This window comes from Lactuca serriola, chromosome 1, assembly GCF_051521515.1.
Source record: "Lactuca serriola cultivar US96UC23 chromosome 1, Lser_US96UC23_V15, whole genome shotgun sequence".
Taxonomy (NCBI): domain Eukaryota; kingdom Viridiplantae; phylum Streptophyta; class Magnoliopsida; order Asterales; family Asteraceae; genus Lactuca; species Lactuca serriola.
This window is the reverse complement of record NC_136408.1, coordinates 36953414-37025502: the sequence shown is the minus strand read 5'-3', so window position 1 is coordinate 37025502 and position 72089 is coordinate 36953414. Positions and strand designations below refer to the sequence as shown.

The 72089-nt window shown below is 35.2% G+C and overlaps 3 protein-coding genes and 2 non-coding genes across 6 annotated transcripts; 3 read left to right on the top strand and 2 right to left on the bottom strand.

Annotated features, from left to right (window-relative positions):
• The first annotated feature begins 33965 nt into the window (after positions 1-33965).
• TRNAD-GUC (transfer RNA aspartic acid (anticodon GUC)) lies at positions 33966-34037 on the top strand. The gene has a single exon. It is a non-coding gene; the product is annotated as a tRNA-Asp (tRNA).
• Positions 34038-34484: 447 nt separating this feature from the next.
• LOC145083468 (coiled-coil protein) lies at positions 34485-38254 on the bottom strand. Of its 2 annotated transcripts, none has more exons than XM_079023381.1 (17): positions 37697-38254; positions 37184-37359; positions 37030-37102; positions 36906-36947; positions 36749-36811; positions 36617-36666; positions 36512-36539; positions 36331-36405; positions 36132-36242; positions 35992-36052; positions 35787-35903; positions 35569-35687; positions 35418-35487; positions 35278-35319; positions 35151-35191; positions 34917-35043; positions 34485-34830 (listed from the first exon to the last, which is right to left on the bottom strand). In XM_079023381.1, exons 1-17 carry the CDS (start codon positions 38054-38056, stop codon positions 34697-34699), a joined length of 1689 nt encoding a protein of 562 aa, XP_078879507.1. In that variant the 5' UTR covers positions 38057-38254; the 3' UTR covers positions 34485-34696. The 2 variants fall into 2 exon arrangements, with proteins under 2 accessions (XP_078879507.1, XP_078879508.1); XM_079023382.1 differs by having other exon boundaries at positions 37184-37355; positions 37697-37829.
• A 437-nt stretch (positions 38255-38691) lies between these two features.
• Positions 38692-38763, top strand: TRNAD-GUC (transfer RNA aspartic acid (anticodon GUC)). The gene has a single exon. It is a non-coding gene; the product is annotated as a tRNA-Asp (tRNA).
• Positions 38764-43807: 5044 nt separating this feature from the next.
• On the top strand, positions 43808-46270 carry LOC145068064 (mitochondrial phosphate carrier protein 3, mitochondrial-like). Its single transcript, XM_079015055.1, has 6 exons — positions 43808-44245; positions 44855-45216; positions 45329-45372; positions 45446-45660; positions 45774-45898; positions 45987-46270. The coding sequence occupies exons 1-6, from the start codon at positions 43925-43927 to the stop codon at positions 46021-46023; spliced, it is 1104 nt and encodes a 367-aa protein (XP_078871181.1). The 5' UTR covers positions 43808-43924; the 3' UTR covers positions 46024-46270.
• A 4524-nt stretch (positions 46271-50794) lies between these two features.
• On the bottom strand, positions 50795-52061 carry LOC145083452 (uncharacterized). The gene has a single exon (XM_079023380.1). The coding sequence runs from the start codon at positions 51932-51934 to the stop codon at positions 51029-51031; it is 906 nt and encodes a 301-aa protein (XP_078879506.1). The 5' UTR covers positions 51935-52061; the 3' UTR covers positions 50795-51028.
• Between the last annotated feature and the right edge of the window lie 20028 nt (positions 52062-72089).

Below are 72089 nucleotides of genomic sequence, written 5' to 3'. Positions count from 1 at the left end.
ACCACATCGGGTGCGGCGCGTGCCTCCTCGGTAGTCAGCTGAAATGCTCGGCTCCTCACCACCGGAGCCTCGGCCTTGCCCTGCCGGCCATCCTTGATCCGCAGGGTCGCTGGAGCTGGCGCCTTCACCGGCGCTGAAACTGTCAACTGGGGGCAATTGGCCTTCTTGTAGCCCCTCTGGATGCAGTGGAAACACAGCAACTCTGATGTCTGAATAACTGCTACCGGAGCAGTGCAATCCCTGCTGATGTGCCCAGACTTGCCGCACTTGTAGCAGCCTGATGATCCCATCCTGCACGCCCCCTCGTGCGGCCTGCCGCATTTCCTGCAGCGGCTCGGTCCGGACTGGCCTTTCGGCCTACCATCTGATCCCTTGGGTTTCTTCCCCGAAGCCCCTCCTGTCTGACCCTCCTCTGATTTTCGTTTCCGGATGTGCTCCAAATCTATCTCCCTCTCCCTCGCCCTGGCAATCATAGAGTCCAAGGTAGGGCAAGCCGAAAAGCTAACATGCTCCCGGATGTCAGCTCGTAGCATATCATGATAACGGGTCCTCCTCATATCCTCGTCACCAGCATACTGGGGCATCAACAAAGCCCTCTCTTGGAACTTGGCGGTGATCTCCGCCACAGTCTCCGTTGTCTGTCTCATGTCTAGAAACTCCCTGGCCAGCTGCTGAAGCTCGACAACCGGCGCAAACTCTGCCCTGAACCTGGTCACAAAGTCCGACCAGGTTATAGCCTCGATAGCTGCAGCTCCCAACGAGTCACCCACTGACTCCCACTAATCCCGGGCTCGGTCCCATAAACACCCTGCTGCATACCTCACCTTCGACCCCTCGGGGCAGAAGCTAGTCAACTGTGCAGACTCGATGTCTGCAATCCATCGCCTAGCAGCAATGGGGTCTTTCACCCCATGGAAATCCGGCGCACCACTGCCCCTGAAGTCCTTGAAGGACAGTGTGCGAGATCCCGACTGGCTAGATGCCATATCACTCCGGAATGCCCGAAGGCGATCCTCCATCAACTCCACGATCCCTTCCTTGATCGAACCAAAGAGGATGGGGGTCGAATCAAGGATGCCTCTGGTGATCTCTGACGCGATGAACTCGCGTAGGCCCCCATCTACCGGCTCGGAACCTGATCCCGAACCTGACCCCTCTCCTGAACCACCATCTACCGGCCTCGATCGAAGTACCACCATTCTACAATACATCACAACAAACATTAGAGATACTGATACTTTCTGAGGGATCACTGCTACCTACAAGTTCCCTGGTCTTATCTCCGCCTTCCTTGGTTCGGGTACGGATCCTCTGCTTTCAGTAGTACGGGCCCATACTACCTTCCACATCTATCCGTACCTTCTTCAAGGAATGCCTCGAATCCACCAGATCCCTTTCACTACTGCTGATCACTGCTATACTCATTCTAGGCTTGCCCTAGGGAAATCTCTGATTCTACTCTATCCAATCCTCAGCTGCTGCAGGCCTCCTTGTAATGCCAATTAGCCATTACCCGAATACCATCACATGTGACGAGGCTCAGATAATCCTTCGAGTACCCGACTCGTCCCTACAACGGTTGGACTCAAACAAGAGCTGCGCAGTAGGATCAAATCCGGCACTCTAAGATTATTCAACCCTGAACACATGTGACGTGACGCATTCGCCTAATGGCTAACTCCCATTATTCAGAGTTCCACATAGCACGAAGCAAGCAGCATTCAGACAAGGGTAGCAATCTCAATCAACTCTATCTGCTTACAAGAACTGAGCTAGCATAAAGTGCTAAACTCATACTATCAGGCATAACCTAATCAGGCTATCCTACTTACTGTCTACTCAATATCTAGCATGCAATTCTCATACAACTGAAACACATAAAGCAGGCACATAAGGCATCACTCCTAGATCCTTAGTCCTATTCTAGCATGCTGTTCTACAAAAGCTGATAAACATAACATAAACTTGTATGGGTACTTTGGGGAATACTTACTTGAGCTCGGCCGGTCGCGCACATCACACACTTCGTTCTTTCTCGTAACTCTTTTCTCAATTTTTGAAAACATTTTTTTAGAAAATCTTTTAATCCCTCGATTTGAGTTCAGACACCCCCGAAGGTGTGTCCGAATCCCTCAAACCAGGGCTCTGATACCAACTTGTAACGACCCAATTTTCACGTCCAAAAATTTCGTTTTAAAACATTACTTTAGAAAACATTAATAATTAAAAACATTGTTTGATCAAACCATGACACAATGTAAACCATGTCTAAAAGTCAAATCATACAATCAATCAAAATATCAGAGTATAAATCCTAGAGAATCTCGTAAATGCGGAAACCAGAGAGTGTATGTGTGACATGCTGCTACCGCGCCGGCTCCTTTCCCCTGGCTGAGGAGGTACCTGAAACCAAAACTGAAAACCGTAAGCACAAAGCTTAGAGAGTTCCCCCATCGTACCACATACCATACAAACACATAACATACATACTGACAGGCCATTCTAGGGTGCCTGACTACCCGGTACGGCCATTCTGGGGTGCCGTCCTACCCGTGTCAAGCCATTCTGGGGTGCTGACTACCCGTGTCAAACCATTCTGGGGTGCTGACTACTCGTGTCAAGCCATTCTAGGGTGCTGACTACCCGTTGGTCCTAACAATCGATCCTCGGGGACTAGTCCCCTCTTAATACCTTTATCGCATATAACATAACAAGCCAGCATGCAACCATATCATCACGTATTGTCAGACATTTCTGGGGTGTCTGACTACCCTTCGGTCCTATCAACCGATCTCTACTTCTATCTCATATAACATATCATGCTAGCATATAACATATCAGGTAGTAGCAAACCTAGATGACATCACAAAGACAATCATCTAACATACGACTCCTACTGGTGGGCCGGCATTGTGGCCGTAGACCCACCGCTACTGGAAGGTAACTCACCTCGAAGTAGCTGCTGATCTGATCGGGAACTGACTGTCTACTGTTGTTGCTGCTGCTCCGGAAATCCTCCGGCTGCAATTCCCACAACATACTCAATCAAACACTGCTAACTGTCCTTTGGGTAAAATGACCATTTTACCCCTGATCATGCCCTAAGTCAAAGTCAGAGTCAACTTTCAGTTGACCCGACTCGCCGAGTTGGCTTTCCAACTCACCGAGTCCCTACCCAAACGATTGTCCTGAATCCGGTTTCTACTCGTCGAGTTGGGCGAGGACTCGACGAGTTCTCCTTCTAAACTGATATTCAAGCCCTTCATCCTACTCGCCGAGTTGTATGAACAAATCGTCGAGTTCGTCTTCATCCGAAGAACACTTGATGCTTCGACTCGCCGAGTTGTATGAACAACTCGCCGAGTCTGTTCTTGATCTAAGGAGATTGCCTTGAACTCGCTGAGTCAGGGCATTGACTCGCCGAGTTCCTCCATAGATGAGTTCAGCTTCCGACTCACTGAGTCACACCCCGTGACTCACTGTTCACTCGACACAACGAAAAGGGGACAAACTCGGAGACTCGCGAACCGACTCGCCGAGTCAGATGAACGACTCGCCAAGTCGTTACCATGCAATTACTATATGGTCGATTATGCTTGAATCCAGTCCATGCCATTTATAGATCTGGGTTCCTAGAGCATGAATGACACGTAAAGTTTCCAACTTTACGTGTAGATACTCACCAATGAGGGATTTAGGGCTCAAAATGCCTCAAAAGGGTAGATCTAGGGTGAACAAGCAACATGGGTCCATAAAGGTAACAGATCTGAGCTCCTGGAGCTCAATCTTGCCTAGATCTAGAGGCCAATCAACTTATTACGACTTATATTGCACATACAAGCTTGGGGATTGGCTCAAGAATGACTTAAATGAAGTAATAAGCATAGAAACATGGGGAAAACGGGTTATACCTCAAAGGAACTGCTGAGAGAGCACAAAGATGCTTGGATTCCTTCCCTTCCTCTTGATCTACTTCCCTTTTGCCTCAAAACCTTCAAGATCACACAACAATTGCTTCAAACTCTAAATGAACAACTTAGAACGAGGGTTGGAAGCTCTGGGGGGTGAATGGGGGCTGGCTTGGGGCGGATATGTTGTTTAAATAGGGTGCAAACCCCTGAAACTTAGGGTTTCATCCAACAGCTGTGACTCGCCGAGTCGACAACTTAAACGTGTCCCGGGTCCCGTATCTACTCGGCGAGTCGGACCTATGACTCGCCGAGTTCAAGGCTAAAAGAAGAGAAATACTCAAATAAGATTTACGTACCAGGAACCAGGTGCTACAGTCTATACCATCTTTCATCTCTCACCTTTTACATGATCTTTCATCTACCGATCTTTACCTAATATATTTATAGGTATAAAAATACATATACAGTTTAAATCAAGTAAAACATTTAAAAATCGCTCATCCAACATAGATATCAAGAACACAGATAATATGCACACATAACATGTAATTTATATTAAATACTTCATATCTATGTGTAAGATGAAAGTAACTATGCACTCACTTGTTAAAGTGATTACTCGAAATTCGGACAGTGCTTCGCTTCTAACAATCGTCTTATCCTTTGACGGAACCTAGCATTATTATTGCTAAGTTTTAGTCTAATATTTGTTACGACAAATTAACTTAAGGTCTACGAGCGTTATTGTTTTATAAGTGTTAAACAATATTTTTCAACCATTTGTACAGATAGGGGCCAAATATGAAACACCGAAAGACAGGACCATTTTGGCATTATAGCACTTCTGAAATCCAACAACCCTATGCGGCCCTTCAAACCAGATTCCCCGTACCGTGATTACTTAAAAGATATTATAATAACACTTTATATATTATATTTAATATATATATATATATATATATATATATATATATATATATATATATATATATATATTGGTTATAAGTTCATAATAACGACAATAAACTTAAACATAAGCTATACTTAAAGTAGGGTAAACATAACTCACTTACTGGGAGGTTTAGCTAGGAACCAGACTCTGCGGGGGCATAACTTCCGAGCCGAAAGTTCTTCTTCTCAGATCCTTCTGGCGCACCGGGGTTTTCCTCTAGAAATTAGAAGTTACTAGGGATTTGGTAGAGGTTTAGAGAGAAGTTAGAGAGAGATAGAAGGGTTAAGGTGTGAGGACAATGAGTGAGCCTAGCATGGTATTTATAGGCTAAAAAATGACCCAACTCGTCGAGTTGGTGTGCCACATGTCACCATCTAGTGGCAAGGCGTGGGGAGAAAGCAAGGGTTCAGATCGTGCCACGTCACCCCCTTCGCAGCAACACCCTTCCGACTTCTAAATTCCATAACTTTCGCATACAAACTCCGTTTTCGACGTTATTTATATACATGAGTAGGTATTGAAAAGATTACACTGTTTAATGACCGTGTAAAATTCATAACTTCTACATATGGACTCCGTTTTCGGCTGTCTTTTTATCGTTGAGCTCCTAATAAAGAGATCTTAAAATTTGAATTTTGAATTGTGCGTTGTTATGCTAAATCTTAGAAAAATCATAACTTCCTCATACAAAGTCAAATTTGGACGTTCTTTTTATGAACGTTCTCGGTTGAACATATACTACGACTTTCATTTAGATCGGTAAGACTAAAAAGTAATTTATCAAAAATTCACTTTTTACGTTACGCGGTGTTGTGCCGGTTTAGCCATAAAACTTCGACGGATCATAACTTCTTCGTTATAACTCGGATTTCAGCGTTCTTTATATGTATAAAACCCTTGTGACATATACTATAACTTGGTTAAGATAAAAAGTCATTTTTGACGCTCATTGTCTCTAAATTTACTAGCCCGAATCTACGGGCGTTACATGGCGATGTGTTGCACTGTTGATGTGACGAACCCCGGTAGGAACCACACCCACACTCTCAAGTCTAAGCCTCAACTATAAGGTTTTCTGGAGTGGTCACCACTAACCACAAATATAATGGGTGTCATGCTACTGCCACCTCACCACCAAACACAGCTACATTAGGTTGGTATACCCATCATTACACATCATTTTTTAATTAAAATTAAATCAAAAATATAATGAAAAATGCTACATTATTTAAGAAAAATTATAAATATTACTTGTTTTTCATTCATTAAAATTGAAAATTACATTTATTAAAATTAAAGAAGAAAAACAATATCGAAAAAAAAAGACGAAAAAAAACCTAACATAAAAAACTCAAACATTGAAAAATCAAAACTAATCAATATTCATATATCTCGCTCGGACGGATAATTTCATCGCAAGAAATATCTTCAAATGTTTGTCCTCGTAGTTGTCGGGTTTCATTTTGAAAACCTCTGAATCAACATTCATTTGTAGTGACATTTGTATGTCTACGATTTTTTGATCCACCCAAGTCATTATCGCAATCTTGTCCTCTTGTAGTTGAACATATCGATCATTTTTTTCTCCAAAATGATCAAAGGTTGTTGTGGTGAAGGTTGTGGCTATGTTTGGAAAGATTGTTGTTATACGAAAATGGATTGGAAGTGTTGTGGATAGAGTTGTTGATAGGTTGAGAAAGCTTGATATGATTGTTGAAAAAGTTGTGTTTGCGGGATAAGGAAAATGATGCGACATCGGCTCCGACCACCAGCTCTGAGGATGTGCTTCTGCACCGGAGACGGATCTGCTAGGTCACAACAGACAAGACCGTTAGAGCCGCCCCAGGGACTGTGCCCCGGGAGCGGACTCCTACGATCAAGTTAGATCTGCTGGTAGATCTAAGATAGTCCTCCATAGCTAGAGAGAGCCATCTTGGTGCTGGTGGTGGTGTATGGTGGTTGACGGCAGCGGGTGGCGGCTGAGCCACCCGGCCGGAGTATAGTGTGGTGGCCGAGCCATGGGGAGAGGTTTAGTGGCGGCTGAACCACTTGGGGAAGAGTCCTCGGGAAAGGTCCTCCTTCATAGAGGATGCACTATTCTATTTATAGTGGACAATTAGATCAAGGGGAATTAGGTCAGGCCTTGGGCCAACTCAATTCAGGCCCAACTAGCAAGGAGTTGGGCAAGGCCGCCCGGAGGCGCCGGGCCGGGCTAGCGGGCGCACCCCAGGCAAGGTTGGCGGGGGAACGTCAAGTGGGGGAGCGTCAGACCGGGCCGGCAAGAGAGTCCCCAGCACGGCTGACAAGGGAGCGCCAGACAAGGCTGACAAGGAAACACCATGCCGGGCTGGCAGGAGCGTGTCGGGTCAGGTTGGCCTCTAGAGCAGTCTAGGTCATGCTAATGGACCATATATCATCATAAACTATTTTGGAGCAAGTTCATAAAACCACCTTGAGGTGATTCCATATTCGGGTATTGGCGTGAAGTTGTATCCAATCCAAAAGGATTTTCGGGATGGCGGTTTCGATTAGTTGGTGAGGTATTTGAATTTTGACAAGATAAATGTGTATATGTAAATAAAATGGAGTGAAAAAAATAAGATTGTATAATGTTATATTTATAGTTGAAAATATATTAGAAATAAAAAAAAAATCGTTTAACGGCTTGTCAAACAGTCAAATGCATCAAACACTCGCCATTAACTATTGTCTTTTGTGGTAGAGACCACATCCCACCATGACCACGGCAGACGACAACCCGCCGAGTTGGTGTGCATGATCACGATCGTTGCCACCTCAACCACAAATTCGTTTCATGACACTATGGTGTTGTTTTTTTGTTTGTTTTTTTTTAACTTTTCAGACCATTTTTTGTTGCGCGGCGCAACACACACGTAACATTTTTTGCTGCGCAGTGCAACACTTTTAGTTACCTCTTCAACTTTCATTTTTTTAAGTGATTTTTTTTAGAAATTTGGTATAACTTATTTTTTTTAAACTTTGATTTTTTGAAACTTTGATTTACGGATTTGATACAAATTTTTTTATAGTTTCCATAATTTTTTATAACTTTATTTAAAAAAAAGTGATTTTTTTAAAAAAAAAATTATCATTTCTGTTAATAATATTTCAGTTTCGGTTGTATTTTTTTTTTGACATGTGTAATTCTTTTACGAACTTTGTAGCCATTGCTTGCAATATTTTCTTAATTTTTTAATTTTTATGTTTTTTAAAATTAGTTTTTTTCTATAATAAAATTGATAGGTTGTTTTATATTTTTTAAGATTTTTTTTTAGAAATTATATATATTTTTTTACATGTTATTTTTAATATTTTTTTAATGTTCTAAGACTAGAATTATTAAAATTTCGATGTTGAGAACTATTTTCAGTTTATACAATTAGTTTATTTAAATTTCAATTTACTTCAGATGTTAAAAAACGAACATGATTCTTATTACAGATTGCAACCGTTTGATCCATTTTTTCTACTGCAGAGGGTTGCAAAAATAATCTACAAACGCCATGAATTTTCATTTCGAAAAAAGAAACAACACTTAACTCCAAAAAGACTATGTATGACCGTTGTTAGTCTAAACATATATTAGTTGCTTTGTACTCATCGATAATAATTACTTAAATTAGTTAATCAAATCATAACCAACCCCAAGGTCTCTTTTATTTTCTATTCACATATTCTGTTAATATTCAGAATCTTTTACTAGATTATTATAAAATTATTTGTTTCTGGATTTTACAAAGTCCCCAGAATCGGCCTTTTTAAGTGCTTTTTTCTGATTATAGGCTGAAAGAATTGGTGGTCTAGTAACGATGTAAAAAAGTTTGGTTGCTTTTTGTGGGGGTTGTTGGATGGCAAATCCATCATTAGTCTAACAACCATTTTTGAGTTATCAGTTTCCCATTTTACCCCTAAAAACCATTTTTGAACTTATCTACGATATCTCGCACATGACATGTGATGCAATTTGTTTTTACGTAAACCCAGTATAGTATATAGTATAATTTTATATTTTATGTTAATAATCATGACAAGAAATGATAAACATGGGAACATATTCTTTTTCAACATTTTGATGACTTCAAATACTTTTTCTTAAAATAGTTTTTGAGTTTTATGTGTTTAGGATGTGATTTTATGTATATGGTTGATATTATTCAAAAAAACTTATACTTTTGTATTTTTTTTCTTTTAAACATAATTCTTTTTCTTATCAAACAAACTCTCATATTTTGTTTTTTCAAAATTTTCGTTTTGGCCATTTAAACAACATTACCGGTAATTGACATATTTAAAAAAAAAATTACAAACGTTTTTTTGTTGTACCGAACTTCTTTGTTTTTCTCATAATTCTTAAGTACTTGTTATTGTTTTTGTTCGGTGTTATTATTATTATTATTATTGTTATTATTATTATTTTGTTTTCAAACATTAAAATTTAAAGAAAACATTAGATACCTAACTGTACAGTTTTTTTTTTTGAATGATCATTCGGATTGGTTTCTTTGATTTAGTTTTTTTTTTTTTTTTTTTTTTTTTTTTTTTTTTTTTTTTGAAAAACCATTTGATTTTGATTTCTATTATTTAATATCAGTAAAAAAAATATTATTTTTAGAGCATATTATAGAATTTGTCCGTGTGTTTTTTTTAAAAGTTGAACTTTCCGACAAGATTATTGAAACCAAATTTTGCAGTTTGGTTTTTCAACAAAAAAAAAATGAAATTGTATGATTTTTAACAAAAATATAAAACTAAATCATATAAACTAAAACCAAAAGATTTTTCAACTAAAAAAATAATTCAAACTAAAACAAAGAATTCGAAATCGAATGATTTTCAACAACAAAAATAAACTTTACGGTTTCAAATCGTCATATATCGATATAAATGTCTATTTCTAGATAATAAAATATTAGAAGTTTTGATATATTAATTTTTTCTTTAAAAATAAGTCCTAATTTAAAAAAAACAAAAAACAAAAAGCGGCCGTTATTGAGTTTTTTGAAATTTTTGTATGAAAAAACATATTTAAAAAAATGATTATAAAAAATCGTATAAATACGCGTTTGGTAAAATTAGTTGGTAGATGTTGACTAGAACTTGTTATTTTTTAAAAATGTAAAATTGAATAAAAATAAAAAACTAAAAGCTCTAAAAATCTAAAAACATTATAAATTACTTAAAAGCAGCTTTTATATTATGAATTTTTTATTTAAAATAAAAATAATTTTTTTATTATGTCAAACTTTTTTTTTTTGAGTTTTTTTAAATGCTCAAAGTCAAAAGCTTACTAAAATTTCTTACCAAACATGTCCATCGTATAATATCATAAGCAAACAAATGACACGTTTACGAAATATGCAATTAGTTATCTATAATTTTAGTATTTAGTTAAAAGAACTAGTTTTTCATTGATTATAGTTTATATTATAAGCTTTTAAATATTGTTATTAAACATTATGCTAAAGCAAAAGATTGATTGAAATTACCTTTTGTAATTTATATTTTACCTTAAGCAATATTGTCAATGAAGTTTTTCTTTTGTTATCAAACACAAATCATAGTTTTTTTGTTTATATTACAAAAAAATAATATTAAAATACGCATATATATAATTAAAGATGACCTTGGTACTTTTCAAGATTAAGCAAAAGTCAAAGTGGTAGTCAAAGTATGTATCAAAATCAAATTGTGTATACGGTATTACGGTGTAGCAGGGGGCATCAAGGATCCCGTGATGGAAGGCCGGGTGGGGGTTAGTTGTCGGGTCACCACCGCAACCCGGAACAAATTATAACTCCCAATTTAATCATCACTTCTAACTCATTGGAAAGGGGTATGAAAACAATGTATTTACATATTGTCGACTTGTTATTTATATAAATATAAAAATAAAAATATATTGTTATTATAGGTAACAAATAAATGATATTGTTTGTAATGAAAAATGACATGTAGCTCTATGATATTTCGTATATTTGCTCATTCAGTCACTTAATTTATTTATGTGTCTTTTAAAGGAACAAAGTTGATTTTGTCGAGTTGAATATGTCATTTTTGTCAAAGCAAAGGGATAACCCGATTATCCTTTATGTCAGTTCACTTAATTGGTCTAATAATTTATGTGTTTATTATAAAAGAAATGACATGTTTCTTTCCATCATACTCTCTCTCTCTCTCTCTCTCACACACACACAAAGAGTTCTTTTTGTTCATCATATTCTTCAGGCTACATACCCTTTTTTATGACCCATATCCCAACCCGCATCCACGAGGCCCCATTTACATAGTCTCCATCTCCACCACCACCCTGAAAAAAAAAATCCACTTTACATGGAAGATTATCGGGTCGGGTGTATTATACTCGTATTCAATTTCGGCATTTTCCTAAAGCATCCTAAACAACGGATGATTCGTGTATTTCGTCTAACCATTGTTTCTCTGGTCCAACGTACACCGGAAAAACCCTTCCGACGCTATCTTCTTCTTCCTATTGCAAAAACCAAAAACGCCATCGAAGCTGCGACCAGAGCTATGAATGGATCGACATCGCTCCCATTTCTTGATTAAGAAGTTTTTCTTTCCCAAACTACCCTTCACCGATGACTCCATGAAAACAACAATAGACTTTTTTAGTTATTAAAGAAATTGGCTTTGAGGGTTTGTTGTCGGCAAAAATGAAGACGTAGGTTGTTCGATCTTGGGTGTTATATTGGTTAAGTTTCAAGCGATTATAATAATAATAAAAAAAAAGATAAGTGTTTCAAGATGGACAAATAATGGTGTGATTTAGTGTAACATCCTAAAATTTCAAGGTAAAATTTTCATTTTTAATACAATCAAAACACCATTTATTTTTTACTCAAACATTTAGAAGTATTTCATAATAAAAAAGTTATTAGAGTGCAATCCCAAAATCACAAAGTTGCGGAAAAACATGGGTGTATGCACTGCAATCAAGCCGACCTCTTTACTTTTGAACCGGAAGTACCTGAAACCATAAACAATAAACCGTAAGCACAAAGCTTAGTGAGTTCCCCAAAATACCACATACCATACATACAATAGAGAATGTTATGTGTCAGCCATAGTCATGCCATTATGCCACAAGCCATATCATGGTCTTTCCTTGACAAGTCGGGGCCAAAACCCTAAGTCTTACAGAAAAGTGCCAAGTGCCAGCTCCTGGTCTTCCATGCAAACATCTCAAAGACAAATAGCATACAATCTACAACCAACTATCTACTTAACCGCCAGGGTCCGAACCCTGGTCTTGCATAAAGATTTGCCATGAGCCACCTCCAGATATTTCATACAAACGCCAAGGGCCAACCCTTGGTCTTCCAATAATACATAAGCCAATGGGTCGGCATTGGTGCCTTCGACCCGCTAAACACGATGAGGAAACTCACCTCAAACCAAGATAACCGAACACGCGAGCTACTGCTACCGAAATCCTCGCACTAACATCATCAAATAACATTTCATCAACAATTGATTCTCGACCCAATCAAGAATTCTAGTCCGATATCCAAACCTTCAGGATAAAAGTCCATTTACCCATTTCCTTACTTTGCCAAAATCTAAAGTCCACTTCACTAGCATCATAAGCCTAAATCCCTTAAATGGCACCACAAGGCCCAATTTCCAAATTGAGCCCAAAACCCATCATGGGCCTAACGTAAGAGGCCTAATTTCCTAAAAGGCCAAATATCAATTGGTTAACCCTGGTCAAACTTTTGGTCAATGGTCAAAGGTCAAAGAGTCAACAATTCAAGGAAACCCAAACAAACTGAGTGCACCCTGTGTATTCAGTTGGTACGCCCATCGTACTCCGGGTTGACTCAGTATGTTTTGCGTACCAGGATGTATGCCACACATACGTTGAATGTTCTTAATCCTTCTAGAAAGGGCCTTAAACCTTTAAGCCAAAATGTCTAATGCTAAGGACTAGTTTCAAATCATGTCTCAACCCATAAAGTCGTTAACATTGAGCTTTTTCATGACTCAATGGGTCCCAAATCCAAGCCCTAGTTTCATAACTTCAACAAAAGACCTAAATACACATGCATGGGTAGATATTAACCATCAAGATTGCATTTTTATGCATTTAGGACCCCTAAAATGTCCAGATCTAGTGACCAAACTCCTGGAGCAATCTCCTTCTCATAAGGACAAACCAAAGAGACCAAAATGTGCCTTAAACCACTCCAAACTAGATCCACTAAAAGAGATACCAAGATAAGAGCTTTTTATCTTCAATTGGTTGTAAAAGTTGAGTAACTTCTGGTTCTCCAAGCTCCACTCCAAATGATGACTCTTCAACAACCTTCAATCTCTTCAAAATGCACAAGAACACACCAAGATCACTCACAAGAGCTTAAGAACTCAAAGATGGTGACTAAGGGTCGATATTAGGGTTTAAGGGGTATGGAGGCTGATAAGAGGCAAGGCCCCAAGAATATAATGAGCTTAAATAAGGGTTAGACCCTAAAAATTAGGGTTGACCAAGCATCAAAATACTTTAACTTTAATCGGCCATAACTCCTTCGTTCTAAGTCCATTTTCGTCGTTCTTTATATCCACGGAAAGGGAAAGAGAAGCTCCACCATCCGAGCAACTCTCCTTTTCATGAAAACTTCCCAAACTTAAACCAAAAATTCATAAATGCTTGAACTGCCAGTACACGGTTATACCCTTGGGCTTCGAAACAAAATCGAACACTCGGCTCACCTAATCCATGATACCAACATCCAAAAAGGGCTAATTCTCTCTTCCCCCAAGGCTCGAAGCCTTATGATAACTGATAATCGGGCCACGGACCCGAATAATGAAGCGATTTGAAATCGGGTGTTACATTTAGTTAGGTAAAGAAAGTGGTTTTTATGTTTAATTTGTATGTGAAGTTTTAATTTTGGAGAAAAAACATATGATAGGTCAAAAAACATGGCAGGTCAACAAACAAATGGGGTAGGTTTATTCAGAATTTTTTTTATATGTTTTTTTTAAAAAAGTTATATAATTAAGTGTGACTAAGCAGGTCAACAAATAAAGTGGTACGTGGCATATGAAACTGGTTGTATAAGGTTAGGTGACCAAATAAACAGGTACAAAATAACTTTATTCCCTTAGAAAACAAAAAAAAAAAACTTAATGGACCGAATGGAAAAATATGAAAAATATTGTAACAACCCGATATTTCAGGTCAATGTAATGACTAAAAGTCAAATATAGTAATCCCTTTGTGAATTAATAAAAATAACATCAAAAATGAAATGTTCAAAAATCTCAGTTTGAGTGTACTAAATGGTAGATATCGTAATAAGATTTCCAAAAATATAAAGAACACTGAAATCCGAGATATAACGAAGAAGTTATGATCAATTTAAGATCTGTAGCAAATCCGGTAAAACACTGTTAAGCATAAAATGAGAAATTTCAACAAAATACTTTTCGACCTTAGGTGTCTAAATGAAAGTTGTAGATATCATTAAACCGTAAGCATACACAAAAAGATCGCCAAAATCTTACTTCGTATGAGAAAGTTATGATTTTTCGAAGTTTCAATCATAGCAATAGACAGCTAAAAACTCGAAATAAAGATCAAGCGACCTTTAGCCAACGTAACCTAAACGAGAATCGAAGATCTCAACAATAGTAGTACAACGGTAAAAAGACTGACAAAAACGGACATCGGATGAAGAAGTTATGGATTTTTAAAGGACTTTTCCTGTCCCGGTCTATTAAAAATATAATATTAAAAATTAAATTCAAAATTACCCGACAAAGTCTAAAAGAGAGTTGTAGAGCATAATCTCACTACGCGTGCATATAAAGAACATCAAAATCGGAGCTCGTATGCGAGAGATATGAATTTCTGAAGTTCGGGACACAAAATCCAAGGTTGTTAAGCAGCCCATGACGTGAGCCAAAAGCTCACGACGTGAGAATTTGATTGATGAGTTCCAGGCCTGGACAACGGACATCGCGTCCAAGGAAGAGATAAAATCAAGCTTCACGACGTGGGAGAGATTTTCACGACGTGAACTCCTTCAGGTTCACGACGTCAAGCCTGAATCAGGCCTATAAATAGAACTCAAGGGTGTTTCGGGTTTAGTTGCTCACTTCTTCTCTTTCTCGTGCTTTTGCTCTGCGTTTAACCCCTCGAAGCCATCCTGAAGCCCCAGTTTTCATATCCAAGTTATGAAGGAAGTTTTACGCTCCCAAGATTCCCGAGAAATCAGCTTTCTCCAGTCGAAGTTATGCTCGATTTTTGTCTCACCTTCTTCAAACTTCCAAGTGAGTTCATACCCCCATTTCTACGCTTTTAAATACTTTTTAAATGCTTTTAACACATTACGGGGGAGAATACAAGTAAACACACGGTTAATCTTGTGTGAAAACATCTATCTTTCGTTATACATTTCATATTGTTTTTAATAACTATTATATGGATCTATTAACATGCAAAACATCTTACCCTACTTTACCATCTCAGGATGAAACATGATTATAAATACTATAAGCTTATTTATAAGTTTGCATCATATCAAGGGTAATCATTTTAAGTATACCATTCTTATACATACAAGAACATACACCTTTTAATTATGTCATTGTTAATATTGTGGAGAAGGGAAATCATTTCATACAAAATCATCATTTTCAAGAATATAAACTTAGTTGAGAATCTGTGAGTCATTCATCTTCACTATACCTATTAAGGTACCGCTAGAAGTCGTGTTTTATAACCAGAATCTCCCGTCCAGAGAACGTGACAAGTGTGTATAGATCTATATGGGACTAATGATCCCGCGCCCTGACTGTTAGCTACACTCCTCGGGGTGACAAGTGTCATCTCATTTCGACGCCTGAAGAACGTCGCTACAGGAAAGTTATAATAGTACGGTTATGAAACCTCAAGAGATAGACAATTATTATGGTATTATGTTTTCACTGGGAAAGTGACTATTACAGTCACTTTTCATTTACAAATACGATCTTCTTATAGTGTTGTTTTATAATAAGACTATACATCATTCTTTTGAGCATGTCATAGTTGCTTATAACTTACGGTCTTGGTCATTTGAGACTGCATTTCACTTTTAGGAAAATAAGGGATTTTCCTAGTTCAAATACATACAGTTTATACAATGATCTTTCATACTCATTTCATACATCTAACAGAAAATAAGGGATTTTTTGGAAAACATACACGAACTTTCGAATGATATTCATTTTCTCAAAACACTACTTATGAACTCACCAACTTAATTGTTGACACTTTTCTTGAAATAACTTGTATTCTCAGGAAACCGCTAATTAGGGTTAGCAACTACTTTTGGGGATTAACGCTTTGGCATTAACATCATCTTTTGGAATTCAACATGCTGTATTTGACTTTTAAACATGTAATAGATACAATCATGTAAACTTTTCAAATATATGTTATGGTGGTGTGTACTTTCTTTACTATTCAATTGTTATGATACTGAATATGACGTCCTCCGCCCCCGAACGTTTCCGCCGTTTTGGTTTGGGGGTGTGACAAATATCGTAAGGCTACTGTGTCATTTTCTGTTGTTTGTAATTTTCATACATTGTTATTTTCCTCTATTTGCACTATATGTTATTGTTGCTTCAATGTTTATACATTTTAATTAAATGAATCGTGTAATGTCCCGATTTTCAACCCAAATTTGAAACATCCCAAAAAATAGTGTAAAATTTTGGTTTTTCAAAAACAACCCAAAGACCATAATTATTTACAAAACATTGTTCCAAAAGTAAAATCATAAATCAAAGTATTCCCAAAATTTAATAACATAAAATTCGAAGGATGTGCACGATCACGCCTTTGTTTTCCCCCGATCATCTGAAGTACTTGAAACTTGAAATTGAAAACCGTAAGCCAAAGCTTAGTGACTGGATTGCCTCACATGCCTAAATACTATCTGGACCGCTATCAGAGCCTTCAGCATGACTTGACCGCCGCACCGGGCATTCAGCATCTCTGGACCGCTCTCTGCTTCGGTGTGACTGGACTGCCTCACAGACCTTCAGTCCATCCGAACCGCCCTGTGTATCTTGGCCTTTAGCACGAGCTGGTCAATCTCAACCCAACAACCATAACATGTAGACATATACAATATAATCATTAATCAACAAACACCGGTAGTCCTATAGATTTACCAGTCTAACATATATCTAACAATACAGGTCATACATGTATACCAGTCTAATCACATAACCAGTAAACACATACTCTCAGCATAGCATCACACAACAAACCAGGATATCTAATCCAATGGGTCAGCATTGGTGCCTTCGCCCCATAAGTACAGTGAGGAAAAATCACTTCTCAGTCCAGAAAGATAGTTAAATAAGACACTGCTCCAAGTTATTTAGGGCTTAACCCTAAAATTTAGGGTTTCCACACCTTACGTACGTTGATGTACGCCCAACATACTAGGGCGCGCCCTAGTACGCTAAGCGTACGCACGTATGCATGGTGTACTCCCATTTCTCCAAAATTACAATTTTGCCACTAGGGCTTCTAATGGACACTTCCTTCTATTTAGGGACCAAAACGTGATATAAAAAGATTATAGGTTCGAATTTAGAAGTACCTAAACACCGGGATGTTACAGTTCTCCCCCACTTGATCTAGACTTTGTCCTCGAAGTTTGATGCGGTGAACAACTCAGGATAATGCTCCCGCATCTCAGCCTTCGGCTCCAGGTCCACTCGGAGCCCCTCCGATGCTGCCATTACACCCTGACCAAAGGTATTTCCTTGTTGCACAATACTTTCATATTTCGTTCCATAGTAGTCATTGGCCTCTCAACATAGTTTAGGCGCTCATCAAACTGAATATCATCCAAGGAAACCACTGCATCCTCATCCAAAATGCACTTTCGCTGCTGCGAGACATGGAAAGTGTTGTGAATCTGACTGAGCTCCTCATGTAGTTCCAACCTATAAGAAACCTTGCCACACCTGGAAATCACCCGAAATTGTCCAATATATCGGGGACCCACTTTCCCCCCTCTTCCTGAATCGTATCAATCCTTTCCAAGGCGAGACCTTCAGTAATACCATATCGCCGAAATACCATTCCGTGGATATAAAGATCGTTGAAATCGGAGTTAAAACGAAGAAGTTATGACTGTTTGAAGTTTGGACGGTTTTGGGTTATGCTGAGTACGATGGGTGTACTAACGCATCCTCAGTACAATGGGCATACACAATCAATGCCTAAACCCTATTTTAGTGGTTTGATCCCTATTTAAGCTCCTTCACTCCCCCCAAAACCATTCTATTCTCATCCTCCACCTCTCCAACACCCCTTCCATGAAACCCTAACCCTAGTTGAGCCTTGTGAGCTAAAAGAAGGTGTTTTGAGTGCTTTGGAATATGCATGGTGCACCTTGGAGAAGAAGGAACTTCTTCGAGAAGTGTTGGTTATATTGGAGCTTGTAGATCTGGACTTTGTTCACCTTGATCTATCTTCTAGAGGTATAAAGTTTGAATTTTGATGATGCATTTGTTAGATCTAGCTAGTTTTGGATGTTATGAGCTTTTGGTCAATTTAGTGTATAAAGTTTAGATCTTGAAAGTTTGTGACCTTAATATGGATAAATTTGGAAACTTTATACATTTAAACATCATTGTGATTCAGATCCAAAGGTTGGATACTTGGACTTAATGGATTAAGTTGAAAAAGATGCACTTTTGGTCCCTTTGATGCTTAAAGGCTAGATCTTGGTGGTTTGGACCATTCTAATATATAAAGTTGGAAATTTTATCCATTATGTATCTTTTATGATCCATAAAAATGTGATCTTAATCCTTCTATACCTTCCATGAAAGTGTCATAATGTCTTAATGTATTAATAAGTTAAAGTTTTGGCTTTTGGACCTTTTCTAGTCATGGAAAGTCATAAAGATGGAAACTTTATGACTTAGAATGATGTTGTGGTACTAGATCAAAGTGTTGGATGAAAAGACCGAAGAGATTAAGCACCTAATGGAAAAAGTGCCTTTTGGCCGAGTGCGTCTGGCATACATTCGAGTACGATGTGTGTACTTGTGTGGGGTCCCGATTCTGGATGGTGAGTATGCCATGTGTACGAGCTGAGTACGTTGGGCGTATTCAACCTGAAGTTAACTTGTTAACTTTGACTTCCATTGACCGTTAACTTTTTGACCAAGTTTGACCTTAGGTCAAACTTGAGGGTTTGGGGTTATTAATTAAGATTTTATCTGGTTCTGGTATTAGTGGATTCGCAGGTGCGAGCAGTGCAGAAAAGGGATCGTGTCGTAGTGTTTAAGGGTTCTTTGATTCAGGTGAGTCTTCTCCCGGTGCTCGTGAGTCGAAGGCACCAATGTCGACTCACTAAATTATGTATGTAGGATGTTAGATGTCTTTGTGACTCTCGCATGTTTGTATGAGCCTATGTGGTAGAATAGATGTATTTGTGATGACCAGATCGGTCTAACTAATAGTTGTTTATTTGTGTTGTGCTATGTGTGGTATTTCGGGGAAATCACTAAACTTTGTGCTTACGATTTGTAGTTTACATGTTTCAGGTTTTCTTATATTAAATGAGGGGCACGACTCGATTACATCACATCAGTGAGGGACTTGTCACCTTGATAACTTTTAATGATACTCTGATAAATGTTTTAAGATCTTGCAGCTGTAAATTAAATAAACACTTAAAGTTTTAGTCGAAAAATTTGGGTTGAAATTTGGGGCGTTACAACATAACAAAGAGCAAAAAAACATGTAACGCCCGTAGATTCGGGCTAGTCAATTTAGAGACGATAAGCGTCAAAAATGACTTTTTGATAGAAGAGTGTTTAGAATGAATAATCATAACCAAGTTTTAGTATATGTCACAAGGTTTCCGTGCATATAAAGAACGCCGAAATCCGAGTTATAACGAAGAAGTTATGACATGTTGAAGTTTCGCGACAGAACTGGCACGACATAGCGCGACGTAAATAGTGAATTTACGTTAGAGCGATATATGGTCTTAGCAATCTAAACGAAAGTCGTAGAATATGTTAAACCAAGAGCGTACATAAAAACAACGTCCAAATCTGACTTCGTATGAGGAAGTTATGATTTTTTTTAAGTTTCAGCTTAGCAGTATGCAGCCCGAAACTCAAATTTTAGATCGAGTAGTTTTTAGCCGAAACAATATAAACGAGAATCGAAGATCTCGTTAATAGTAGTGCAACGGTAAAAATACAGATGGAAACGGACGTCGGATGAAGAAGTTATGAATTTATAACGGAGTTTTCCTGTCCCGGCCTACTAAAAATAATATAATAAAAATAAAGTCAAAATTAGCCGACGTAGTCTAAACGAAAGTTGGTGAGCATAGTCTCAGCTACGCGTGGATATAAAGAACGTCAAAAACGGAGCTTGTATGAGGAAGATATGAATTTCTAAAATTTTTAAATAATTAAAATTTATAAATAAAATATAAATTCGGATAATACCCGAATTCGTGACACGCCGATCCTATCCACCCGGTACGCCCGGCGTACCAGGAGTACACCCAGCGTACACATGAAAGAGGCGTTACGCCCCGTGTAACCTTTGATTACGCCCAGCGTGACCCGGGGTTCAGCCCCTATAAATACGATGCGACCCCCAGCCGGATTGTACCCTTTTCTTTATTCTATTTGGCAAGTTTTACCCCCCGAAGCCCTGGTATCATCCCGACACCCGAAGCAAGTCCCGAAGCCCCGAAAATCCCGAGAAAAAGAGTTTCCGAGCTGAAGCTCTGTCCGCATGAAGCCCGAATTTTGGCAAAACATCCTGGTTTTATTGGATAATATTATTTTAAGAGACGAGGTGCTGCCCAAGTATCGTCTTATCAAGTGAGTGTATAGTCCTTTTCATAAACATGATTTTAATATAAGTATTGTTTGAATGTATTAAGTATATGTTTTGGGTGAGTGTGTAGTTACTTTCTTCTAACACATAAATATGAAATGTTTGATATGAAATACGTGCTATGTGTTATATATTGTTTGTTTGTTTGAGATGGGTATGGATTTGATGTTTTATATAGGTTTTAAATTATTAAAATTGTATGTGTATTTTATATCTACAAGATAAATGTTGGGTGGAACATGGGTAGATGAAATAGTTAGTATGATATGAAAGATGTTATGAGTGAACCCTGGCGACTATGCAACGTAGTGCCTGTAGTATAAACCCTAGCGACTATGCGACGTAGTGCCTATAGTATAAACCCTGGTGACTATGTGACGTAGTGCCTGTTGAATGAACCTTGGCAGCCATGGACTTTGGATAAATTCCTTAGGTCAATACATAGGAATGAATTAATGAAGGATAGTTGATTCTTAGGGTAAATCCTTAAGAAATAAAGGAGATAATGGGGATGGATAATTCGGTTGATTGTTTGATGTTTAAATATAATAATTATACTATTGTGGGTTGAAAACCCTATATGCTCACCAGGCTCCCAAGTCTGTGATGGGTTTTAGCCATAAGAACATCTTATGTGCTAATGCAACCCTAATGCTTGGATCTAGGTTTCTCTATTGTACATGCAATTCATCCAAGACTTTAAACCCTATTTCTAGCATACAATGAATCATATTAACATGTGAAAGGGTTTTTAGATCTTACCTTGATTGTGTTATGTAGCAATAACAATCTCAAATCCTCTTTGTAATGGCTTTAGAAATCTTAGAGTCACAAATGTCACTCCTCTAATGGCTCACAAACACCAAGAGCAAGAGGATGAAGAATAAGGAGAGAGGAGGCTGCCCAAAACGTCCAGAAACCCTAGTGGAACTCTTAGCCTCGTTTTTGGGGCTTAAGGATACTATATATACATGTAGGCTATTAGGGTTTTTAACTAGGAAACCCTAATCTGACTGCTTAAGCCCTAATCAGCCCATGGACTCTTTTAGAATATCCCTTGGACGATTTCTAATGGGTTTCCCCATAGAATTCGTCGAACCTATTATTCCAAGGTGATCCATAGCCCAAATGCAATTATCTTATAATTATAGTTCCAGTCCCTTAAGTTTAATTAATCTCTTTTAGCCACAAAATTAATTATCAATTAATTCTTGACTAATATTAATTAAACAATATGATTTCTCCTTGAATATATTATTCTCATAATATATTAATAAATCATAATTAATCTTCTCTCTCCATAATTCATCCTATCAAGTTGCTTTGGTGAAGGCAACCCAAAAGGACCACGCACCATCGGGTCAAGTACATACCAAAATAGTTCTGGACTTAGAAACTAATCCAACAGTCTTCTACTTGGATAAGTCTAATAACTATTCTGTGTATGACTTCAGATCCTGGTCTGCAATCGTAGCTTTCAAAAGCCGCTGTCAACTCTGATCTTATCAGATACGCGTCCTTTAGATAAGGGATCATATATTCCTCCATTCTAGATATCGTATAGACTGAGACATGGAGTTAAATCATTCTCTTTGTCTATGTGTTGTTTCTCGATTTCCAATTTATGAAGACTGACAACAGACTACAATTGAACACATCAAATTAGTCCCGGCTTGGCCAAGCACTTAGTGTCATCACTAAATCATCGAGGGGCCCACATATATCACTTTCATCCTACTTTGGATAAAAGGAACGGATAAACTTTGATTCAATGCTTGCTTGCACTCACTCACTGAATCACACACAACAATATGTTTTATGACACCAAGTTACTGATGCGTTTACATATTATCAATGTGTAACCGACTCGCAAGATACAACTCACACATCTCGGTTTCAAGAATATAAGATATTATCGTCTCACCAATCACTCATGATAAAATCCATGAAGTGATCCAAGTGAGCGTGGGTTTAACCCAATGCTCAAATCATATTCATAAGCACTCATGAACGTTGCAGCAAACATTTGCTTATGTCTAATACACTTTAGACAATCCACACACCAATTCACGACAGTCTTCGTTCATACCTACTTCCAACATATGAACGATTGTGGTCCATTCGAATAATTTGATTGTTTTGAACCAATTTAATTATTCAGGAAGTCAAAACATGCAAAGTGAAACACAAGAATAATACTAATCCCATATGGCCCCAAACTCTGGGTATAAGTAAAACATTTTATTTAATCACCATATTGATTACTCATTATTTGTTGTTTCGGGTAATCAACTTCTTACTTGAATTATTACTACACCTGTCCCATGCTCTCAGCACGCACACAATGTTTACCTACGGTCCTTACTTTGTGAAATAGATCAAATGAACACATTTCCAATCATACTCATTTAACAACTCTCAATCCTTATCATAAGTATAAGAATATCACATTCTTGTTACTTATGCTAGATTCTAACATTTTATGCAATGATTCTTTCGTAAAGTCATAGCTCAAAATCATCAAGACTTGGCTAATCTCTATCAGAAACAATTCTATAGATATGATGTCTCTCACTCAAAGTACATTCCTTTGAACATCCTTCTTGCATAATAGTTTCTAATCTAGATATAGATTCTCAATATCCAACTCCCAATATGGAAACATTTCCATATTTGCCATATGACAATTCATTCTTAATAGAATCTTATCTATTCATAATAATGTCAATATGGTCCATCCAATACCATATTTCCAACTACTCACAAGCGACCAATCCTCAACGAGCTTTGGATTGTCCTTTGATAGTCGTTTAATTATCTTAGTCAAAACCGATTCTAGTCCTTTTTCCCTCTAAATGCGCTAGACATTTGGAAAATTTTAGAATGGTCAAATATAATAGCACTAGCAATCAATCCTATACCCGAAGCGTATGGGATACGTTGCATAATGTCTTACATAAAGATATGATACTTTATCAATCTTCTGCCATAATATTTAATGTGTCACGTTCTCACAATTCGAACAATGCCATAACACTATGTATCCTTGACTAAATTTATTAACATTCCACAACCTAAGCCTTTAGATTTGAAATGAAGCATAATATTCTCTCCCTTAATTATAGCAAAACAACTTTTCAACCCTTACGACTTTGCAAAGTATAACTCTTGTTTTCTATAATTAATATTGCTAACTTGCAATACTTGCCTTAATAATCATACAAGCACAACATTTATGCTCCCACTATCATGATGATTATTATCAAATAAGCATAACACTTATGCTCCCACTAGCTTTGACATGATAATCATTTATCTAAGCTTCTTAAACTTATACACCTTTGCCTTAGATAGCTCATATGTGTCTCTAAACAATTCAGACTAATTGCCAAATCTCATAATTCGAAATATGAAAAGGGATATCGTAACCATAATCGAATTCGAGAATACAATTTCACAATCACTATCTTCTTAAAATCTCTCTTAGTGAAAGCATTTCCTCACAGTCATTTTCATGAAGGAGGGAATCTTATGACACTTAGATTTTAATGGTGTGTGTGTTCCTATCCATGCGGATTTGCCCAAAACCAAGGTTTGCGACAAATCCAAACTTATATGGACCGAACTTTCTTAATCTTGATTTCTTGCCTTATGGTAACACGAGTGCCCACCATGTCTTCCAAGTAGTTAAGCAGCTCATCCTTTCTTATCAATGTACTTTTTATTGATCAAAGTGCTTGCCTTTTATGCATTCAAATGGGAACTCATAGAACTCACATGCATAATTAACTCAATTGGAATCGCACAGAAACAAGATAGTGTCAACACGATAGGTTGTAAACCTTAACTCGTGTGCTAGTGATGATCGATAAGGTTTATTCTTGATTAGTTCTTGAAACTTTTCGAGACCATTAAGACTCCCACTGAGTCCTTGACATATAAGATTCTCTTGTCAATAAACATTTCTCGACAAACAAATATTCAAGAGTTAGTGTAGCTTTTATCAAGACAAAACACTTCACAAAATTGGTCCTAGTTGGTCTTTGTCTTATCCAATACATCACAACTTTCCACATTTGATGAATGTTATAAACCTTCTTAAGACTTTTCACCCAATGTCACAATCTTAACTCTAAGACTTGGTTTCGGAACGAAGTATGATTGGCTTCTTGATTTAACCATTTCTTCAATTCTTGATTCCTCTTCTCAGACATACAATTGCACTGAGACTCACTTAGAGGATCAGTTTAGATATGGTTCTTAATCATTAAGACCTATCATAAAACATAATAAAATGTACTCTCCCTTCTTCTTAGAATAGAGAAACTTTTATCTTTCTGCCTACTTGATTCTTCTTATTCGTTCTGCTATTGATTTAAACTCTTTTAATCAACTGAGAATTACACTTAATCTCATAAGTATAATCATATTTACTTAACCTTAGTAAATCATGACGAATATCTTTGTTACTCTTGTGGTGGACTTGATCAACACACAATCTTGTGTACTCGATCTCCTAGTCCTTCACTTGACACTTTGTCAACGAATTAGTCTAATTTCCAAATATGAAATTTCTCATTCATCATGCAACCAAGTTGTATGATTCCAAGTTTTTGTCCAATTGAAACTTGGGCGATGAGAAATTTTCCCTATTTGGTAAATTCTTGACCTTTCCATAATTAAGAATCAAATCCATTATTGCTAATAATAGAAACTTACAAACATCAATTTTTCATACACGCCATTGCAAGGATAAATAAAATAAAAATTTATTTTGTTGCGGAAAAAATTTGTTCTTACAATGCAATTTTAATTGAAAAACTATATTAATACATATTTCTTAGCAATCTTATTCTAAATCCAAGTAGTAGCTCAAGATTCTAATCTTCAAGTAATGCGATCGAAATCCATTTCTTCACGATTAGATTCTGCTCACTTCTTCCCTTAAGCTTCCTTTCTTTTCTTTGATCCTACAAAACATCGAAATGCAATCTTATCACATCATGTATTAAGAATCTAGAATAGGAACTTAAAGGAGTTAGTTAATGGAATTTACCTAAAGTAGAGCCATACATTTTGACTCTCTCATCTCTTAGATCTCTTAGGTAAATAGGACAGCTTCGCCTCCAATGCCCCTTCTCTTGGCAATAACAACAAATTGACTCTTTTGGAACAACACATGGAACTACTTCTGACTTTTCCTTTCTCTTATGATCAAACTTTTCGATCATGGCATGCCTTTCGTTGCCATTGCCTATATCCATAGAGGTTTGGAAGGCAGATCCACCAATCAACTTTGCTTTTCCAGTGCACCAAATCATTGCTGATTTAGCAGCAATAAGCATATAGGTGAGATCGATGAGGGTTATGTCGTGGTTCATCATATAGTATTCTCTTACGAACTCACTATATGAGTCTGGGAGTGACTGAAGAACCCAGTCAACAGCCAGCTCCTCACAGACAACAGATCCCAACATTCTTAATCTATCAATGTGTGACTTCATCTCTAGGATGTATGCACACACTGACTTTCCTTCTTCATGTTTACATGCCAAAAAGGCTTGAGTGAGTTTGAACTTTTCAATCTTTTGAACTTGTGGGTTAGGGAGAATAGTAGGAGGAGGTGGAGGAAGTGAAGCATGATCTCGTTTTCCTTGATCGAATCGTGGAATATCATCTTCATGTGAAAAGCTTGTTCCACGGGATTTGGGAAGACCATAGCTGTCATACTTTGACATCTACAAAATGGGAGAAAAATTAAATTTAAGTTAGTTGATTGATTGAGTCCTTAATAAATCACCCAAATGAGATATTAAGGCTAGGACCCAACACAATACTCTACAACCTAGAAAAGGGATGTCGTAATCTAGTTGCAGAATATTTGAAGGTAAGTGAATGACGATTCACTAATTTCCACCATGAAAAACGAAAAGAAAATTTAAGTTTTAAATCTATTAAAAATTCCTAGATCTTTTGAGATTCATTGAACTTTTCAATGGCATGTTTGAATCTTGATATGCCCCTCTAGTTTGTGATTGGGATACCGAGGATCACAAAGCGGGTGTGAATAACCATGCAGACTTACATGGTGCCCCCACATGTTACAGTCACCTATTCGATGTGTCGGTTAACCACACACGCTCCACCGAACTATGACAAACATCGAGTCACCCTTTGCTACCTTTGCTTAGAACCATTTAGTGTGCCGGTAAACCACACACGCTCCACTAACATCTTCGCAAGGGCACAAAGTGTAATTTCATGGAATTGCATCAATTCACTTTTGCCTAAGTAACTAAGATTGGGAATTTGTAAAACATTTAGTTACTTTTGTACTTCATTATACTTATAATGGAAGGTTTTGTCCTATCCTACCCGTTCGGCTAACGACCCTCCACTAGTCAAGAGTGCGGTGGGTAAGAGTGGATACCCATTCAATCGCCATTTTATAGGCAATTTCCTTAAACACCCCTTATAGACCAGCTTCGTGAATGAGGCCTACTAACGGTAAGACTGACTTTTTACTCATACATATATAATATTATACTTTTAATGATATATATAGTATAGGGTGTATTTTACACTTTTAAAATATTAGGTGGTCTAATTTAATAATTATACTTTTAATTTAATTAAATTGTAAACCAAAAATTTTATGGATTTATTAAATCTCTCTTAATTATACACTTTAATTAATTAATAAAACCATAAGGTTATGATTTGAACTTTTTCAAAAAAACAATACTAGGGTTTTAGAATTTAACATTACTAAATTAAACTTTTAATCAACTTTTAAATTCCAAAACTTGAGGGCAAGTTTTGAAACATTTCAAAACATCAGGGTTTCAACTATTTAAATTTCAAAACAAAATCTTTAAGTTCAAATTTAAACCATAAAACTTACATGGGCACAAATGAAACTTTTTCACAACACAAGGATCAAATAACAAATAATAGAAATTAAACAATTAATTTTGTCATTATTTATATTTGACCTAATTTCAATTTCTTGCAAGATAAGTTACCCAATTAATATAAATAATCAATCTTTAATCATATAAGGAAGTTATTATCTAATCAATTGGTAATTATCTCTTGTTTAATAAGGGATATACTCAAATATAAGATAAAATTCGAATATTAAGGACCCAAAATAGTTAAGGCAAGTATCCTCAAGCAAAACAGCAAGAAATCCCGAAATCTGCTCTTACTGACGCTCGAACTCGTCGAGTTCCTCTATGGACTCGCCGAGTAGGAGCAACTCGCTGAGTCCACATTGGAACTCGCCGAGTTCATCAGTCAAGGAGCCAAAAAATCGATTTTGAAGCTTGAACAAATAACCAAGGCATCAATACAATAGAAACCAATCAAGGCTCTGATACCACTGATGGGTTTTAGCCATAAGTACATCCTATGTGCTCGTGCAACCCTAATGCTTGGATCTAGGTTTCTCTATTGTACATGCAATTCATCCAAGACTTTAAACCCTAGTTCTAGCATACAATTAATCATATTAACATGTGAAAGGGTTTTAGATCTTACCTTGATTGTTATGTAGCAATAACAATCCCAAATCCTCCTTGTAATGACTTTAGAAAGCTTAGAGTCACAAGTGTCACTCCTCTAATGGCTCACAAACACCAAGATCAAGAGGATGAAGAATAAAGAGAGAGGAGGCTGCCCAAAACGTCCAGAAACCCTAGTGGAACTCTTAGCCTCTTTTTTGGGGCTTAAGGGTACTATATATACATGTAGGCTATTAGGGTTTTTAACTAGGAAACCCTAATCTGACTGCTTAAGCCCTAATCAGCCCATTGACTCTTTTAGATTATCCCTTGGACGATTTCTAATGGGTTTCCCCATAGAATTCGTCGAACCTATTATTCCAAGGTGATCCATAGCCCAAATGCAATTATCTTATAATTGTAGTTCCAGTCCCTTAAGTTTAATTAATCTCTTTTAGCCACAAAATTAATTATCAATTAATTCTTGACTAATATTAATTAAACAATATGATTTCTCCTTTAATATATTATTCTCATAATATATTAATAAATCATAATTAATCTTCTCTCTCCATAATTCATCCTATCAAGTTGCTTTGGTGAAGGCAACCCAAAAGGACCACGCACCATCGGGTCAAGTACATACCAAATAGTTATGGACTTAGACATCAATCCAATAGTCTGACCCACTCAGTTTTCTTTGTATTATAGGTTGTGGCACAAGAGCATAAGTTGGTTGGCATATCGAGAGATTTTGGATTATATGCCACCAGTTATAAATAATTGTTGTAAGGTGTATTTTGTTATGTTTATGCTTTTGGTCTGTATCAGAACATGACACCCTGAGATTTTGTTATATAATGATAATACATTTCTTTAAAGAAATGCTTTGATAAATTTTTATCATATTTTGTTTTGGGAACGAATTCCGCAACTGTTTTCTTTAAACGATTACTCTGATTTTTTTTAAAACAAAGCATAAACAAATCGGTCTTTTCTGGCCGTGAAATTGGGGATGTCACAAAACATGCCTCCAATGAAAACAAAACTTGTGTCATAACACGCCATGGCACATCATAGCACGCCTTGCCACGCGTCACGCCTAACAACAATACCATGAGGCTTTTCGTAACGGCGGATTCGCGCCTCACGCCATGGCACACCTTGGTGTGCGCCATGATGCACCTTTTAGAACACTAATGATTAGTATGTCAACAACATCTAGGATTAGGAAGAACACAATACGCCAAATTTCTTTAATGAAATCACATAACTTATCTAAGTAATGATCAAAATCAAACACCTTTATCTTCTCATTAAATGAGGGCATAATGTGACATTCCCATTTTCACGATCCGAAAAGACATTTTCTTTCTACTTATTTTAAACAGTGTATTCTTTATAAAATTTTGTCCCATAATAAATATATGAGATAAAAGCATTTCTGAAGAAATGTTTTTCATTTAATGTTCAAAAGCTTAGGATGTCATAACCAATAGAAAAACATAAGCATAAACAAGTCTTTACATGCCTTACATTAAATGAACTAAGATTCCATAAATCTCTCGGCAGATTCAACATCAATATCCCTAAACCTTCATACCATTATATGTGATACAAAGAAACTTAGTGGATCAGGCTTGGGAGTCTGGTGAGCACATAGGGGTTTCAACCAATAATATTATAATATTTAATTATATATCTTTCAGCAAACAAATAACCAAGTTACCCATTCCTATTGTCCTCACTTCATAATCTTAAAATAATGATCTCAAAGGACCTCTCCTTAAGGATATTTGTCGGCAAGGGTCGTTGTCTATACTATCTTAGATGACTAGGCACAATAGTACGATAGTACTTTGGGTGAGCACAACAGTACAATAGTACTTTGGTCACATCACATCAAGTCGCATCTTATTATTTCACACATCCTTTTTTAAAATAATACTTTCCTAAATGATTAGGTACAGAAGTACAATAGTACTTTGGGTGAGCATAGTAGTACGATAGTACTTTGGTCACAACACAACATGTCACAACTTATTATTTCGCGCAACCCTTTAATAACTTACGACACCCTCTCATTTATTATTTCACACAGCCCTTCATTACACAATCTTATTTTAAGTATGATAATTATATAGTTTAATCAAGTAATAGCTATATCATGTTGCACAGATATATTAAGCACAACTAAACAACACACATAACAATACGCAATTAGAACCTTGTATCTATGTGTAAGCTGAAAGTAACTATGCACTCACTTGACTTAGGTGGATGAATAGTGATTTGGGCAGAGCTTCGCCTAACACCTTAGCTTTTCCTTTGACATGACCTAGGTATTCACATCACTTAGTCTTAGTCTTATATTCTTGCAAACTAATGATAGTCTAGATTCCTCACTCATCCCAATGTCTATATCAAAATTTATCAAGTAAGGAGCAATCAGGTAAGATCATATCGGAGGTAGGGTCCGTTTGGTATACAAAGTAGGGCTATGCAAAAAACCGCACAAACCGTCCGCACCACACCAAACCGCACCGCATAATGCTGTTTAGACTTTCGTGGTGCGGTTTGCGGTTCATCATTTTATCAAACCGTACTATACGGTGTGGTTTGCGGTTTGTATTTATAAAACTGCGATTTTATATATATATATATATATATATATATATATATATATATATATATATACACATATTTCTTTACTTTGTTATAACTTCAAATCACGATTTAGAAATGATGTATATAAATATATTTCTTACAATAACCAAATATCTATAACGTAACATTAAATTACTATTAGATCAAGATCCCAAGGTTTACAAGAATATAGCAACTATAACGGCAATATAAAGCAATAACAATGATACTTACAAAACTATAGTAGCATGAGTCACAATTTATTAAAAACGATTTAACTCGAAAATTGTATTTGTTTTTATAAAATGAAAGCAATCAATTTTTTTAACCCGATCAGGTTTTTGGTTTTTTGATAGATTTAATATTGAACAACTCATCAAATTGCAACTAAACCGCATAAACCGTCCGCATCAAACCGCACCGCATCACGCGGTTTTGAACATCTGTGGTGCGGTTTGCGGTTTCTAAAATATTCAAACCGCATATGCGGTGCAGTTTGCAGTTTTGACTCGAAACCGCACCAAACCGTACCGCGCACACCCCTAATACAAAGTATACTTTTTGGAAATCTCACTTTAAACACCTCACCAAATCTAGCATAGACATCACCCCCGTAAGTAGATAAATCGGTATAATGACTTGGAATCACCGATAAATCTTATTTATAGGTTCATAATAATGATTATGATTATAAATATAAGTTACACTGAAAGCAATATAACCGCTTAACTTATAGAGATTTTCCTGACAAAAGTACGGAAATTACACTGGCATAACTCCAACCTGAATTCTTCCATTTGTTGGGCTCTCAGATCTTCCAAAGCCTTGTAAGAATACCCTAATTGCTAAAGAAATTCGAGTTTTGTAGAGGAAATCCATAGGAAGTATTCAGATGGTGTAGGAAAGAAGTGATGAGAGGTATTCATAGGCAAATTTTCTTAGAGGCGCGATGTTCCCTGAATCTAGTCGGCCTCCTTCCTCGTAACACGTGGCAACTGCAAATTGGATCGATGTGGCACCTTTCTAGAAGCGCACGACGCATCTATGTACACGTGGCGTTGACGGGAAATTTTCAAAAATTTGTATATTCTTCATACGAACTCCGTTTTTGATGTTCTTTATATCCATACGAACTATCAACGATTACTACAACTTTCATTTAGACTCTGTTAGCTAATTCTCACTTTATTATTAAAGTTATATTTTTAACACGCTTATACTGTTAAAAAACGTATAAAAATCGTAACTCTTCCATACGACATCCATTCTCGACTGTCTTTATATTAACAGACTCTTATTCATGAGATCTTCGATTCTCGTTTATATTGTTTTGCCTAACAATCAACCGATCTAAAATTCGGTTTCTATGTCGCATACTCCTATACTGAAACTTCGAAAAATTATAATTTCATCATATGAAGTTAGATTTGGACGCTCTCTATATGCACGAGTTCGTTTTTACGGTTACTACTACTTTCGTTTGGATTACCTGGGCTAAAAACCAACATATCTTTGTTCACTATTTACGACGAAAATAATCATGCCAGTTTAATAACGAAACTTCGAAGAAACATAACTTATTCATACGAAGTCAGATTTAATCGTTCCTTATATCTCTGAGATAATCATTATGACTACTACATTTTTAGTTAAGATTATCTATTTTATCTTAAATGTCTAACTCGAATCTTTTGACGTTACACTTAAGTTTATAGATGTTTGTTTCAATAAACTTTTGAAGCTGGTACTATACACTATTTTAGTATGATTTGGATTCAAAAACATTTTGGTGTAGTATGATTTGGATTCAAAAACATTTTGGTGCACCATACATACATCCTTGCTTAAATAATTATTCAATAACCTGTTTTGAATTCTATTTGTCATGTCTTGTAATCATATACTTTTATTGATGTTATTTTATAACATTTTCAATATCTCAATAATAAAATAACAAATACTAGGATCTTTTTTTTAAAGGTAACACATCCATCCACTAAATCATACTCCTAAACTATTTAATTGTCCATAACGAGACTTGAACCCTTAGTTTTTAAGGAAGTTTTAAGGGAGTGACACATTTCCAACTCCTTGGTACTACTAGGCCAAGAGCCATTTGGTAACAAATATTAAGATTGTCATATTATTTTATTAAAACATAACCTTTATTATTTATAATCAATTATTATTAAGTTTCTAATAGTAATATATATTATGAGAAAAAAAAAACAAACTAAAAGGGATATATTTTAAATGTGTATAGTTAATCTCAAACATTATAATCGATATCCGGCTGAATGTAAAACTATCGATAATATCTTATAATATGTTTTGTGTAAATTAATTTTTGAGGTACTCCACGTCGTTGTCTGATTTATAAATATGTTTTTTAAAAAGGTACAATCATCATTACTACTTTTCTTGTACGCTCGTGAACTTGGGTGTAGATGGATATGGAAATGTATTTGTCTTCAAACATTCATTGCTTTTTAACAAGTAGAGAGGGAAGAAAAACTAGTTTTAAATATTTTAGAAATGAGAATCCAACGGTTTATAATTGCTTTTCTTGCAGATTTGCTATTTTGGTTTTGCCATTACGTTTAATTTTGATATCCTAGTTTTGACCAGATATACACCTCCAATTGCTTATGTTTCCTTTATTCTGGTTATCATTTGTTAAAATAGCATCCAACATATTTAGTGAGTTAATGTTTTATCACAAAGCCCAAAAAGGTTGGTTGAATGACTGAATCTAGGTAACCCTAACAAGTCCACATCCCACATCAAATAGTCACAAACTCATTGTGAGAGAGGAAGATCAATTAATTAGTGATACATTAAATTAGGGGGAAAAAAAAAAGATAATAAGCCATTTTTTCTAATCACTTTCTACAAAATTAAAAATTTTAAAATAGATATATTTTTTAGCACGCCTGGGATTTTTTGCTTTCTTACTGTTCAAGTTGTTATTCTATTTTACCATGTTTTTATATTTGTAATATGATTTACAAACAAAAGTTGTCGTTGTAGTATAGTGGTAAGTATTCCCGCCTGTCACGCGGGTGACCCGGGTTCGATCCCCGGCAACGGCGTTTTTTTCAGTTTTAACGAATATGGTTGCACATTTTGCCATTTGAGGAGTTCACAAACTAGAAGTCCTATATTCATATAGCATAGTCCTAAATTACAGGTCTTAAAAGTTAAAACTGAACGTGAACCCTATACATAATTTTAATTGTTTTAATATGTTAAAAAAAAAAAAAAAAAACTTAAGTACTATATATGTTTTTTTAAGTTAGGACTTATGAGTGAAAAAGCGGTTCAGTTCAAGCCTTGAACCGGATAAAATCAAACGTAGAGCCTTTTTTTACCGAGTTCAAATGGAAGAATATGTTTTTTATTTTACCAAAATTCGATACAGTTGTTAAATTTATCAAATAGTTACATAAAAACTATACTACTAACTAATATTACAATCTATTTTATTTTTTTAATAAAACAATTTATATGCAAACATTACAATTACAAACCAGCCTCAATTGGTTCAAACAATCAAATATTGTCGGGACTTATATATAATAGATACCGTAACTACATACATGTATCTATCGGTTCTATATTATACATCATGGGGAAAAAAAACTTGGAACAAACTCTCATAGTTTTCATTTTATCAACACTCAAACAGCAAAAATCTCATTTTCTTTTTTAACTTTTTTTGCAATAAGAAATTAAAGGAAATAAAAATGAATTACAAAGTGGCGTCTTCTTCTTCTCCTGAATTTTGGACTGGTAAAGATGATGACTGGTCTATTTCCCTGCGAGAAGCTTCCCAGAGCTGCTGTTCTATTCCCAACTTCCTCAGTTCCGTTAACCCTCTTTCAACTGCAAAATCATATTATTTTTTTTTATTAAAATAAATATTTATGTAAATGAGAAGAATTTTTTTTTTTTTTTTTTAATTTTTTTACCATCAACGGCATCATGAGAAGTGGGGGAAGTTGCACTGCGACTAATCCAAAAGTGAAGCCTATCTTCCGCTATATCCTCTTCTACACCATGAACTTTGGCTCTTCTCCAAAAATATGTCAGCCAAGCCTTTACCAACAATACAATATCATGTCATATATAATAAGTAAGTAATATGCCAACAGGGGGTATTATTGGAAAACAAACAAAAGATAAAACAAATAAGATAAACTAACCTCTTTGAAAGAGACATCCTCAGCCTCCTCAAGACTTAACTCTGCAATACAAGTGGAGCACAGCTAAATTTAGTCGAAATTTGAATACAATGATAAAAGCACAAATTTTATACACTTGAAACATTACCAAATCCCTCCATAAACTTGGAATCACCCGGAGATTTTGGATCTGCATGGTAAACATTTTGATGTTAAATTTTATACAAAATAGAAAAATGGAATTTATTTATTTTATATTAAATTTAATCCAAATAAAAAATAGTATACCAGGGATGGATTGGCGGACTAAATTTGGACGACGTTGTTGAGCCAATGACAAAGCAACAGCATCTTCTACCTTCAAATAAAATATTAAAACAGATTCAAATAATAATTTAAATTTATAACCAAAAATTCAGTGTATTTCTGTTGAAGAGACCTTTAAGGAAGCCATTTCCCTCAAACCCATTTCAACTGAAAGCATACTCTCGATGTTTCCTTCACCAGTTAGGTCATTGATGTCACGAACAAGTTTTCGCCTATCAGAATCATCATCACCTGTTTTCATTCCATAATTAACAAATTAAAAATAATTTTATAAATGTAATGAAACAAGAAGAAGGTCATAATTGTCATTTGTCAGGTTAGTGAACTTGCCACCATGCCAAGAATCCTCTCTCGCCTTTTGTCCAGCTGAAATTACAACTTCAAATGGTAGAGGTGCAAATGAGGACCAATGCTCATGCTTTGATCCCGCTATGTCAGCACATATACCTTAAAAACAACAAAGACAAGGCATCATATTCATAACAAAAAACAACATTCAATGAAACAAAGTGTCCATTTTTGGGAAGATGATTACCATGTTGCACAGCTAAACCCCAATAGCGAGAAAGCCAACACCTTTTTAAAACCACCTCTTCCTGAACAAATTCCAAAACAAGGAAACAAAAATGACAAAAATACCCTCGGAAAACCCATCAAATATAAATTCAAGTGTACCATTTCCTCATGAGTCAAAACCATTCTTTGTGTCATTGTGCGAAGGGCTTTTGCTTCAGATTCAGCTTCCCTTAGCTGATCCATGGCACCTGCTGTTTCTTCTTTTAAGTGCTGATTCAAACAGACATAAGAGGGGAGAAAATAATCAGCATTAATAAAATAAAGAAATCTAGAGACTAAAAAATCTATCATGTATTACCTCAAGTTCTGCACGAAGGTTAGAAACTTCTACATCTCTTCCATCCCTAGACTGTTGTGCAGCTTTTAGAGCAGCCTAATTTTCCATTATAGAAAAACTTATTTAATCTTTCAAAGAAAAGTTGATCAAATGATACAATTCCTTAAATCCTAGATAAGTAAATTTTATGTATTCAATTTACCTCTCTTTGACGTATTGCTGCTTCTTTCCTGTAATGACATAAATTACATCAGAATCTGAGTGTTATGCATTGAAACTTAGTGACAGCCTGTTGTTCAAGATTTACCTGCTCAATAATTTGGCTTCCAAAGATACCCCTTCTCCTAGAGAAGCCACCTATAGAATACAAGATTTTCAAATGAATATAATATAACTATTTGGTAACACTGTTTCTGAATAATAGTGATTATATATATACCTGTTTCTCCAGCTCCCTAGCCCTGGCCTCTGCTTCCTCACGTTTTTCTTCTACAGCACGAAGCTGAAATACAAGTAAACATAATTCTATAACTGTCTCTATGTTGTTTATACTAATATAATTGGGATCGATAAAGGAACCAAAAGGATGAAATCACCTTATCTATAATGACATCATGCTCTTCTTGTAGCATATCCAGCTGCAATTAACCACTAATAAGTAAGATTACATGTTCTTTAACAAATTCCTAATAAGTATCAAGACATTATGTGTAGTCATACTTCATCACGAAGAGCAGATGCCTCATGCTGACCTCCCATATCTTTATCTACACGTCCAATATCCTTTGTAAACCTACATATGTAGACTTGTGAGGTCACAGATTAAATATGTTGTCATAGAGTCTGGAGACAAACATGTACATGCATTTGTTACCTATTTTGACTGAGTCTGGTGCCAGTAGGAGGTTCTATTGGGGGTGGAATAGGACCAGGATGTCTCAAAGATGGTCTACTAGGTGGCACAACTTGTCCTGATCGAACAGATACAGATGGTCTTCCAGCTGATGTGGAGCGAGTAGTAGGAGTGTGCTCCATAAAATTCCGACCTAACTACATTGGAGCAGAAGAAAGTGCTTGGAACATCAACACAGAACAAACAAAATATAAAAAGGAATTACCCTTAATAGGTATTGTCACTAATGTTAGATTACAGGAGAATAAATTGGGATCTGGATTCTTGTTTATACAGCTCTAGATTAAATGGGGCAGTTATTGGTGCACGTAACACAAAGACACACAATTCATTTAATTCTAAATCAACAAAGTTCGAGAAAGAATGTGATCAAACTAACAAAGAAACGGTTTTGAAACTTAAACTCAAACATATAGAATACGAAACGCAATTCAAATACACCAACGCAGAACGAAACGAGTTGTTTTGACTTACCGCAGGTGACGGCGATCTATTTGGTTTACCGAAGGAAACACCAGAGAGAGCACTGCCACTGCCATTATTATTAGCACTGTTATTCCCAAAGGAGGTCGGAGCAGCAAATCGGAACCCTAGATCATCATCATCCTCGTCGTCGTCATCAACAGTCTGTGAAGCCATGACTTGCGCCAAACGCTGCGCCGCAGCTTTCGCAGCAACGTTCTGTGTCCTCTTAATCGTTGAATATCCAGAAGGTTGACCTAACCTCGACTGAGGATGCGCCGGAGACATCGCCGGAGACGATGAACCAGTGCTGCTAGAACCACCGCTCCACTGCCTTGTATACACCGGACTCTCCGTCCGCCTCCGATCCATTGGACAGAAACAAACCCAATTAAATCAATTTAAAGTAAAACTTGAGAAATTTCTTCTGGATTTGATGAATTGCTAGATTCTATCGATTGAATAATCAGGATTTTTGGGAGAGAAAAAGGGACCGGGGAGATCGGAAGAGGTGGAATTGGGTTTTTCGACGGAGAGGGGAAATTGGTGGAGGCGTTAAAATACGGGATCCGTCATAATAATTGAAACGTCTGGCGTGTGAAAATGGACTAAGAAAGCAGCTTTTCCGTTAAAGTTAACGGCATTTAACATAAGTTAATTGACTAATATAGGGTAGTAATTCTTAATTGTCTTTTTAGTTAAGTTTTTTTAAGAATCGCTTAACTGCTTAAGTAACCATGTATTTTTTGTCGATTAGATTGTCAAACTGACGTTTATACAAAAAAATATATGTCATTATATTTCAATACTGAAGATACTCAATTAACTTATCACCAAATAAGCCATAAATCAACATATGTGTACTGTTTATGCTTATTATGTTATTTGACTAATTTTTTATTTTAATTGAAAAAGAAAATAGTGTCATATGTTGGTCAATTAATCGTAAATCCCTCGACCGTTTATTCTATTTCAATAATTAAGAAGATGATATACAAGCAAAACTTGTCGTTGTAGTATAGTGGTAAGTATTCCCGCCTGTCACGCGGGTGACCCGGGTTCGATCCCCGGCAACGGCGTTTTTTTTCGTGTGACTAATAAAAGCGTATATGGCACATTTCGCCCTTCTACTTTATTTTGTGTGCTTTTTTGTAATTTCAGATAGCAAGTAGAGCTGCACAACCAGCTCGTGCTTTTGGCTGCCCAGGCTACACTTGGATGGGCATTATAGTTACATATACTCCAATGTTTTAAAAGTTTTATTATATTTACATGCCATTTTAAAATGAATGACTTTTGTATTCATCCTTGATTGTTTGATAGCATGAATATGAAATTAACCAACTACTTTAACGAATTACCACCACTTAATGTAAATTTAATCAAATACTTTAAAGAATCGCCACCACTATTTATCAATGGTGGCCCTAGGGCATAGAGGTGATGCGGTCGTATAGAGCTTCTAAACATAAGCGGCCCCAATATAATTTTTTTTATAATATATTACGAAAAAATTAAAAGACAAAAATAATAATACATTTAAAGGGTATGGTTTAGCCTGAAGCTACACATATACCCTCACTATACCGAACCAGGTATGTACCGGACCAGATATATAGATATATACTGAAGCGTATGTATATCGAACTAGGCATATGTACTGAACCACAAAAAGTAACGACTAAAGTACAATGTGTCATCACAGTAGTGTCATAAGACATTGGAACTCAAAGTAATACAGTTTTACCACGATGTATGACTGATGGATCCTTTTACTAGCAAAAAACAGTTGTTCAACGGCTAGCAGGTACACAAGAGTCTACCTTCGGGCGTACAATCATTAATGCAACATGACTTTGGCCCTGCTCGGTTAAGGAAGAAGTCGTTACCTCCAAACATTTAATATAAATAAAAAACAAAAACCACTTTACAAGGTACATGAATATATACACATTACATTGAGCTCCATTCGACTTTCGACATACCTTCTTAAGGTCATCTCCGACTTTATCATCGGAGCGTTGGTTCGGGATCCCCTCCCATGCAATCAACTTATGAGTTGTTTGTTGTCTCCATGTTGACTAAACTGTAAAGGAATCGTAAACTCTCACAATCGATGGAAGGTGAGCATAAGGTCGCAACAAGTGGCGCCATCCGTGGGACCCTATGACAAAAAGCCAATGAAGAAAGTCTAGTTGTCCATGTGAGTCCTATTACGAGAATGCAAAACTTCGAAAGACTTGAAAAACGCCACAGATTGCAACGGTGATAAAAAAAAAATAAGAATTTAATGCCAGAAGGACTAAAGAAAGAAGGAGGATAAATAAGTCTAAAGAACTTAGAGGAAAAACAGTTGGAAAATGGAGGATTTCGAAGCCTTCAAGAGTTTCAGAGCCATGAGATGGCGGCAAATGGAAAGAAATGAGCAAAAGACATGGAAAGAGAAAGAATGGGACTTGGCCTCTATTCACAACAGTCAAATGAAAGTTTTGGATGAGACAGAGATAAAAGACAAGAGAAATGAGAAGAAATTAAGCAATAAAGAAAGAAGCAAAAAGGAAGTAAGTTTTGACCCTTCGTGCTCTAAAAAAGAGAGGAAGAACTCTCACAAAGACCGGGAAATGTCATATTTTATGCTAGTTACATGTATAAAGGTTTTCAATGAAAAAAAAACCTAAAAATTGTCAAAACACATGATTTTGACCATTTCACTTAAGGTTTCCTTCATATATGAAAGAGTAAATTACATGAATGGTCCTTTTGGATTGGGGTAATTTATGCGTTTAGTCCCTAACTTATTTTTTTAACTCAGATGGCCCCTATTTTTTGTTTTTGTTTCATGTTTGGTCCTCGACAAAACTAAAATGACTGATATACCCTTTCTTGTTTTGTTTTATTTATTATTTAAATTATTAAAAAATTTCATGGGACCTGTTAGGTGCATTTCATGCATCCATTTTGTAGTTTTATTCCATAAAAGTGCATTGCATTTATGTATAAACTCATGCATTTTGCATGTTTTCGGGATTTTTCATGAGGCAATTTCATTCACACATTTTTGTGATATTTTAGGGACTTTTGGAGGTATGATATTGTTGGAGGAGGTAAATAAGAGTTGCGGACAAAATTTCGGGACTTGCGGAGCACCGAGGAACAAGATATCAAATAAATGAAGATTTTGGCTTTACAGATGTTTACACGATCGTGTAAATGGAAGCCTTGCGTTTACACGCCCATGTAAACGTAGATTTTTGCGCAGGGTATTTTTACGTTTACGTGGGCGAGTAAACGACAATGTTAATTTAAGCGGGCTGTGTAAACGTAAATGCGGGTTTTAAAGCAGTTTTTCACCATCCTTAAAGGGGGAACCGATTTTTTCTTTAGGGGGTCAATTTTGTGATTTTGGGGAGCATTTTGAAGGAAATTGTTGCTTGAAAACACTTGGGAACATTTGATTTCATTTTGTAAGAACTTTAATTTTATTTTCTAGATTTGTGATCTTGTTATAGTCATGAATGGCTAGAACCCTAGATTCTCCAACTTTATGTTTTGACATTTGGATGTGATTTCAATCATATGACTTGATGTTTGCTTTCAATTTTCTATCTAGTGAATTTGATTTTGTCTCAATCGAATGTTTGATTCTAATTGTGATTCTTGTTGACCATTTGAATTATGGTTAGATCATTCAAGTTATCTAATTGCAAAATCAGTAATTGTTTTGTAAATTGAACTAGGTAACAAGCACTAATTTGATTTCTATTGAATGAATTTAGTGTAAATCTTTTCACACACTTTTACACTCCCGAGCTTGTGAGGAGTATTAATTATTGTTGGGAACATTCACATAAAGCTTAAAGCAACCTTTCAATCAAATTCTAAGAGCTTGTTTAAATTAGGTTAGTAAGGTTAGGATTAATCAACAGCTTGTTTTGGTTAATTATTGTGGTGAATGGGAAGTGTTAGAGCTTGTTAACACTTTCAAGTACCAACTTAGATAGAATTAAACAAATATCTTGTCATCCATGGAATCACATTGCTAATTTGTCTTGCATAGAGTTGGAGTTCTCACAAATCCTGAATTTGTTTCATTTAATTGATCATTTACTTATTGCTTTATTCTTTTGTTTAAATCATCGCATACCAACCCCCCATTTATGTGATCATTATTATACCTTTCGCGAAAATGTATAAGCACTTGTCCCGTGTCTCTGTGGATCGACCCTGCTTACCTTGTATTGCATTTTTAGTGCAAAGTAACAGTGTTTTGGAGTCATTTTGTACCCCTTTATTTGTTGGGTTTGACACGCCTAAAATGACCCACGCCCTCCTTTCCCCTTCTAAACATGTATCTCTCTCTTCTAACTCAACCCTAAATCATTGGGGTGGCATGGAATATTATAGCCACTGGAAACCACCTCAATACCGAAAACCACCACACCGCCGGAAAATCACCATAACCGTCCAAATTCTCCTTCGTCGATGGTCTCTCACCATCGCCTTCCAACATATACTTCACCATCTTATTTCCCTACATCCAACCTCACAATCTTCCCCATCACATTCTTTCTTTGACGATCAAGAATCGAAGGTTCTCCTTCCCTACCATCTTATCTTTTTCGTTCTTATAACTCATTTTTAAGTTCAAGGTGCATCTAGGGTTTTGATCGAACGATGGTTTTGGTCTTTGCTACAATCTACGGTTTTGATTTCATGATGGCAGCTTTAGGTGGTCTAGGAATCGTTCGCCGTACTTGAGTGGGGATGAGGAAGGGTAGGTTGATATGTTGATGCCTTCTTTTCTGTATCCTGATGTCGAAAGGGAAAATGGAGGTCTGATGGTTTATGGGGTTAAACGAAATTCCTTATCATCGATTGTTCCACTTCCATCCTTATCAACGACCTCATCACGTTCGGATTTGTTCCTGGAGGAAACTCCGATCTGGTTCCTTCTTCTCCATTCCTATGGTTCTAACTTCTCCCTTCCCCTTATTTCATCGAAGCCACCATCATGATTTTCTATAAATCGGTTTCATGATTGTTTTTTATTTTGGTTTAATTTAGCGTTGATTATAGGTTTTGATTTTGATTGTCCAGTTTGTATTTGTTTTGATTGATCAAGTTTGTTCTTGATTATGTAGTTGCTTTCAAAAACTTTACCATGGTTGTGGTGGACGATGCTTGTTTTAACAAGGAAGGAAGAGGAGGTGATGATTGTTGGTTGTTGGTTATTTTAGTGGTGGTGGGGGGTTTAATTTGATGGCGGTATAAATGATCTTAGTTTACTCCAGTGGCATACTCCGACAAAGAGGAACTGGATGGAAGAATAAGTATTAGATTAATCATAAATATGCAATAACAAATTAATAGTAAATACATAAATAATAACATTAATTAAAAAAGGAACCGATAAAGACATAATAGTCTTTTTAGGTAAGAAAGATATCAAACGCGCAACAAAAACAAACAATAAGGACCTTCCGACATAAAAAAATAAGTTAAAGATCAAAAACGCAAATTACCCAATACCACAAAGACCATTCATGCAATTTACTCTTTATGAAATAGAAAAACAAAGTCGTTTGACCTCCTCTCATTTTGAACCGGTCCACTTGCAAAATGCAAAACGACTTCATTTGATCATTTCACAACCCTATATTTTGAACAATAATTTTTTTAATTCTCTAAAATTAAAATTGTTCTTTTTACATTAAATAATTTGTTGAAATTAGACTTTCCTAACTGTTTAAGAAGTCTTTCTATATATGTAGTTAAATTTTCATTACTAAGAATATGAAGTGATTCGTACATAACAATTTTTTGTCATACACAACAATGTATACATTGTAGAGTTGTACAGTGTAACATTTTAAAACACCAATTGTTATAAATAGAAAAAAAAAATATTATATACAAGTCATCTGTCATTAATTTCTATATAGCTATCAGTTTTTATTATTTCCTTTATAAAATGTTATTGATTTTACATTCGTGAATCGTGAGACGCCAAATCAAAAAAATAACTACCATACACCATAATTTTGGTGAAAAAAATAGTGGGCGGAGCAACAAGCTAATAGCCTTCAAATGCGCATGCATTTCCGAATCGCCTTCACCCTTCATCTTCCGCAATTAATGCCATCTTCATCTTTCTCATACGAAACCCTCACGTTAGCTCTCTGTGAATTCGAACCTTACCTCTGATCTCGATCTCGAAGAAACATTTCACGCACAATCACGATGGAATTCATGGATAACTCAAGGCGACCTTTGATCCCCAGCTTCCTCTACTCTCCTACGAGATTCATTGATTTTGAGCAAAATTTGACGGTGAATCAACGGAACTCTTTTTCGTCTTCGAGGTCTACGCCGTTGGTTTCATCATCGCCATCACCTTCGACGCAGAAAAGAGGTTTTGTGATACCTGCTCCTAGCGAGCAGCGTAAGATCGCGATGTTTTCTCCGGCTTATTACGGAGCATGTACAGCTGGTGGTATTTTCAGTTGCGGTCTCACTCACATGGCCGTCACTCCGCTGGATCTCGTCAAATGTAATATGCAGGTCGATCTCCTTCATCTCTCTATATATGATTTTTCATATTTTTACTGATTTTAAGGCTCAGATCGATAAGCTACATTATGCATGAACTGTTTCCAAGTCGTTCGTGCATTTTGTTTTATCTTCTTTTCCATATCTCTACTATTCATGTTTTAGTTAATCACTTGGGAGATGTATAGGTTCTGTGTAGTTTGACTATGCATCTATCCATATGAATTCCGATTATGTTTTTTGAATGATGCTGCTTACAATACTTGATTAATGTTCAGCTAATTTTAACAAAATTACATGATAATGATGATGAACAATGAAATTAAAAGACATAACTATAGGTTCTGGTGTTGATATGCTTAGTTTTCGTCTTTCTCATGTTACATTGAAGCAATTCAATGTACATACATGTAAGTAAATTGTCAGCATTGCTCAACAGAAAAGTAATCAACTAAGATAAAGGGGTAAATTGCTCTACAGCTACATTTGATTTCTTCTACATGATTGATTGATTGCTGTATGAAACACATATATTTGAGAAGTGACTCATGATTCAACAGAGCTTACTTGTTTATTCACTCTAATCTTAATTAATCTTCCAAATTATATCCAATTTCTCAGATAAACCCTACAAAGTACACGGGAATTGCTTCTGGTTTTGGAGTATTGCTGAAAGAGCAGGGAGTGAAAGGATTCTTCAGGGGTTGGGCTCCAACCTTGTTTGGTTACAGTGCACAAGGTGCTTGCAAGTTTGGATTTTATGAATTCTTCAAGAAAACTTACTCTGACATGGCTGGTCCTGAGTTTGCAACCAAATACAAAACATTGATCTTCCTTGCTGGCTCTGCATCTGCTGAATTCATTGCTGATATTGCTCTTTGCCCTTTTGAGGCAGTTAAAGTTCGTGTCCAAACAAAACCTGGATATGCCAAAGGTATCTCAGATGGCCTTCCAAAGTTTATCAAAGCTGATGGTGTCTCTGGGTATGATGATTATGATGATGAAATGCCTCATTTCTATCTATAAAGTATAATCATTCTGAGAGTAGGTAGTACCCACTAATGATAATACTTCATTTATTCTCTTAAATAACAGGCTTTATAAGGGATTAGCTCCTCTTTGGGGACGACAAATTCCATGTAAGTTGACATCTTTGTCTTTAGAGATAAGTGGAAGTGAAAATATATAAATATATGGTTTTACTTTTTACAGATACAATGATGAAGTTTGCATCTTTTGAGAAAATTGTGGAGATTTTGTACATGTATGCTATTCCCATGCCAAAGGATCAATGCAGCAAAAGGTTGCAGCTTGGAGTGAGCTTTGCTGGTGGTTATGTGGCTGGTGTTTTCTGTGCCATAGTCTCTCACCCTGCTGATAATTTGGTCTCTTTTCTTAACAATGCTCCAGGTGCTACTGCTGGTGATGTAAGTGTTTCCACTTTCCATATATTTTCAATTTCATCCCTCTTATTTTCCATTTTGATGTTTTATGGACAAATGATCTTTAAACAAACCATTTAAGTATCAAATATGAACAGGCTGTGAAGAAGCTTGGGATGGTGGGTCTATTCACACGTGGACTTCCTCTTCGTATTTTTATGATTGGAACTCTCACGGGAGCACAGTGGGGTATTTATGATGCTTTCAAAGTCTTTGTTGGCCTGTAAGTTTTTTCTTCTTTTAATATATTTAATTTTATTAATTTGCATTAATAAACAAACATGATTTGTGTTTTTCTATATAATTTTTAGGCCTACTACTGGTGGTTCTGCTCCTCCTGCTAAGTAAAGTTATGGTGAATGGGTGAAAGCTGAGTGAGTTTGTATTGTGAAGGGCATGCATGGTGAATGTCGGTATAATTAAATAACATTAGGTTAGATTCACAATCACAACTGTCATTGCTTTTGTTACTATTATTATAGATTACAAAATGAATGTTTGTTATGTATGACGCAAGTTAATTTCAACTTGTTTTTTTTTTATTTTTATTTTTATTTTCAATGAGATAATTAATTATGATTATACACAAATATACCATCGCTATTTATCTTAAGTAAGAATTCATTATGATTACTTTTATGCTAAATATATTCATTGAATTGTTTGTAATAAAGGTGGCAACTCAAAAATTGCAAAATTTGGTTCAAACTAAATAGAGGCCGGTATAGGGGTTAGCATTAGGCCCGGACAAGCTTTTGGACCAGACCGGTTTTGCAGAAATTAGTGGACCTTGGACCGGATCTATTGAGGCTTACCATGTCTCGGTTCGGTTTGAAGGTCCAAATGCTCATCCCTAGGCTAGTATAGCAAAAATAGGAGGTAATCTATTACAAGATCACCATCTTAACATCTTTTAGGAATATCACAAAAAAATCGCATAAACTTTGCAAAATTATTATAACTCAGGTAGCTATTCCTTTAAGAGCATATTCGATAAAGCTAGTTGGTAATTGGAAGCTCGAAATTGTAGCTTCTATTTGTATATGGGTATGTTGCAAAAGTTTTTGGATTTGAAGTTTTTTTGTTTTCGCTAAAGATAGAAGTTTTTACTGTTGAACAAAACTTTTTTTTTTAAATTTAAGTGTTGAATACGCCATTGTTCAACAAAATAATTTGTGAAATCGCTCGAGTTTGCAAAATTACGATTTAAGGTCTCACACGCAGATACTTTAGTAAACATAGAAAAATCTTTATGATCATTGGTTGCCTCCTCCTTGTAAGGTATACCATTGGTATGACTACATGTCAACTACAAGTTGGAGACATGACCATGTCATAGTCGAACTTGATACCCTATCGAATGTGAGGATTTGGGGGAATACAATATCATCCATTTGTGACATTGTTGATGAAGACCAAACAAAGAGTGTTAAAGATGATTAGTACCAACTTAGATTAGCAAATTATTTGTGCATCAATTCATAATTAACTTGCATTATAGATGGATAGAACGTAACCAAAAATTTTCCAATATGATTTATAAACCCTAATTTTTATTACATGCTTTGCTTTTAGTTATTTGAATACAAAACCCTCATTTTTCTTTTTTATCGTTTGTTTATCATTGTCAAAATACATCTATTTATTTGTTGGTTTGACAAGCCAACCTAGAACAGCAACAAGTACTCAGAAAGTACTGAACTAGTATGAATTATGAAACAATTAATTGTTGGGGAATTTAAATATGAAAAATATTATAAGGTGATAAAGTTCATAATATAATATAACATAATACGAAAATAATAATAAAAAATTTTATGGTCAAATGTTAAACTAGTTCATATAATAAACATTTTAATCATGAAAATCTTGAAGGTGAAAGTGAAAGAGAAAAATGTATGATACATTTATCCGGTACCTTTACAATAGTTCTAGGGTTAGAATATTAGATAAAGTAAAAAATTAAGCATATTCATCTTGATTTTTTTTATGTTTTAAGTCAATCTTGACACTTTACTCGAGTTTGACCGAGTCCCCAAGTTTGTCTAAGTTTAAATAATACCGAATAATTTTGTCGAGTTTCTATTAACCGCCTTAATAAATGACTGAGTTTCGAGTAAACATCGAGTACTCAACCGAGTAGGTTGGGTTTCACAACATTGGATTTCAATATAAAATCAAATCATTTTCTTGAAATTTCAGAATTATTTATTTGATTTCATATTTGTACTTGAAATTTCAGAATAGTTATTTTTTTCTGTCCAAGATCCGACTTAAATGTAATTTTTTTTTGGTAAAAAAAAATCTTTTAATGTGACATACAATTAGTCTAAGATAGTCCGTAATACCCTAATCCGGACATAATTGTCATTTTTTTCAAAACTTGAAATAATCGGCTATTTTGGATTAATCACTTCATTCATAAGATTGAGTTGGTTGGTGTTTGTCATGCTACTCCCACCTCACTTTTTCCATATATTGTGTATGTGGCAATGGAAAAGAGAAAGGGTGACAAGAAATGAGATAAAGAAAATAAATAAATAAATGACAAATAAAAAAGAAAGAAACGACAAACCATTGTCAGGATTCTTATCACTTTGACATAGGGATGATACCGAAACCCAAACCGAACTGAACCGAATTAGGTCCGAATAAGCAATTCGAACTAGATTTCGGGTATCTATATTATGCTTATTCGGTTATCGGGTTATTCGGTTCGGGTTACCCAAATAAGAACTTATTCGGTTATAAATACATGACCTGAATAAGCATTCTCACTCCCCTTTCTCTGATCGATAAAAATCAAAATCACGATTTACACTTTAGTCATCGTCGTTCATAACAGAAAAAAAAAAAACTCAATGCTCGTTCTCGTTGTTTCAAAATCAACCAATCTTCTTATCTATTTGACTATTTCCAAACTCGAAATCACTTCTCTCGATCCTTCCTCTTGTTTCATACTTTAAAAAATCGACCATTCCTATTGTCTTTAAGGATTCATGAATTCCTTTTTTGTCCACTCATAGAAAATTGGGCTCCAACTCAAAAAACTCAAGTAAGAAATTAATTTTCATTTTGTTAATCTACTATGTAAATGTTATCTTTTCACTGTGTTATTGTGTTATGTTAGGTTTTGAATGTTTTATGTTGATGTATAAAAGTACATTGTTATTATATTATTCGGGTTATAGAATCTTAATACGGTTTATTCTGTTTTTTTCAGTCATATTAGGTTCTTAATAATCTTGTACATGTTATTCGGGTAATACCCGAGCCAAACCAATTAATACCCGAACTGAACCGAACCCGCATTGGTTAATCGGTTTGGTTTTTGGCTCATGCAGTTACCCTTATTCGGTTTTAGGGTTATTCGGGTTCGAGTTGGTTCGGTCCGGCTCCAGCCCGAATAACATCCTACTTTGACATGCCATGAACTAGGATGGTGTTTACCATGCCAAGTATGTTCCACCTCAGCTTTACTGCGCTCTATTCCTCCCGGTCTAATTTTAATTTTTGGAAACAACACTTTAAATACCTATTCTTATTTTTTTTATTAATTTAAACAATTAAATAACTAACAGTGATAAAAAATCTGATTTTTGTTTTCCTTTCTTTTGACTAAAAATCGTCTATTTATTTTAGAGAAATTAAATATTCTTCTACTTTTGTTCCTACAAATTCTACTACCTAATTAAATGATGACATGTGTCATATTAGTATATTAAAATATAATTAAATGAGCATTAAATATTACACATATTACTATTTTATTGGGTAGGATGATTTTTAGGATTAAAAAGTAAAAGAATATTTAAATAAATTTTTTTTATTTAAATAAAAGTAACATTTATCTTAAATAAATCTTTTGTACTTTTCTTTTACTTTTTCTTTAAACAAGGGGGGTTGTAAAAGTTTTTGGGCTAGTTAAATTATGGGCTAAATATTCAAGAGCCGAATATTTGTTTCTTTATCATTTGAAATTCAAAGAAGAGCCATGAGTTCCTTTCTTTTATCTTATCATCATAATTCATAAACAATTAAACCCAATTACATTTCATAATACTTTTACACATTTCACCGAGTTACCTAACAAATGAATCGGTTTATACTTATTTTTTAGATGTTAATAGTGTTTTAGGCGTGAAGAAGTGGTGTATAATTGGTGCACTAATACCTCAATTCTTTGTAATTCTGTCTGATGTACATCACTGTGATTGGTTTTGGCATTGTTCAACTTGCCATTTAAGTGGATGGGTTAACCCGCAAATTTTTTTTGTATATTTATTTTTTAAACAACTAAATTTTATAAATGATAACAATTCATTATATTGACTTGAACATAGGAAAAACATAACAATATTGATAATTCTGGGAAAATCTCGTTGCACATTGAGTGATCAAACATTGCAAATATATATATTTGTTCAACGAAAACCATGAGATTTTGTGTACAAATCCAGCATCACATTCACATGGGCAATGTACATTATTGGTGCAAGTAACATGGGTTTATTTTATTTTATTTTTGGGTTTCTGTTAATGTTATTTTACTTGGTTTTTATTTGGTCCTTATGGGTCGGGATATTTCAGAGTTGTATTACTTATTACTAAATCGATTGTACCAACATCTTTATGATTCACAAGTATAAATAAACTATCCATGATATTTCAAGATAAACACCAGCAAATATCACATTTGAGATTTGACCATATTTTCAATCAAGGAAACTTCATCATAACATATCATATCAAAAAAGATTCATGAAACAAAAAATACTATTTTTAAAGGGCAACTGCCACATCATTAACTGGTCCCACAACAAAAACCAATGTGAGAGCAGTAATGCCCAAAAGTGGAAACGGAATCATATGGTCCCATATTCATCAATTAGATCGCAGATTTATAAGAGGATATTTTAGCAGAGAATGATTGTGAACACGCTATATACATGTAAAAATGACCATAATGCCACAATGCATATTTCTAACTATTGCTTTCTCTTTATAGACAACATCAACATATAAAACAAGTTATAGCTACTTTCAACTACTTATATCTATATACCATAATACTGCATATAAGTTGAAGTCAAATATTACCATAAAGAAAGCAAAAAAAAAAAAAAAAGGAAAGGATTTTATCACTACAATTGAAGTACACAAAAAAGGGCCAAACCAAGTTCAGACATTCTGTCTTTTTCCGACTGGAATTGGAATTGGGAATTCCGACCTCAAGGTATTCCTATCACCACCTATTCCGGGCCAGATTTCCCAAGCTACAAACTTGATGGTTGTGTGTTGTTCACAAGTGACTTCTCTTCTTCAAAATCAAGATTTCCACCATTAACGACCATCAAGAAAACCCTTTACCAAGCTTCTGAATTGAACAGAACATTTTTCTTCGGGAACCAACTGCATTTATCCCCATATCTTTAAGATCTTCTAATGTCAATAGAGGTAAAACCTCATCATCAACCTCATGTACTTCAAAAATTGGGGCGTAGCGACCTAACCCTAATTGATTCAACCAAACCCTAACGCCATTCCTTTCTGGGTTGTTATTGTTCCAATTTCTTGCATCGGTATCAGAAGGACCATCTGAAACCCTGACCCTGGTTCCATCTCTAGATCTGGTGCCATAATGCAAGTCTCTTTCGTTATCCATAGATAGATTCAAACTTGGCTCCTTTAATTGACTACCGGAACCTTCACGTTCATAATCCGTATATCGATCAACATCGTCGAAATCATCTTCCTCTTCGAATTTCTCATCTCCATCGTTTATCTTTGAAACCCAATTCGATCTGACGCGTTTTGTCGTCATCGAAAACCCCCTTTTCGATTTCGCGGAATCCCTAACTTTCCAACTACCAATCGCAACACAATCCAGAGGATTATTGTTATTACTATTACCTAGATTGTGATTACTCTTGTTTCCGCCATCCTTATCTTCGACTCCGACATCTAGGGTTTCTTGATATTCCATAGCGGCTCCGCCAGATAGGTTCATAAGCTGTCTGGTTTTTGAAGTTTTTGCTTCTTTTGAAGAATACCTCCATTGTTGCTGCTTGGTTCTTCTATGGTTATCGTAGGTGTGTTGATCTCCTATTTCACCTAATCTGACGCTGGGCCTGCGCTGTCGTTTAGTTGGACCTGGGACGGTTTCTGCCGGGGCACCCACAAGAGTGCCGCCGCCGCCGCCGACGCCACCACCACCGCCATTAACCTGACCCTCCACCGGTGGTTGCACTTCAGCCATTTTCACCCGAAATAGAGAAGAAAATGTAAAATTTGGTGTTTTGAGAGAGAGAAAGAAGGTAATTTATGTCGATGACACGTTTGTATGCCGATGAAAGTGTGGCATCACATGTTATGCTGTTCATTTCACTCCTTTCGTACATCTTTAAACATCACTTATACCCATCACATACCACATATGTGGTGGGTGTCACATCAGCACCACATTCCACTACCACTAACATGGGATACTTACCACTAAACACACCATTCCACCTTATTTTTTTATTTAAATTTAATTCAAAAATACATTAAAAACATTTTTTTAATACTAATTTTTCCATTAAATTAAAATACCAAATTACATTAAATAAAAACTAAATTAATTGAAATTAAAAAATAAAATAAAAATAACAATCAAAATAAAAATTACATTAGTTAATTTAAAAAAAAAACATTAAAAAAAAACTAAAAATTCCAACCATACATAAAATAAACTACCCCTTACGCCTACATCGGGCTCGAACCGACTCTTTCATTGCTTGGAAAAGTTCCAAGTCTTCGCCCTCAAGGTCGTCCGCTTTCATTTTCAAGATTTCCATATCGGTTTTTGTTTGGAGTGTCTCTTGTGCCTCTTGAAATGATGTTTGTGCTTCGATCATTTTTTGTTCCATCCGAGTCATCACCTCGGCCTTCGTTTCTTGAAGCTGCATATATCGATCAAATTTATCGCCGAACATATCCATAACACTAGAATTCGAAGATGTTGACGCCGCTTTTTTTGCTTTATTTCTTCCAACGGGCCGAGGAAGAGGTTGGTCGGTTTCAAGATTTATCGGATCGTCGTTGATGTCGATGTGTGTTCGGCCGTCCGATTGTTGAGAAGTTCCATCGGGGTTTCTCGAACGCTTTGAACCGGAAGATTGGGAACTTCCTTCCGTTTGCTCTTTCAATTTTGGGGCGTCTTTCAATTTTAGCCACGGTTTCATATACGGAAAAGCTTTGCGTGTAGGCGTTGTTTTTTCATATTGGTCCATGGCCGCCTTGAAAACATCAAAATCGTTCGAGCCGCTTTTGCGTATGTTTAGGAGATTGTTGTAGATTCCTCCAAAATCAGTGCATTTTAGTTGAATATCTCGCCATTTCGACGTAATTTGATCGGCATTTCAAGTTTGACTTTCCATTAACTCGTAAAAAATGGCTCGGACTTTTTCCCAAAAACTTCCGTAAGTCTGGCTATCTCCTACAATTGGATCTTCGGAAGCCGCCACCCATGCCTCCGCTAACTTTTCTTCTTCTTCTTTTGTCCATGGGACCTTTTCTTGGTTGGTAGTGGGTCGGGCCGTTTTTTTTCCTTTTTTCTTTTTTGGTTGAGGTGGTGGTGAAAGTTGCGTTTCCGGAACAAAATCCGGCGAAAGTGGTGGTTGTGAGCTTGGTGGTTGTGAAATTGGTGGTTGTTGTTGTTGTGACGATTGTTGTTGGAGTTGTTGTAGTTGTTGGAATTGTTGAAATTGTTGTTGCATTTGTTGTTGTTGGAAAGCCGAAAAAGGTTGATATTGTTGTTGGAAAAGTGGTGTTTGTTGGATAGGGGAACCACTTTGAAGTAGATTGATAAAACCGCCTTGAGGTGACTCCATAGTCGGGAATTGTCGAGGTGTTGTATCTAACGCAAAAGCGTTATCGGGTTTGCGATTTCGGTAGTTTGGAGGGGTATTTTGGTTGGGATCCATGATTTTTGGTTGTGAAGATGTAGTGTGTAGTTTGTTTATAGAGAAAGAAAAGAATGGTGTAAAAAATAAGGAGTAAAAATATGGTATTTATAGGTAAATAAATTGTTTATTTATTTATTATTATTTTTTTTACAAATCTAGCCGTTCAACAACGGCTACACAACAAAAAACGGTCGAATTCTTGCATCGGAGCCTCATTGGTCGTTTAGGGCCGTTGTCCGGGACACGGAAGGTCACGACCACGACCCACCACGAACCACCGGGGTGGTGTGCACGGCCGTGGTTCGTGGCCAACTAGACCACGGACCTGCTCGTGCAACATATACCGGTAGGTCTAATAAATGAAGATTTTTTTTTTGTCACTTGTTACATTCTCATTCATTTTGTCACATGTCATTTTGTGGTTATTTTGAATTAATTTTTATTCCATATGTAATTTTGTGGTTTTCCTATTTTATTAAACCCCATATTGTATTTAAATTTAATAATAAATGCATATCAATTTTATTAATGAACTTTCCTTATAATTCCAAAATTTTAAAATAAAATCTCATTAATTTACTTTGATTATTTTATCTAAATGATTTGTTTAAATTTAAAAGAGAAAAAGAAAACACTTTAATTTTACTAATTCAATATTTTTGTCATTTTTCTTATAAATTCAAATTTCTCAAATGTTTATATATATTTAATTGTTTTAAATACACCCATGTAATACATGAGGCTTACACCTAGTAGATAAATATATAACAGCAAATACCATAAAAACCACTATATTTATATGTTTTTTTAGAAAAATCCTATTATTTTTTTTTTGTTGCCTATAGCCACAAATTGGACATAAAGTTATCATTCTATCCTATTTAACGATTTTCATGGTTAAATCTGTTAAATTTTTTGCAAAATCAGTCCTAAAAATTCAAATTTGATCCCTATAGTTTGCAAAAATTTACACAACATGTCCAAAACTCGGTTTTACGTTTTTTAATTTCTTTATTTTCATTTATTTTTTATTTTTTAATCAAAGCTAAATTTGCTTTTATATTTTTTAATTTTTTTATATTTTTCGTTGTTATTTCATTTTTTTGTTTTTTTTTATTTTTTAACTTCTTTTTCTTTGTTTTTATATTCATTTATTTTTCATATTTTTTTATAATTTTTTTCGTTTTTTCTTTATTTTCGTTTTTTCATTTATTTTAGAAAACCAAAAAAAACTCAAACACAAAAAATGTAATATACTCTAATATATTCATACACTTTACACTTTCTAAAAAATTATCAAAAGAAAATATCAAATTGACGAAGAACAAAACGTAACAAAAATACGAAAAAAAAAACAAAAAAAAAATACGAAACAAATACAAAAAATATAAAAAAATATTCATACACTTTAAAATTTTTTATAAATATCAAAAGAAGTTTTCAAATTGAAGAAAAACAAAACGCAAATTTATTTTATAAAAAATAAAGAAAAACGAAAAAACGAAAAAAAAAAACAAAAAAAATGAAAATAACGACAAAAGAAAAAAAATATACAAAATATGAAAAATAAATGAATATAAAAATGAAAAAGAAAAAAAAGAAGTTCTCTCTCTCTCTCTCTCTATATATATATATATATATATATATATATATATATATATATATATATATATATATATATATATATAACCAAAAAAAAAAAGAACGAAAAATATAAAAAAAATTTATATGTTTTTTTAGAAAAATCCTATTATTTTTTTTTGTTGCCTATAGCCACAAATTGGACATAAAGTTATCATTCTATCCTATTTAACGATTTTCATGGTTAAATCTGTTAAATTTTTTGCAAAATCAGTCCTAAAAATTCAAATTTGATCCCTATAGTTTGCAAAAATTTACACAACATGTCCAAAACTCGGTTTTATGTTTTTTAATTTCTTTATTTTCATTTATTTTTTATTTTTTAATCAAAGCTAAATTTGCTTTTATATTTTTTAATTTTTTTATATTTTTCGTTGTTATTTCATTTTTTTGTTTTTTTTTATTTTTTAACTTCTTTTTCTTTGTTTTTATATTCATTTATTTTTCATATTTTTTTATAATTTTTTTCGTTTTTTCTTTATTTTCGTTTTTTCATTTATTTTAGAAAACCAAAAAAAACTCAAACACAAAAAATGTAATATACTCTAATATATTCATACACTTTACACTTTCTAAAAAATTATCAAAAGAAAATATCAAATTGACGAAAAACAAAACGTAACAAAAATACGAAAAAAAAAACAAAAAAAAAATACGAAACAAATACAAAAAATATAAAAAAATATTCATACACTTTAAAATTTTTTATAAATATCAAAAGAAGTTTTCAAATTGAAGAAAAACAAAACGCAAATTTATTTTATAAAAAATAAAGAAAAACGAAAAAACGAAAAAAAAACAAAAAAAATGAAAATAACGACAAAAGAAAAAAAAATATACAAAATATGAAAAATAAATGAATATAAAAATGAAAAAGAAAAAAAAGAAGTTCTCTCTCTCTCTCTCTCTCTCTCTCTATATATATATATATATATATATATATATATATATATATATATATATAACCAAAAAAAAAAGAACGAAAAATATAAAAAAAATTAATAAATATATAAAAGCAAGTTTAGCTTTGATTAATTAACAAATAAATAAATAATTGAAAATAAAGAAGTTAAACAACATAAAACCGAGTTTTGGACATGTTGTGTAAATTTTTGCAAATTATAGGGACCAAATTTAAACTTTTAAGACTGATTTTGAAAAAAAAAAATTAACAGGAGTTAACCATGAAAATCGTTAAGTGGGCTAGAGTGGTAACTTTATGTCCAATTTGTGGCTAGAGCCAACCAAAAAATAACAATATGGTTTTTCTCAAAAACGTATGAAAATATAGTGGCTTTTATGGTATTTGCCCTAAATATAAAAAAGAAATTTGATAAATGACTTAGGGGGTGTTTGACTTATCTTTTGAAAGGCCAAAAGTTCTTTTAGAAAAAGATATAAGAGAAAAGATGTTTGGTAAAAATATTTTAAAAGCTATTTTGGGATTTTGTTCGGTAAAAATATTTTAAAAGCTACTTTTGGGATTTTGATATAAGGAAAACTGACTTTTTAGAAAAGTCAGGAAAACTTGACTTTTTATAACTTTTTTCAAAAATCTTTTTGGCCTCTCAAAAGACAAGCCAAACACTCCCTTAATATTTTAAATCAATTTATATAAAAGTATTAAATTTTATTTTGTTAACAAAAAAAAGTCTGGATCACCGTAAAATTCAAATTAACTCTTTTTTTACCAGTAAACTATTGTTTACCCAGTTATCTTCGGAAAAGTCTCATTATTTGGTTCAATTTATGAAAAAATTATAATTTTTTTATTTAAACTCTTACCCTTTCACTAAAAATTTAGAAATTTTTTGGTTAAAATTTTGAATAAGAATAAACGTCATTAAGCTCCATAAAACTAAAGATTAAATACCTCTATAACCAACTATTTGCCACAAAATAATGACGTTAGCATTATTTTGAACTCATCATCGTTCATATAACCTATTTCTCATAAAAATTTATGTTACAGAGATATTATAAGATATTCAAATTATGTGTTGAACACCTTACTTTAATCTACCTAAAAATAGGTTAACGGAAAACCAACTGTTATGTTCATATGAAAAACCATTAACTTATGACAAACCAATCACTATAATAGTAGGTTAGGTGATGTTGTATGGATTATAGAAAAGTATATGAATTTTATCCTTAAGTCTTAAGCATATATAAACAATTCCTCAATGGATTAGTTACTTTATAAACATAAAGTAATTGATTCACGGAGGAATTGTAAAGTAATTGATCCATGAATCAATTACTTTATGGGAAATGGATTATACAAACGTGATGAGTTCAAAATGATGCTAACTGTAAGTCCCCAATTCGCTTGTGTATCAATCAGATTCGTTTGATGGTGCGGAATCTCAATCAAACAGGTGATGCCAGATCAAAATAGATTAGAAGGAGAAGAAGAATAATATGAATCTTCAATGTATTGATGAATGGAATGATGCTCCTTTACATGAGATTCACACACACTAACACACACTTAAGCTTCTTTCTCTCTCTCTCTCTCTTCTCTCTCTTAGTCGTACATACATATTTATGACTCCACTAACACTATTTATATGAGACAAAAACCACAAATGGGTTCACGGCCGTAAACACGTTCATGGTTGTAAACACATTCACGGCCGTAAACACCCATACAACCATAAACTAGATTGGAAAAATATAATTGCCTAGAAAAATAAAGTATAAACCAATAATTTTGACCCAAAAATCTTCCCCTTGGTTTATAGCTTTCTTTTCTAATTAACCCAACAAGCTCCCCTAAAAAGTAGCTGACTTTTCTTGTCAATCTCCATTTTGAGCTTGGCTTCAACATTTATCTTCGATTTCTTCACAACTTCATGATGAACATGACGAATCCTCAATAATGACTTCATCTTGAGCACTTGGGCTTTTCTTCAGAATTTAGCTTTGAACGCACGTTGGGTGAGGAGGCTTCTTGAAAAGATTTTTGAAAGATGGCGCTTTCAGCTTGAGAATCTTCAGAGAGAACAATAGAGAGATCTAATCTTCTAGATCACTTCAGCAGGTTCATGAACAGCAGCAAATTGATTGAGGAGGCTTCAATCCAATCTTTCACATAATCTTCAAGTCAGCTTCACTTTACTTTTGGGGTAGAAAAATTGAATGTTGAAAGAATAGTCTTCATTTCTTGCTCCTTCGAATGAGAATTCTTCGATGACCACGGATGAAGCCTTGGCTCAGAAAATCTCGATACACACTTCATGAGTCTCATCTGTCACACCCCAAAACCGGAACGGCGGAAACATTATGGGGTGGATGACGTCATGTCAAGTATCACAACACATGCATTATAGTAATCAAAGTACACAAAACATTGCATTAATCGTAATAGTTTTACATAGTTTACATTACAATACATCAAAGCAATACAAGTAATTATAAGTAAGTACAGCATGGTATTAAGCTATCTTCATCAACAACTCCGGGGATGTACCTGTCTAATGCTAACATGAGAATACAAGTTATTTGAAAAGCGAGTATTAGCATTTTTACAAATGTTGGTGAGTTCATAAGCATTTAGTGGCATATTATTCAAATAACTTTAATGAAAGTGGTAGTTTCAGTGTATCTATTACATTAGTGTCTTTTCCAGAAAATCCTATATTTTCTTTAATAAAAGCAGTCTTCTACCAAGACTGGACGGAGTTATGTGGTAAAAAGGTAGTTTTCCCTTAATCGCTATCATTATCAAAATATAGAATTTGATTATTAAGAAAGCAGGAGAATTCAGGGAAATAACATATGCCTCAGCAGTGAGGACTGCTGACTAAGGCAAGGAATCATAGACTCCAGGAGAGTATCGAATGAACGACACGCCTGGCTCAGTCTAACAGAAAGAGACACAGACCCCAGACGGTACCAAATGAAAGGTACATCTAGTAAGGTCTAAAACAGTGAACACAGACCCCAGACAGTATCGACTGAATGATACATTTAGCAAGGTCTAAAACAGTGAACAAAGTGAATACAGTGGATACAGTGAATACAGACCCCAGACAGTACCAAATGAAAGGTACAGCTAGTAAGGTCTAAAACAATGTGACTCCGAGAGTGGGTTTCCAGCATACAGTGTAAATTACTGGTGAATTACCATTACCTTAAGGCCATGAATTATAAGGTAACTTGGGATACTCGTAACCATACTAACCGACACTAGAGTACCTAACGCCCTACAAGCGTCTATAAAATATGACATTTGTCACCCCTTGGCTTGGTGGGTCGTGGACTGTAGCTAGCAGTCAAGGTGCGGGGGTGTCAATCCCGTATAGATCTATACACACAATGTCCGCTCTCCCTACAGGAGACTCTGGTTACCAACTAGACGATGGAGAAAGCTGTGTCCCGAAGATGCATCCCAAATAGTGGGTAGTGTGTTTCCAATACAGTGTTGAACTAGAGGTAGAGACTCATAACTGAACTGACTAAAGTAACCTTATATGTCTATGCTTGTGTACATAATATATAACTAATGAATCAAACGACCTTTGGATGGACATCCGATCCCACCAGACCACATCTCAACGAAGAAAAGGAAATAGGGCGGACAAACCTTCCTAAGTCCTTCAATCATTATTTATATGCATCTATACAAGCACGGACATACATCTAACTACGTTTGAGTATGTAACAGTGGAATCATATCGTGAAGTATAAGCGTACGGTGTGGAATAACCAAATTGTGAAATATAACCGAACAGTGTGGAATAATCGGATCGTGAAGTATAAGCGTTAACTGATATAAGTGTATCACGAAGTGGAGACGTTCTCAAGTATAAGTGTATAACGAAGTAGAGGCGTTCCCAAGTATAAGTGTATCACGAAGTGGAGGATTTAACTAAATAGAAATAACACAGTGGTATCTTAACCAAGTAGAAGCATAAAAACATAGACGAAAACTTTGGAAAACCTTTATATATTAAGAAAATCACAACAGGGTATACTTTTGTAAAATAAGTTTGAAAACCTTTAGAAATCCTTTGGAAACTTTTCATAAACCAGTTTAAAATGAACTTTGATAAAACAGTATAAGTAAGAGTTTTGAATAAGTGAAAACCTTTTGGAAAACCTTTTATAGTATCCTACTTGGTAAAACAGTTTACAGTGTAGTAAATCCTTGTGCATGCGGGTTATCAATCACATGTGATTGATATGATAACTGACATGTTTAACTTGTATTCCCCTCCTATAAAACATGTAAAAACATTTAAAATGTTCATTCAGGGGTATGAACTCACCTGGTGTAAGTGGATCCGACGGGGGTGCCGGTTGGGTGCTCGGTGTCAAGTAAAGACTTGGACACACTTAGTGACCTATTTAACATATGATAACATATGTTTACATACAATTAGTACATATAATACTAATTAAACAAGTATACACACTCTAAGGAGCGGAAAACACTTTGGTTAACTGTTTAGGGTGTCCCGGGTAACATCTAAGGGCTCAAATGGCTTAGGAATGGAGTTTACTCTCCAAGAGTAAACTCTATACACTTAGTTTACGGCCTTGGGACAACTCCCATGAGTTTACGGCTGTAAACTCATGGTGAGAGTGTTTTAGGATGCTAAAATGTCTCAAATCATTTGTGGAATTATGCTAGGCCCAATTCCAAAAGGTATGAATGGGTTTAAGGTATTTAAAGGGACCAAATGGGAGTTTACGGCCCCAACCATGGGAGTTTACGGCCGTAAGCTCGCATAGACCTCTCCCTTGGATGTTTTAAGTCTTAATTGGTAGAGTATAAAATCCTAAGCATTTTTCCAAGTCAAATGGGGAGTTTAGGGCACCATTTAACCCCCTTATAGGAGTTTACGGCCCAGGTACCCTTTCATGAGGGGTTTACGGCCGTGAACTCCCTATGGAGTTGTTTTAATTGAGTTTAAGGTCCCTAGCTTGTTGTTGGTCGTTTCTAGAATTTAATCCAAGGCCATTAGTGTGTTTAAGGGCATTTTTAACACACAAATATGAGTTTACTCCCCATGAAGAGGAGTTTACAGCCCAAGCATGTTCTTGGGCAGTAAACTCATGTTTACTCCCCAAAATGCTAGTTCAAGGTGTTCTAAGTCCGATTCCATAAGCCTACAAGTCATATCTAAGACTTAGGGACAATTTGGAGGGGTTTTGGGGCTTAAAAACCCCATTAAATGGTGTTTACGGTCCAAGAGTGTTCTTGGGCCGTAAACACATCATCTTGTCCCTATTTTATGATTTAAACATGAATTTTCATGCTAGATAGGTTGTACAACAAGTTAGGATAGTTTACCTACTCGTTTGGGGCTCGAAACGGACGATTTTTGGCTCGGGAAAAAATTGTAGAGAGAGAGTTTAGAGAAAGAGTAAAAAGGATGAAATGAAGTTTACTCTCCCTTATATAGGGGTCAGAGTTGAAGCTCAGTGGGAATCTACCCGATACTGCCGTCAAACGGGGCTTTTGGTCGCACCCGATTTAGTGGTCGTAATAATAAAAACTAACTTTTTCCAAATTACTATGGAAATGTATTTTAAGTGTTTTTATTTACCTTATTACGACGAATAACGACATAAGATATAAATAAATAAAACATTTATTTATTTTACGAATAGATCTGATCAATTGTCAGTATTGTGGTCCACTTAAACACAAAAGAATATTAACAAACTTTTCTAAATAAACCATTTAGCTGACGACAACCACCGGTATTGTTGTCCAGTTAAATTAAGCAGCGAGATCTACAGACAACCTCTAAATGGTTCAATTTTAGTTGCACTAGAACGTATTCCCCACTTCTCGATATACCTTGATTATCAAGAACTTCCAAAGAACTCCTTACTTGAGGTAAATAGACAAGTATTAAGGAGGAAGTCAGATTTAGAAATAGGTGCATATTGTGTGTCCCAGGTCGGAGCTCTTTCAATCACGCAGAGGGGGCAACATATGGCTAACTAAGATAGAGGGAATGAGAGATAGAATGTTGCATATGTTGTGTTCCAGGTCGGATCATCTTAATCGCGCAAAGGAGACAACATATGGCTCACAGAAAGGAAGAATTGCATAGATAGAAGATGCAGAGAGATAGAATTGCATATGTTGCAATCCAAGTCAAATATATTTTAATCACGCAGAGGAGGCAACATATGACTAACAGAAAGTAAGCAAGAAAATAACCTTCTACAGACCTAATTTATCAGAACCCCCTAGTTGCCCTTTCAGAACCAGAATTAAGGACATAAGTCCGTACATCAAGGAAAAGTTGAACCACTGTTCTAGATGCGTATTAATTTAGTGTATCCTATGGGTTCCGGTGTTTATCTCACTGCTCAATCTACCCGAGTGTAGTATGGTCAGTCCAAACAATCCTAACTAAATCCACACAGTCAAATCCTTCGTGCCTACAGGTACATTGAACAAAGAGTCTAGATAATTCAGATTCAGTCCCTTACACCTGTTTAGACTTCCCTTTTATCACTTTCTCTTGATATCACTTCCCAAACAATACCTACTAAAGAAAAAACTATCAGAAAGAAAAAAATTGTCTTCAAAATGAATCAGTTTAAGATAAACTCAGGAGTATCGAGAAGAAAACTCAAACCGTAAGTCACCGATTGAATTTGCATCCAGAAGGTCTGAGAACAACACGCATAATCTCATAACATATTAGAAAATTCTTCACATCGTTAAGCACAAACCCCATGTGTGATCCTCTCCTTTATTCCTTTCCCGCAAAGGACACATACTCTCACTTGAAGTTCTTAGTTTTGTATAGTTGAGAGATGTCTCCTATCATGTTCCTGGAACAGCCACTATCAACAAACCGAAGTCTGATGATATGCCTCCATAGTTGCTCCGACACAGATCAGGATTAGTTGGTCTTTGGAACCCATACCATTTTGAAACTTGGTTGACCTTTGTCATCTGTGCAAGGATCTTCCTTCAATGACATGTCATGTTTATCACAAACAGAAGATGAAGAAATATTAGAGTCATTAGAAGATTTGGGAGATTGAACCTTCGGAACCCATTTATAGTCGTGTTTGACCCATTTCTTGTTCATTCGGTTGGGTGCCTTAGCACTGGCTTTGGAACTTGAAATCGACCGCCGAGATGACTTTGACCTAACCAGTCTTTGTTTTACTGGAGCATCTTTTGAGCTTGGCTTCTTGGCCAACATTCCCTTCTTGTCCTTGGGATTTTGATTATTGGCCTTCGGAGTTGGATTCTTGGCCTTTTGCGCATTCCAGTCAGTCAGTCACCATTGCGTGATTGTGACCTGGAAGGGCTTCTTTTGTAGAATCTCCCTTGTGGTGCATTTTGTCATCCTTGTGCATAATAGGGAATGTATGCATGATTAGGACAATTTCTGGTAATATGTCCTGGTGTTCCACAGTGAAAACATGTCTTTTTTTTATTGGGAAATTGTTTCTTCCTGCCCCTAGTGGCGTACCATTGCCTTGTCTCTTATTGTTCCCACAAGCATAGTTACAGCAGGCACTCTGATTAGCTTGAATTGGTGGCATGTATTTACCAACAACAGGTTTGTCAAAAGTAACTAAGTTAGAAGCAACATATTCTAAGTTCAAGGAGTCATTGGTTTGACCATCATCAGAATTTGTAGAACTAGAATTAGTTATGTTGTCCTTGTCCTCATCCTCTACTACTTTACCTACACAAGAAGTAGAAGTATTAAAATCGTTCAGCTCAACACTTTCTGGCACAACCACGGCAGAATTATCAAAGATATCATCAAACATATCAAAAAAATTTGAGTCATCAGACTTTGACACACTTTCTTCAGCTGCTTGCTTGCAATGACTTAATGGTGGATCTGCATAGGAAGTAGAAACATTAGTATTATCAACCTTAGGACCACTTTCCGACACAAATACAACAGGTTTTCCATACACAAGATATGGTTCTCTGTCAATTTCTTCCTGTGTCATAGGGATGACAGTGTAATTGTGATTGAATGGAGGAGGAACTTTACCATACCCTAAACCCTTTTGTTGGTTATTTTTAAATCGCAAATTATTTTCCAGCATTGACGTAACTACTTCACTTGAGACATCAAATTTGCTGAAATTAAAATCTACATTTTCAAACTTAATTTTCAATGTGTCAAGCTCAGAAGTTGCAATGGCAAGTTGTTTTTCGATAAAATTGTAGCTCTCACATTTATTGCTATAATCTTCCTGTAGTTTTCTAAAGTCTTGAGTCGTGATTTCTAATTTTTCTTGTAAAGATCTTTGGCCTTTTCTAAGGGTATAACATTCATACTTAAGGTCCTCATTTTCCCTTTTTAGTAACTCAATTTGTTCACGAAGAAATTTAATAGTAGTTTCACAAGATTGAGAACATGAAACTTCAGTGACTGGGATGTTTGAGGAACTCATTTTATAAAAAAAATCCCTTTAACTAAAAACTCAAAAGTCAACCTTAAAAAGTCAAATCGAAAAGCTAAATTTAAAAATTTGAAGGTTAAACGAGAAAGTCAAAGTATAAAGTCAAAGGTCAAACTTGAAAAGTCAAAGTCAAAATTTGAGGTCAAAGGTCAATTTAGAAATTCAAAAATTAAAAGCTAAAATTTTTGGGTTGAAAGTGGAATTTTAAAATAAGAAAATTTTCGAATTTTGGGCTAAAAGTGGAAAAAATGCGAAAATAAGAACCGAGAAAGCGAAGCTTTAAGATTTAAAAACGAAAGATGATTAGCTTGTGATATGCTAGATCAGATGGTAAGACGCTGGTTTGAGAAAGGGAATGGTGCGAGTTCGAATCTTGGCAAGCCCAAATATTTTTGAATGTTGAACGAGGCTGCTGAACGTTGAATGAGGCTGCTAAATGTTGAACGAAAGTGGGTCGAACACGTGCTGGGCCAAGGTGATGCTGGACCGAGAACAAGGCTGACTGGGAACACTGCTGAGCCATAAACGTCAAAGAAACCCTAATTCGTGATTACGGTCGCCGCCGAGAAACTCTAGCCGTAAACGATTCTTCGGCCGAAAACCTTCCTTCGTCCGTGAACCCTTCAATGGTCGTGAACACTTCGCAGATTACATGAAAAACAACGTTTTTCACCTCTTTTTGTTCCAAAACTCGATCAAAAACTCGTTTTTATCAAAAACACGAAGAACAACCCCCCCCCCCCCCCCCCCACGGCCTAATTTTCAAAGATCTATCCAAAAACGCAAAAATCCTTCAAAAATAAGATCAAATACGCTCCATATCTGGCCAAATTGATTGATACAATCCAAGCTCTGATACTAATTGTAAGTCCCCAATTCGCTTGTGTATCAATCAAATCCATTTGATGGTACGGAATCTCAATGAAAGAGATGATGCCAGATCATAATAGAAAAGAAGAAGAAGAAGAATAATATGAATCTTCAATGTATTGATGAATGAAACGATGCTCCTTTACATGAGATTCACACACTACTAACACACACTTAAGCTCCTTTATCTCTCTTTCTCTTCTCTCTCTCTTAGCCGTACATACATATTTATGACTCCACTAACACTATTTATATGAGACAGACAACCGCAAATGGGTTCACGGCCGTAAACACGTTCATGGCCGTAAACATGTTTTTGGCCGTAAACACCCATACAACCGTAAACTAGACTGGAAAAATATAATTGCCTAGAAAAGTAAAGTATAAACCAATACTTTTGACCCAACACTAACATCATTGTTTTTGTGGCAAATAATTAGTTATATAAGTCTTTAACCATTGGTTATATGAAGATTAATGACATTTATTCTTATTCATATTTTTAACAAAGAAATTTTTAGATTTTTAATGAAAGAGTAAAAGAGTTGAAATAAAAAATAATTATGATTTTTTCATAAACTTAGCCAAATTTTGGAACTTTTCTAAAGGTAACCGGGTAAAAAACAGTTTACCGGTAAAACATGTTGATTTAAACTTTTTATCCGGTAATCGAGACTTTTTTTTAACAAAATAAAATTTTGGACTTGCATAAACTGGCCCATAATATTTGGACTTTTTTTTGGAGATTTTCCCAATATAAAATGACTTAAAAAGAACAATTAATTCATGTGATATTTTTTTAAATGGTCAATGTATGAAATAAGTCAATTCATGTGATATTATTTTTTCAGTAATTTACATGAATCGTCTCTTGTGCAGGAATCAAAATGTATATTTAGTCTCTATTTTTAAAAATTAATTCGGACCGTCCATTGTTTGTTTAAAACGTGCACACTTCATCACTCGTTAGTTTAAATTTGCATGTTGCATCCTTTACCGGACATAAAATGACTTATCTTCACTATTTTATTTTAAATTTAATTATATTTTTTTTACATTTTAAAAAAATAGAAAAAATAAATTTCAACCCTATCACACACCTTACTCCAACCTAAAATCCTAACCTAATATACAAGTATCTCTCACTTCCATTGTTCGTTTCACAAAAAAATACTAACACCACCATTCGCTACCATTTTCATCATAACCACTGCCTTTCTTTCTCTCTCTCTCTCTCTCTCTCTCTCTCTCTCTCTCTCTCTCCCTTCTTCTCCGATCTGATACCCCCTTATCTCAGATCTAAGATCACCGTCGAGGATGGTTTTAAACCGTCAAGTAGGGTTTCAAATAACAACGGTGAAGCAAGCAACCGTCGGGAGTCTTGAGAGAAGATAAAGGGTTGCGGTCGTCGTTCTAGAGCATGCTCATCGGAATATGGTGCCTGTCTTCTCCGAAAAGAACTTTTTCAGTTTCACTTTCAAACAGGGACGGACCCAAGATTCTGTAGTAGGTGTTGCCGGTCCGTAATAGGTTTTGCCGATCCATAATAGGTGTTGCCGATCCATAGTAGGTGTTGCCGGTGGTACATTTTATAGTAGAAAAAAGAAAAAAAATCGAATATTTTGCACTACGTCGGGAAAAACTAGGTGTTGCCGGTGCCACCGTTGGCACCATACTTGATCCGTCCCTGCTTTCAAAACCGAACCCTAGATATGACGAAAATAGCGAAACCATCATCGATTTCGACATCCTCTTTCTCGATCTTAATCTCTTCTACACCACCACTGATTTGATTTGTGGATTAGAATGATTTTTCGGTGAAACTGGTGGTGTGCAGGTGGCGAAGCTTGTGGCGGTGTTCGGGATTCCACTGGTGCATCTGGTTTCCACGTAAAGTAGAAGGAAAAGGGGAATAAGAAAGGGGAGCGGTGGGTTAGGGTGTGGGTGGTGGTATTTATTATTATTTTTCTAATCTAAAAAATGATAAATAAGCCTAAAAATTAAATAAAAATAAATAAAATAACAATATAGTCATTTCATGTTTGTAGGGAAGAAGCATGCACCTTTTTACAACATAAGGGACGGTCCGAATTAATTTTTAAAAATAGAGACTAAAAACATACATTTTGACACATGTACTAAAGACGATTCGTATAATTTACTTTATTTTTGTAAATGATCATTTGTATGAAATAAGTCATATGAACTAATAAAAATTATATAATATGTATCTTTTATATTTGTACAAAAAATTGTATCTATTTATTTCCGGATTGTTATTTTGAAATGCCTAATATTATCGTTTTTAATCAAAATATCATAGTTTACACACTTGTATCATATCTACTTTTTATTTGCTATATTTTTTTATGTTTTATTTTACTTTTTGTTAGATACTAGTAAAAAACAAAATTAACTTTTTCAAAATTCAAAATAGTTAATTGGATTTCAGATTTATCGTAGAAATTTTGATATAGTGTTTTTCTCGGATTGAAATCCAAAATTCGGTCTAAGATGTACTTTTTTTCTTTTGTCAGAAATATATTTTTAATGATATAAAATTATTACAAAATTACTGATTCAAGAAATAATGGTGCTTTACCAAAAAAAAATTGTCATTTCTATAACATTAACTTATAATTTAATTAGTTTATTAATTAACTATGAAATTTAGGGATGAACAAAAACTGAATTGGAAATACAAAAACCAACGAAGGGAATTTGAATATCTATAAAATTGATATCAGTTGTGCAGTTAGTATTTGTATTATAAACTCAACTCATGGGATAATGACTTAAAAAGGTAATATATTTTTCGATTTGTATATATTTGGTCATTGAGGTTTTTTTTTTTTTTTTTTTTTTTTTTTTTTTTTTTTTCATTCACATTTACACCTTCAACTTGTTAAAATGTACACATTCAATCCTTATGACCGGTTACTCCAGGTTACCCGGGAAAAATGACTTAATAGGATAATATATTTCTCATTTTGTAAATATTTAGTCCTTAATATTTTTTGTATACATTTAGTCCTTAATATTTTTTTTGTTTCAAAATAAGTCATTTTTGTTTTTGTACTCATTCAGTAGTTATGAATAATTTCTTTAAGTTTTTCTCACGACATCTTACGTGAGACAATCATTGATGAAGTGTGTGGAGCTATTGATGTTTATGTGTAATGTCTCATTTTCACAACAAAAAAATTTCATTTTTAAATAAGGCAAAACTCCCTAATTATAAATTCATTATTAAGAAAAAACGTTTGTTCCAAAATACATTTATCGAAAATCAGAGTAATATAAGAAACAATGAATCCTCAATATTGTTGATGAATGTGTAAAGTCCAACCTTTGCCTTCCCACGATCAAAGATAGAACCTGAAAACATAAACAATTGGGCAAACACAAAACTTAATGTGTTTCCCTCCAAAATACCCCATACAACAAACATATTATCATGCATAACGGACCCACACTCATCAAATTGGAATACCTTGGCCCAATCAGTCATCGGACAAGAATACCAATATACAACATGTCCAATCAGTCATCGGACTGGAATACTCAGGTGTTGTTGGTCTGCCACGTCAACCCAACCGCTCTTCTCGAGCCTCCGTGCCTATGACTTACAGCCGGCCCACACCAGGTATCTTGGTCTACATGACATAGTAGGACCACCTCGACCTATCTCACCACCATATGGTTATCCTGTGTAAGATGTCATGAGTAGGGATGTCAACGAGACCAAATGGAAGCAGAAATAGTTGCACCCGCCCTCGCCTCCGAAATCAGTTGTTGCCCCCGCCCCCCGATCCCCCGTTTACATAGTCCCCGGTCCCGCCCCTGGTTACCTCCATCGCCCCCGGTTTATAGGCTTAAAATTGAAGTTTTTTTTGCTAACAGACTGCTTTGTTTTAGGCTAAAAAGACTTTTTTAACAACTTTAAAAGCTTAAAACTTAATCTTGTAGAAACTAAACTATTAAAAATCAAACATTACGAATCCAACATTACAAAACAACAATTCCAACAGTCTTACAAATATAAAATACAACAAATCCAACATTACAGATATAAAAAACGACAAATCCAACATTAAAAATATATAATACTGACATGTTCAAAAATATATGACCAATTCACATATTCAATATCCATTAATTGCATTCAACTCTTCATTCATTGACATTTGAATATCCTCCTTTAATAAATAATAAAAATAATAATAAAATAAATTGTTATATTAGTTTATTCAATACAAAACTACAAATTGAACAATTTTACCTCAATTCCCTCGTCGTCTTCATTGGAATGTAAATCATCACCATCAATAACACAACCTAACATAGAAATAAATAAAGGTGGTAAGCAAAATATATTAAAATGAATAAAACAAATAATGGTTCAAGCAAAGTCATACATACCTTTTTTACCCACCCATAGACAATTTTGAGTGTATATGATAGCTTCAATTGTTGATGGAAGAAGTCTACTCCTATGTGGACCAGCGATTCTACCACTTGTAGAAAAACAAGACTCTGAAGCAACATTGGAGATAGGAATGACTAGTATGTCTTTTGCAATCAAACACAGTGTAGTATACTTAACCCCATTTAACTTCTACCAACCTAACACACCAAACTCATGAATCCGAGGTAAAGTTCCTTCCTCTATGTACCTTTCTAATTCATTTTTTACAAAATCTTCACTAGTAGAAGAATTCCATGAAAAGAAAGCATTTAATGAGTCCATGTCACTTCCGGGAGCTGCATCTCGACTAGAAGTGGGCTTACTAGTAATAATATCATCATTACTTGCTTGACTCATATCGCAGATATATATCTTCACAAATTTGACGTACTTTCTGAATTTCATCTTTTGCATTATCTACTCCATAGATAATAGAAAAAAAAATACTCTAGGAGCTTCATCTTAAACCTTGGATCCAATATCGTCGTCATAGCCCACACCCCGTGACTTTCTTTCCAATACTCATCAAACTTTGTAATCATATTTTCAGACATTTTGCTTATTTCAATGAAACTAAATGTATCCCATTTCTTTAGACCAAACTTTATTTCACATATTTGGGGGGGGGGGGGGGGGGATGTTGGTTATTGGATATTTTGTTCCCAAAAATAACTCTATGACATTATAAAAGATTTTTAGTTTATCACAAAGCTCACTTGCCAAAGCCCACTCTTTTTCATCATGTGACATCCCCAAATTCACGGCCAGAAAAGACCGATTTTGTTTATGCTTTATAAAAATCAGAGTACCCTTTTAATAAAAATGTTGCAGAATTTGTTCCCAGAAAATACATGATAAATACTTTATCAAAGCATTCCCGAAGAAATGTATTTTGTTCATTTAAAACATTTGGGATGTCGTCGTCAATACAGAAACATAAGCATAAACAGAACTTACATTCATTTACACTAGTGATCTACATCTCTTTTAATCTCTCAATGTAAAGTAGTTTCGTATCGATACCTGTGATACAAATTAGTTGAGTGGGTCAGGTTGGGAAACCTGGTGAGTACATAGGATTTTCAACCCACACAATAATATAATCATTACGTATAATCATCAAACAATTAATCCAATTACCCATCCCTATTATCTTCTTCATTTCTTAAGGATCTACCCTAAGAGTTATCTACCACTCATTCCTAAGGAATTTTCCTAAGGAATAGGCACGAAGTACATCGTCGCCAGGGTTTATAAAACATGCACTAAATCCATAGTTGCCAAGTTTCATCCAACGGGTGCTAAGTCCGTAGCTCATTTATCGACAATATTATTTTCGGCAATCCACCCGAAATACATGTCAATTGGTTTTTAGAGTACACCGGGTGAACAGATCGTTGACAACACCTACAGGTTTGTGAGCCTGCTAGTTTTCCACTGGACTATCTAGAATAGTCCGTGGTTGTCATCCATACTCTGCTAGATGACGGGGCCAACGTTTGGGTAAAGGCTTTTCTCACTTTTCACTTCTCACCCTCATCTCATGATCTATATCACCTTTCATCTCATCTTCAAACTCATTTTTCATCACACACCAACTATTTAATCTACCCATGTTTTACCCCAACGTATTTGTAGATATAAAATACATATACAGTTTAAATCATTAAAAACGTATATAAAATCGATTATCCATCATAGACAACAAGTATTCAGATAATATGCACACATAGCACGTAATTTTATATAAAATACTTCATATCTATATGTAAGATGAAAGTAATATGCACTAACTTGTAGCGTGCTTTGATAGAATCTAACTAGAAACGGTTAGCGGTTAGTGATCGTCGGGCTCAGGAAGCGAAAACGGCTTCAGCAAACGAGAGAGAAAGAAGAGTTTTAGGTATATGATTGGCTGAGGTCGAACTTGCTATTTATGGGTAGTTTTTGGGTCTCTCACATCGTGAGAATTCATTGCTCACGTCGTGAGCCATGGCCGAATCACCTCGTAGCTTCGCTATCTGCATTCGAGGCTTGAATAATGTCTGTTTGACTCCTCACGTCGTGAG

Excerpts from the sequence above, each read along its gene's own strand:
- LOC145083468 (XM_079023381.1), bottom strand. The coding sequence starts at position 38,056 with ATGGATCGGAGGCGGACGGAGAGTCCGGTGTATACAAGGCAGTGGAGC. Across the intron at positions 36,948-37,029 it reads CATCTGCTCTTCGTGATGAA|CTGGATATGCTACAAGAAGA; the intron begins GTATGACTACAC and ends GGTTAATTGCAG. Across the intron at positions 35,320-35,417 it reads AGTCCGCCAATCCATCCCTG|ATCCAAAATCTCCGGGTGAT; the intron begins GTATACTATTTT and ends TTTACCATGCAG.
- LOC145068064 (XM_079015055.1), top strand. The coding sequence starts at position 43,925 with ATGGAATTCATGGATAACTCAAGGCGACCTTTGATCCCCAGCTTCCTC. Across the intron at positions 45,217-45,328 it reads AAAGCTGATGGTGTCTCTGG|GCTTTATAAGGGATTAGCTC; the intron begins GTATGATGATTA and ends CTTAAATAACAG. Across the intron at positions 45,661-45,773 it reads CAGGTGCTACTGCTGGTGAT|GCTGTGAAGAAGCTTGGGAT; the intron begins GTAAGTGTTTCC and ends AAATATGAACAG.
- LOC145083452 (XM_079023380.1), bottom strand. The coding sequence starts at position 51,934 with ATGGCTGAAGTGCAACCACCGGTGGAGGGTCAGGTTAATGGCGGTGGT.